Consider the following 72,089-nt stretch of genomic DNA (forward strand, 5'->3'; position numbering starts at 1 on the left):
AATAGCGCTGAAGGCAGAAACTGTTAATCCTGGAAAAGAAAAAATAATTAAGAAAAGTGCTTCAAAACTCCATCATCGAAAATACCAAAAACATTGAAGAGACAAAATACATATAATATTACGACATTTATTCGAACGTAAAATAATAAAAAAATCCAATGTGAATCTCCTTCTTACCCCGAGTTTTACTCAATTATAACTAAAGATAAATATGCACGTATAAAGAAAGATTAAAAAGATAAAAACACCAATAAAATGAAAAAAGTAATTTTGTTATATATTGCATTGCTCAAATCCACATCTCAAAACCTTCTGGTAGTTTTTTTTATCCCAAACCCGAATTAATTCGGTAATTTGTTGGAAAGTGAACAGCTAAAACTTACTGTTAGTTGTAACTGCTACTGTTACTGTAACTAAAATAATAAAATCGTTTTACTGTTATAAACAGGTCAATGACAACTTACGTTTAGTTTTCCTTAAATACCAGTGTATTTCCCAGAGAAGGTGATCAAGTTGTCTTTGGTGACTATCAGGAAATAGAATGGATGATTAGCCTTAAATGTTTTCATGCTCCCTGATAATGACAGCTTATTATCAACGAACACATCTGAAATTTATAAAAAAAACATGTTTCAAACTATAAGCCAAAACTAATTCCCGGTGCGTCGAGTCATGTGAGATATCAGGATACCTGCAATGCGCGTCACCAAAGCGGTGCCTAAGTTTTTCATTGGAAACGCGCAAATGGGTTTCACATCCACGTGCTTGAATTTTGACAACACAAATATGGAACTCATTACATCAAAATATTTACTCTCCGAGCTTTCAATATCAATCTCTCGTGTGTTACTTGTTGGTGTTTCTATAGGTCTGTAGAAACAATTGATGTATTATAATTATGTTGTAATTAGTCAATGATAGAAACCCACATTCGTTGGAAAATTAATAAATACACCTAATATCATATAAGGTTTAAAGATATAATATATTAAGTGTCAGGTATGAGCAAAGGTTCTAATGAAATGATTGGCAACTAATAAGTCGAGCTTATCTCGGCCAGAAAGCAAGATGGAGTATTTTGATTTCCTCAGGAAACATCATATTCCCGTTCACTTCGCTATCGAAAAGTGGAAATTACACTCATGGGACAATATAGAAAAGGTCAATCAAAAGGCCAATATCTAATTCGGATATGTGCTTTTTTTAAATTATTTTTTTCGTTAAATAAGATAAAGGGGCCATTAAAAATTAAAGGCAACTTTGGCATGTTTTTGTGAGATTAATTATTTAAAAAAAAATTATCTTGTTTTTTTCACACGGTCAAAATGCTCTTTGAATACTTTTTGTTTTAAATTTCATCATACTAATGCAGTAAATAAATCAATTATATTTTTAAATATTTTTTCTGTCCTTACAAATGGTTGATAAATTGAATTCTAATAGCCTACATTTTATAATTTAACACAGAAAAACTAAAACTTGATATTCGCTATACCTTAAAATATATATAATATTTTTCGATTCGTTTAATGTGATAAATAACGAACACATTAACGCATTACTCACATGAACATAAAAATTACACATTTTTTAAACTAAAATTCCGTCCATAAAATCATCTGAAATTCAATATAACGTGCAACAAATGATAGGGCCATGTTAGACTTACTAGTGCTACCGCCAGCAGCTGTTACTCCCTTCTCATTCACATTAATGTAGGCCTTGTGGGTGGCTTTGTTGACTTTTAGATTCTTATTTTCATCGAAGAAACCGTCGAGTTCCGCTTCGTTGGTGAACATGGTGCCCATGCCGAGCTGGTGGAAAAGAAAGGGTTTAGTTGAATTTAAACGCCAAACTACTACGGTTAAAGGGAATTAAAATAAACCAATAAACCAAAATCTAATTGAGCACGGAAGCATCGTAAGATTATGTGAATCCTGAAGATTTCAATGAGCTAAACAAGCAGAAAAAACGCCATATTTCAACAGTAAAACCATCGATGGATGAGTATCCCAGTGGAAGCGCTCAAAAAGGGGTCCGATGAAGAGGTGGGCTGACTGCCTGGAAGAGTATTTAAGATTGATGGGATGGCTGAAGACTGGAGTGAAATGCTTATAGACTGGAGCTGGTGGAAAACATTTGTGGAAGAGGTCAAATCCAACCCTGGGATGTACTGCTGTAGTGGTGAGTATTGTAGAAAGGATTTGTAAAAAAATGACTTACTTTGAACAGGATGGGCTCGAGGTCAATAGTGGTCCCGATGTCGAACTTGGGCAGAGACACGTCGACCATTTCCTTAGACATCATGTTATAAACATCAAAGTCGGAGTCCAAATGAGCAAATTTCTCTTCCAAGGTAGCGAGACCATCGTTCTTGTTGGGCAGAATAATTATCATGGACATCTCCTCACCGTCAAAAGGTATCTCTAAGACCTGAGGATTAATAAAATAATTATTACGATTAAATTAAACAGTAGATATTGAACAAGATGTATTCTTCTAAATACATTATAAGTTGAACAAATCAGGCAAACTCTCCGGTAACTCTATCGTCGGTTCAAAAATTTATCTGTAAGCTAATAGTAATAATAATAATTTATTTATTTTTTGTAGCGTCATTTTTATGAAAAATTGGCGCTAAATCTTAATTCTACATCGTTTATTAATAATTGAATAATATTTTATCACCTTAGAATCCAATTGTTTATTTTCTCCATAATTATATAAATTTATCTGGTGCATCGTGTTCACTTCTACTATCCCTTTGGGGGAATAGAACGACTCTTTCGTGGTGTAATTCGGGTTAAACTTATTTTCCCAATCGCCCTGCGACACAAAACAACAAAATCACTAAATAATAAACCATTAATTCATTAAAATTATTGAACCACTTCTGATATTTACAATCGAAACATTATTAGTTATAATGTACAAACTAAATATTTTAAGATTGACGCCTCTCGCGGAAAAACAATGCTGAAAGAATTTCAAAGAGAAAAAGATGTATTATTTAATAGAAAAATACCGTAGATTTGAAAAAAAGTTAAAACAGTTAAGAATTATTATTTTCAATGTTTCAATAGGATTATACATATAAAGTTACGACGGATCGTCATTTGAATGGAAACTTCTTTAATGCGTTAAACATTTCAGGAATTGTGTGCCTTTTTATTTATCTCGGGACATAATGTGCTATCACCAAGATGTTTCTCTATGACTAGTAGAGTAGCTGTTGTTCCCAGCTCTTTTTATACATTCAATAACGTCCAATAATTTTATTGTTTTATTCCTGAAAGTTGATCTAAGTTTGGTTCTTGTGGATTGGACTCCATTGGATATTGCTATTAGAAGACCCAACATAATATTTTGCTTTTAAAATCAGTAAGAGTAGGTGCCCCTGCTCTGTATCATGTTATCATGTGAGTTTACCAACCGTAAAGTAGACGGTATTGATGAGCACTAGATCGGTGTCGCTGCCCAAAGACTTGGCTGGGATGATGTCCTGGATTGTATTTTTGGTCTGTTCCTCAACCTAAACAATGAAACGGAAGACTTTACATGTGATAGACGCATGGGCATGGCAGGGAGACAGGAGTGGCAGCTTTCGGTTTAGGAAAATATTTTAAAATAGGAATATACATCTATTTTTGTCGATTTTTGATATACGAAAAATAAATACATAGAATTTTTTGGTTTTCCGATCGACATGGAAAATTTTTCACCTGGTGAACATTATATGATAATTCAAATTTCACTCCCTACACCCACACCACAAAGACATCTTTCCCAATTGGACATACTACACAAAATATATCGCCTGCGGTGCTTTTCCGTGTCTTTTTGATGGTTATTTTCCACTTCTTCGCTCCCGCCACTTACTTCTGTTGTGGATGAAAAAATTCCACGGTCTCCGAGATCATTGCAAAATTGGGACTGATGTGCGGCTTTTGTCATTTTTCTCTCTTTTATTCTTTTTTAAATATCTTTGTAGTTATTCTACACATTTAAAAAATTATTTAAATTTTATTTTTAAGACCATTAAGACCAAGAGAATATTTTCATGTATAGAAGATTGTCTAATGATGTTTTTTAACAATGCACGTTTTATCACAAATGTTAGAAAACACCTTTTACAATGACTTGAAAATTAATTTCATAAGACTCTATTTATAATAGTATAAATGCGGGTTTATTTATATACTGCCGTATCTACGAAATGTGGCTCTTTTTTACAGTCATTAACGATGACCCCATGTCTCATCAATACGATAAAAAAATGAAAAACCGTTTTAACTCCAATAACAATATAGTTCATAATTTTATCTGGTTTAATAATAAAATAGTGACTTTATTTTCGCCCACTGTGAATTTAATAATTTAAAATTAATTTTTAATAAATTTATTCATATATTTTTGATGGCCTCAGCACGGGTAAGCCACCCAGTGAGGCCAACATTACTGGATAACTCTGAAATGTAAAAAAATTGTACCAAAATAAAAAAAAATAAAAAAACTCACTTCAACTGCACCACATAGCTACCCCAATTGGGGTTTTACATTTAATTGTGTTATGGGTAAATTATTCCATGTAGGAAAAAAAATAATAAAACAGCCTCAGGCAAAATCTGTTTTTGTAATTTGTTCAGTTGTTTATCTTTGCGACTGCGGCATTGTTTTTTGTAAAATGTTAGGATGTTTATCTTACCCAAGAGTTAATCTTGTTGGCTGCGGCATTTTTATCGGAGAAATCGATCTTTTCGTACTCGCTCTTGAAGATGTCGAATAAAATCCATTTTTTGTCGCCATTTATAGCTGGCAAGTTCTGATTTGCGTAAACCTTATCCACCAAGTCGAAAGTGACTTTGTCCATGCTGTTCAACTTTTCGATGACCTCCTTGTAGTCTTGTAAATGTTCCTGGAGATAATAATCATTGAGATTACAGAAAGAACACAAACAAAATCTTTCTAAGTATATGCACGGAGAAAAATAACTAATATTGATTATTGCTAATTTATTGGAAATCTTTTCAACTTATTCGAAAACCAGTTAAAAACGGGATTGCAGGCCCTTGACGAATAGATTGATAGGTTTACTAATACACTTTCAATAAGATACGAACGTAGTATTATCACGAAGTCGGAACAATTTTTCATAATAATTCAAATATTTTCAAACGTTTCGATAAATTACGAGTTTACTAAAGAATTATCAGGAAATGGCCTGCGGATTATCTATAATTCTTAGTGATCTATGAAAGACGCTATCCGTATAAGTCTGTGCGCTTAGTTCTTATTAACTACGTTTCGGATTTTAAAAGAATTTTCACTATATTAAGAGAATTTCTCCTGGAAAGTTTATATAAATATAATTCTTGCACAATATATTTTTAGAAAGTAGAGATATATATTTTTAGTATATGGAAATAATAAAAAATCTTTCGCCCTTAAATGGCGTCACCACAGATCGATAATGCCTTCAGAGAGCGAAACAGCTATCACGCGTAGTAATAATTACACAGCAGAACTTGTTAACAAAATAAAAAAAAATTATAAATTGAATCATAATATTTTTGAATACATTTATTTTACATACAAGGGGTTTTTGTAAAAGCCGAAAGTAAGAGAACCATATAAAATTTTGCAATTTACAGAAAATTTGTACAAGTAAACATCTATTCCATCCACAAGTAATGCTTATGGTGGAAAGAATAATGTATGCTTTTACGATGTGGGTACGTAAAAGTTTCATTGAAAAATAAAAATTATATTTATTATAAAGGGCGAAGTTCTTGGATATATCTAGCAGAGATACTCACCACAGCGTTATTCAGCTCTGCGAGGGTTTTTCCGTTGGCGCCGACAGACACCATGGCCAGCAAAACATTTGTCGATAACGCGGACATGATGATGCTTTTGTCTTCATTTTCTTTTTCATGGTAGACCGTCTGCAATACAAACCAGCCAATAAATTATATACTTGCAGCAATACCTACACTTTACGACTCTTTGAACCATTTTAATGGCTCGTTCTTGACCAAATACACCATTATTTAGTAGGTAATAACGTCCACCCAGCACCAAAAATTATTTTTAATTTTTTTACTCGAAATAATGTCAGAAATCAATTGTTAAAGTAAATCAAGTACTTTCATTAACACCCTGTATATAGATTTAACCAGGGCGTTTCATAGAATATCACTTAAATTACTTCGCAAATTCAAGACCTAATAGTCACGAAATTTATGAAAAAAACGCGAAACTTCGTCTGCGGTTGATTCGTTCCTTTCCCATAATACGTGGCTCGGCTCGCAAACATTTTGTCGTGTTTATGCGTAGCATTAAGGATACAGGGAAAATAATTTTTTTGCTTCGCTAACTATCTGAGTGAAAGAAAACTAATTGTAAAAATGAAAACGACAAAATTTATAGAATACGCCTACGCCTCTAGCGGCATACCGCAAGGTAGCCATTTATGTCCTGTACCCTTTCTACACTTTATTTAACGACTAACATCCTGCTACAACAATGTTGACATAAAAAATCACAAAAAGTTTATTCATTTGATTGATTGCAAAGAGCTTCAATCAATATCAATGAAATCATTGATGAAGAAGATGATAATTAAAGTCTTAATTTTTCAAAACTTTTATTCCGTTCAACTACATTTAGGCAGTTTGCCAACAGCATGTACATTTTGAATACAAAATTTAAATATACACGATATAAATATAAATGAATAATCAGTTTTTATTGGCACAACTTTTCCTTAGCTTTTTTAAATGATATACTATCAATGTTATATATGATTTAAGAAGAAGAATATAATACTTACAACATAAAACAGACCAAGACACATAAAATAAAAAAATGAGGGTCGCAACATTATCTTCTGATTATTTCCAATGTTGCAAATAAATTTAATTATAAAATTTTTACTTCTGTTTTTCGGAAATAACAATGATAAATTATGAATTGAGTGTAAATACATATATTTTCTGTCAAACGCTATATTGAGGGGCATTATTTGAGTCATTAGTACACATTTTTAAACATTAAATTATACCATGTTTTTTCTAACCACTCTGCTACAGCATCAAAGACTGATTATTGTATTTTTATGCAGTATTGGTGACAGATTGTTTCCATATGAAATTTTATGTCATCCGCAAATATAAGATATCTGCCATATTTTTCAAAGGACTGCATTAATTTTTTTCTAACATGAACTCCACACGAGAGGCCCTGGGGAAAAAATTTCCTTCAGGCTGGTCATCTGGACCTGTGCAGTACGCTCAGCTTCTGAGAGGCTATCTTGACTTTGACTTCGTTGATCCTGAGCTGATCACTTATAGTTACCCTGATTTCCATGATGTCTATATGTATGAGAAACAACAGAGGCTCATGGCTTGACCCCTGGGGAATACGTGATAACGATGGGATTTACAAAACATCATTCTGTTACCTGCGTTATTTGATAACAAAAGGGAGAGGTCGCTATACAGTGTTATTAGGTGTGTTGATCTATGTTTTTGAGATGATTTATGTTTGTCTTTTTAGTTTTATCGATTGTTTTAACTAACATCGTAGTATCTCCTGACACTTTAGAAAGTTTTTTTAAATTCGAAGCGGTATAATTGAAGCTATCCCACAATATAATGCAACTACTAATACTAATTAAACTCTCTTGTAAAAATGAGTGAGCAGGAACTTATTTCAAAGTCACGTAAAAGTAATGACCATAATACCATGTTTTCACATCGCCAATCACAAATTCGAACGTTAGCAATTAATTTCAGTTTGAAATTTTGATACTAAGACAATATAAAAAAATACCTGTAATTTAGTTAGACAGTAAACAAAAATTAAAAATATATTATAAATCCTATATAAAAATAAAAAAAATCTCCATACAAAATGCACTAACCAGCGAGGATGAACGTTAAGCGTTAGAAATACCAGTATATAAGTTTGAATGAGAATGTTGCATGATTAGCATGTTTATACTATTTTAAAAAATTGTTTTATTATTTTTTTTAAATAAAAATAGATTATTCCGCATATTTAAAGGTAATAAAAAAATGACTATTAAAAATGCAATTCTTTAAATCCTTAAAAAATATTAAAAGTAGAGCCATTTTCGTGAAAGATTATCTCAAGGGCCCTTAAAAGCTTGTATTTTTGATTCCTCATTCTTTAAGTAGGTAATTCGTAGATGGCATTACAGAAAAGTTCACTGATAACAACCCTGAGATATTTTAGAGTTGGCATTCTACCAGAATAGTTCCTTACCAACAGATATTTCATAGATTGTGTTTCAGAATAATTATCTCAGTCTTATCTTATCTGAGGTGTTTCGTCTTAATATGACATTACCTTAAAGAAATCCTTGGAGAATTGGTTGATGCTTTTGGTCAGTTGATCTTCATATGCTAAAGGGTTTCCACTCGCAATGTTCACAAAAAATGCAAGGAAGAATACTGGAATAAAAACAAACATATTACTTACAATCAACCATATCGAGTACATTCTGTATTCATGTACCTGTGTTACATTCAGTCAACAGGTACTTGGATGAATCTGCTTGCCAACCGCCGAAAATACTTCTTTATAAAAGTGTTGAGAGGTATAAGTGGCTAGAAGTATTCATGAATACGTGGAAGGAGACAAAATAAGTGTCAGAAGTTTATGCGTTCCTGAGAGGAGGATATGACGAGGCCTGCAGTACCATTGATGGAGAAACCGTCTATTTTATACACTCCTAATAGAATGTTCCAATATACCACTATTTAAGAAAGAACTCGTCGCTGTCGTAAACTTCTGAAGGATGGGAAATGATAAAAAAGATTATTTTTTTTGTATTTCTTGGTGATGTATAGATTTTACATTAAAACGTAGCTTTTTTTAACGTAAAAAGTTAAATAGTTAAAGGGAAACTTGTTATAAAACAGTAGAAATTGGGAATGCGGGGCCTTAATAACAATGTATTGTAGAAATTGGGTATGCGGGCGCTTAATAGCAATGTATTCTAGAAATTGGGAATGCGGAGCCTTAAAAGCAATGTATTGTAGAAATTGGGAATGCTGGGCCTTAATAACAATATATTGTAGAAATTGGGTATGCGGGCGCTTAATAGCAATGTATTGTAGAAATTTGGTATGCGGGCGCTCAATAGCAATGTATTCTAGAAATTGGGAATACGGGGCCTTAATAGCAATGTATTGTAGAAATTGGGAATGCGGGGCCTTAATAACAATGTATTGTAGAAATTGGGTATGCGGGCGCTTAATAGCAATGTTTTGTAGACATTGGGTATGCGGGCGCTCAATAGCAATGTATTCTAGAAATTGGGAATGTGGGGCCTTAATAGCAATGTATTGTAGAAATTGGGAATGCGGGGCCTTAATAACAATGTATTGTAGAAATTGGGTATGCGGGCGCTTAATAGCAATGTTTTGTAGACATTGGGTATGCGGGCGCTCAATAGCAATGTATTCTAGAAATTGGGAATGTGGGGCCTTAATAGCAATGTATTGTAGAAATTGGGAATGCGGGGCCTTAATAACAATATATTGTAGAAATTGGGTATGCGGGCGCTTAATGGCAATGTTTTGTAGACATTGGGTATGCGGGCGCTCAATAGCAATGTATTCTAGAAATTGGGAATGTGGGGCCTTAATAGCAATGTATTGTAGAAATTGGGAATGCGGGGCCTTAATAACAATATATTGTAGAAATTGGGTATGCGGGCGCTCAATAGCAATGTATTCCAGAAATTGGGAATGCGGGGCCTTAATAATAAAATGTTGTAGAAATTGGGAATGCGGGGCCTTAATAACAATACATTGTAGAAATCAGGTATGCGGGCGCTTAATAGCAATGTATTGTAGAAATTGGGTATGCGGGCGCTTAATAGCAATGTATTGTAGAAATTGGGTATGCGGGCGCTCAATAGCAATGTATTCCGGAAATTGGGAATGCGGGGCCTTAATAACAATATATTGTAGAAATTGGGTATGCGGGCGCTCAATAGCAATATATTGTAGAAATTGGGTATGCGGGCGCTTAATAACAATGTATTGTAGAAATTGGGTATGCGGGCGCTCAATAGCAATGTATTCCAGAAATTGGGAATGCGGGGCCTTAATAACAATATATTGTAGAAATTGGGTATGCGGGCGCTTAATAGCAATGTATTGTAGAAATTGGGTATGCGGGCGCTCAATAGCAATGTATTCCAGAAATTGGGAATGCGGGGCCTTAATAACAATATATTGTAGAAATTGGGAATGCGGGGCCTTAATAACAATATATTGTAGAAATTGGGTATGCGGGCGCTTAAAATAGCAATGTATTGTAGAAATTGGGAATGCGGGGCCTTAATAACAATATATTGTAGAAATTGGGAATGCGGTGCCTTAATAGCAATGTATTCTAGAAATTGGGAATGCGGGGCCTTAATAGCAATGTATTGTAGAAATTGGGAATGCGGGGGCTTATAACAATGTTTTCTAGAAAATGGGAATGGGGCTAAACATAGTAATATGTAAAATAAATTGCACACAAAACTACAAGGAATCGAACTCCCTAAACGACAACAAGATATGTCACAACGATAGAATTCAATGTAAAAAAAATGTCTAAAACATCGTTTTTTAATTACATAAATGGATTCGAAAATTCTATACCTTCCAACATTCATAACTTTTTCAATCATTTTAATTCTCTAAGAAAAAACAAACAAGGCTTACCCACCTTAATGCATTTCAAAGAAAAGATTAGTTTTGATATGAATGTAAAAGTTAACTATTTTAGTGACTACTTAAATGTGTTTATGACGAAGATATTCCAGACAATTACATCCCACCTTCATCCGTTATCGAAAGCATTCATATCCCTCCCAATATACATATCAATATAAACTACGTTAAAACTTACATTAAATCCCTAAACAAAAATACGAAGGCCGGACCCGATAATGTGCATCCCAGGATGCTTATTAATTGTATTACTGCACTGGCTGAGCCGATTTGTTTATTATTTAATCAATCCCTTGACACAGGTTGCTTCCTTAACATTTGGAATGTTGTTATTTGACACTTTCGTTCAAAAAGGCGAATAACTAACTATATACCAATATGAAAGCTATCCGTAATACCGAAACATTTTGGAAAACTATTACTACATAAAATTTCCCCCTATATTAAACACTTCATTGATCAGAATCATAATGGATTTTTGTCAAGCAGATCAACTTTGAAAAATCTCTCATCATATAAAAACTATATTGTATAAACGATTTTGCTAATAACACAAGAATCGATATAATACAAAAAAAAATTCTACTGTTTTTCTTTTGCAAATCATATGTGAAGTTTATTTTCGTATGAATCCATCAAATTTCCCAAAAATGATATATTATAACCTACTGAGTTGTCCTAACAGCAACTTCAATGTGTTACAGTGATTTATTTTTGGGGTACTATGCCATTTTTCGATACCTCCTAGCAAACGTTTCGGACAGCTATAAACAGACATTTTTAAAGATTGTGGTGAAATGTGTATGTAGATGTGATGACGTGGTGCCAACTACGATCCCCTAATAGCAGGTATAACGGTATGACCTAACATGGTTTTCTCCGTTTAGTTTTGTTGTAACCGTCAATTATCGGATTCCGAACACTATTGATATAAACCCCGTCGTATTTAATAACTGATTTAAGTATATAATATTATGTAAAGTATGATTTTTAAATAATGTTAAAAGAATAGAAGTGATTGAAGTATAATTAGAGATAATATGGAGTTTTCTTACCAGAAATCATGTTGCTAAAGGTTGCCATTGTGGCTGGCTGCTGGAACACGACTGAGGAGATGTTGTTTCCAACCAAATATATATACCCACAGCGGGCATTAGGACTGTCAAAGTGTGGGCCGGAGCTTTTCAAACTATATGGAAATAATCCAATACTTGATCTATTGTTCAACTCGAGTCAGCTATTTTTATTATGTGAATGCTGAGCAAGCGTCGCAGCTGCTCCCAGCTGTCTGGAGATAGTGAGTCTATGTCATTCCCAATTGGGGAAAGTTTTGAGGTTGAATGTTGTGGGGAGGGGAATGAGACGGGGAAGAGGAAGAGAAAGGTGGGGAAGTTCCGGGACATTCAGATCTTTCACCAAATACGGCTAAAGCCATATAAATATAAACCATACCAAATACACATATAGTGTATTATGTTAATAATTTTATTGGGAACAACACAAATTATTTCAATAAAATAAAATACGGTTTGGTCAGAAACAATTTATTAATTACTATCTGATATGTACCAGGCGTTGCTGAGGGTTATCCTTAGGAGATAGGTATATACCGTTACTAGCTGATGTGTACCCGGCGTTACTGAGGGTTATCCTTAGGAGATAGGTATATACCGTTACTAGCTGATGTGTACCCGGCGTTACTGAGGGTTATGTCTCTCATAAGGTTAAGTTAGCATTTGCAATGTAAGTTGCCCGAAAATATTTTATACGACTTGTTTACAAAACATCTACTTTTCTCTACTTTCTATGAACATAATTTACATAAGAAATTCTCTAAATGAAAGTGAAAACCCTTTGAAAAAATATGTTTTGTAGTTTAGAAGAACTAAGAGAACAAGCAGACAAACGTGGATAGGGACGAACTTTTTTATAGTATTTACTTAATAATTAATAATTCAGTGTTAGTGAACATCAAAACAAATGTGATTTTCAAAACCACAAACGCTGAGCCTCTGCACAAATCTTCTGACCTCTCATGAATTATTCTACTCTGTTTTGGTAAAACCCTTGTCAGGAATTTTAAGGAATGTTAATTTTAGTGGTTTCATATAGAATAGTCTTCAAAATACAACATGGTATTTTTTGCTGATTAGGGCATTTTCAATTCTAAAAACTAAATTTATGTGTAAATTTTTTTTTTTTTTTTTGAGGTTATTTTCCGAAAACCGTAGATAAATTTGCTCAATACTCAAATCTCAAAAAAAAAACACCAAAAATTTTAATAACAAATAGTACATATAATTATCAAGATATTTGATTTTTAAGAATTTCTTTATCGTCTCCAGTAAAGTTTTTATTTTGTGGCTTGTAGGATTTGGTTTTTCATATTTTCTTCATAATTTAGTTAAAACGTATATATAAGATACTTCCTAGCATTCATTTCCTCATCTCCTTTCCCTACCCATTTATATTTAATTTGTTAGTTAGTTCATCTTCTGACCGCCTTCTCACATAAGTGTGTAGATCTGTATCCTCGCATTTAATGCAACGTTATCAAGTTTCTGATTGAAAAACAATAAACTGCCAGGTTATAATATCACGGAAATTAATATGACAATGTCTTTCGAGATAAACCAAAAATAACGATGTTTTAAAACTAACAAATTGATTCAATTTCGCGGCAATTATCAATGTAATTTTATGTTTGCGACATAATTTCATAATTTTTATTTTATTTTTTTTATTTTTTTATTTTCTTTTAGTAATTTGTACATTTAGGGTTTCAAATGACTAATTAATTGTTACATGCATGTATACTCTATTTTCTCCTACTTGATGTGGCTCCTATATAACATCTTGAACCTTCCAATTGGTGCAGACTTTAGGTTTTCCGGCAGCGCGTTAAAGTATTTCTTCCCTTTATATAGTATACAATTCTGAGTATTCGCGTTGTCCTTTTTTGGTAGCCTGATTTCATTGCACGTCCTTGTTTTATGTTTATGTATGTCCTTGTTGTATACAATTTTATTTGAAACATATTCGGGTAGCAGGTTATTTACTATTTTATGTACAAATATCATCGTTTTCAAGGTCAACATCTGTTTAACTGTTGGCCAATTTAATTCATTTAACATTTTATTTACCTTTGACTATCTATTTCGTCTAAGTATTGTTCTCACTGCCATTTTTTATTTAATTTTTATTTAATTTTGGAAAATTTGAAATTTATTTTGCTCTCGGTCGTTACACAGGAAAAGGATAGTTGAGCAGTAGTTAAAATGTGGAGCAACAATGGAGTTATAAATGGTGATTGCATTTTTTCCGGACAGATTTTGGCGAATTCTTCCAAAAAAAAGATATATTTTTCAAATGTTCTTTTGGGTATATTCAGCATGTTTGCTAAATTTGCGTTTGGAATCTATTTTCAATAATTTCACTTTTAATTTTGCTTTTTTTTATTTAATTAAAGTTTATTTATTTTTAGCCATCTTGATACATTATCATGTTCATTATTCAAAATATGTATTAGTTCTTCATAGTTATTCCCAATCATATATATTATTGTATCATCGGCAAATAATCATACTTTGCATTTTGAAAATATTTTTACCATGTCATTAATATAGAGTATGAACAATAGAGGTCCAAGGACTGATCCCTGTGGTACTTCTAATTTATTTTCCATTGGTTTTTTGAAAATTGATTATTAATTTTTTTTTACCTGTATTCGGTCTTTCAAATACACTTTTATTTATTTAGTGGCTACAGTTGAGAAACCAATTACTTTAAGCTTTCTTATCAATAATTCTCGATCTTTAGTTTCGAATGCCCTTTGAAAATCCAAGAATATTGCTAAGATAAATTTATTACTATTCATTCCTTCTTTCCATTCTTCAACGATTACATTTAACGCTGTTTCACAAGAATTATTAGTTCTGGATCCCGATTGCTCTCGACCGGTATAATAATAGATAGTTTCCATGACTGTGGAAATTTTCCCACTTCAATTATGATTTGTGTGAAGAAAAATATCAGATTATAAAGAATATTTTTAAATCTAAACAAGCGAAGGTACCTATGTAATTAAACGGTCTGTGGCTGGTTTGTTTTGTTTGTTTATCACCCAGTTAAAAGTTTAAAACAAAATTGATGCATTTAATGAATAGGTGGGATTTGATCGTTTGGGATGTCTTTTTCGTAAACAACTTTAAACAAATCGGCAAAGAAGTTAACATGTACTTAATGTTACAAGGTACTATTATATCCATCTAATATTTTACGTCAAATTTCTTAACATTCCTCTTCCCCATCTAGTCTCCAATCCCCATTTACAGGTCATTTCTTATTTTCGGGCCGCGTTATCAAGTTTCAAAATGATTTAAAAACAATTAATAACATACAAATTTCAAATTTCATTACATCTTGACTATAAATTCTACGTTCTGAAAAGAGAATAAAATAATTTCAATTTCGCGGCAATTTAAAAATATCACGGTTTGTAGATTAAACTCTGTAATATATAGTAGAGGTGTGTCCTGTGAGTACTTTCCGATATTGGGTACAGCGAGTACAGGTACAAAAAAATTCCTGGTAAAAATACCCGGTAACAAATACTTTCAAATATTTTATACCTACCATGAGTTTCTGGGGACTGGGGAAGGAGAGTAACGGGGACCTTAGGCGTGCTGGGCACTGAGAAGGGAAGTTGTATGGAGGGAGGGGAGGAATAAGAAGGAATAATATTACTTACAGGTGTTCAAAATAAATAATGTTTGCAAGCTTTTCATATGATTTTTATGTTTGTACTTTCGTAGCGTAATGTTGTAAGGCGTATCACACTGTCTAGAAATTATTTATTAAGCATGAAACATAAATAAATAAATTTAAAACGAGTTTTAGACGAGATGAATTAATTAGAAAAAAGAAATATAAAACAATATTCAATTTATTTGCTTAATCATGATTTGTTGAATAATCCAATAATAAAAACGTAACCTTCAGATATTTACTGCTTTATGTAATCTGGCTTTTATGAGTGGTGGGTTGAAAACACGTGCGATAATAATATTTTCACTTCTTCAATAGTTGGAAAAATACATTGTTAATTTTTTTTTAATTCACGACGTTAGTTTGATTATATTTTTGAAACATTATAAGTAAAAAAAAAAAAAAAACCTTTTATTTGGTAATATGAACCGCACTGGGTGCTTTTTTTAGGCCCCCATTTTACAATTTTGTAAATTATTACCGTAGATCAAAGTACCTAACTAATTAAAACTATTTAAACGTAAAACAAATAAAGAAACCCAGATTTAAAGCATTATTTTGAAATTATCCTTCATTTAATCCGTCGTAATGATACAATATTTCTTTTCTGGAGGGTTGAAAACAGCTGTTCTTCTAATATTGACTTGTATCTCTGACATACTCGCAAAATAAATCTTTCTCTATTATGTTAGGTTCTATTAACACATGTAAGAGATACGCACGATAGTTTGCAAAATACGATTTTAGCGGCTTGTCAACGAACCTTTCAGATACAATAGTGGTCGAACCAACGTGAATAAGGTTATTATTATATTTTTACTTACCGGTATAGTAAGTATGTACATAATTAATTAGTGGGATCTATTTACTAATAATTTCTCAAAATTTTCGTCTTCTTATAATTTTCTTATTTCTCCATCCTCTTCTTGCAACCCAAACTAGCTTTATAAATCATTTTTATACTATGTATAGATTCTATGTCTGCAAACCGTAAAATTCACCCGCCATAACAAAGGGTCATCCCTAGCATGGAGGGTGAAATATCACAAAAAACCACATGTACTCTCATCCAATAAAATGTATCAATAAAATATAATAAATATTTATTTGTATAAATTACATTAACTAATTTGAAATATGTCCAACATTGGCTTTAATAACTTCTTGAAATCATTTGGAAATGGAATCAACGAGTGTTTTCAATTGTTACCTTACAAATTGCCCGGACAATTTCAGGAATTTCAAGAAAAAGAATTTCAATCCACGCAGGTGATATTGCTATAATTGAAAAAATAAAGATCCATCTTTGATTTGAGGTAAGGTGCCTTACCTCGTTGGAAAACTGCTAACCTGCTACTTAAGACTACTTCGTAACCTACTACGACTACTTCGTAAGTTCAAAAGCTAATCTATCTTCCAAAAGATTTTTATGTCGTGAAACTTGTCACCACAATCTACATATCTGCCCTGATGATGAACACTACAATGCTGTACAAAACGTTGGCTAAAGAAATAGTAAGCGTAACACAGCATACTGCCCCAAAAAACTTTTGGACCCGAGAATCTAAAATTACATCAATTAATTTATATGACAATATTGGAGTTTTACCTACCATTAAAACACTTATTATATTGCCTTCCTTATCCAGAATATTTCTTGGTTAGATAGCATCTCTTTTTCTACCCGATTTCGGCTTTTCTTCTCCTATATCAGTGTTCAAATTTCGCGCCATTTGTCGCGCGATTCGCCTCTCCGTGAAATCAACTACTGCCGCCAACAGTTCGGCGTGTAAGAGAGAATGAAGGCAACATAATAAGAGTTTTAATGGTAGGTAAAACTCCAATATTATGTAGTGCCGTACCTTATCCAGAATATTCCTTGGTGAGAATTGTCTGTTATCGTCTGGTGGCAGTTTCGATGTCAATTGTGATCACCTTCATGTAGAAGCGTTGGCTGGAGATCTACCTACATACCGATCGCTTCTCCTTCTGATTAAAAAATGGAGAACCTTGGAGGTCTGCCCCCTCTGGCGAATGATTGGTCTAAACAGGTAGTCAAATATGACGTCCCCAGCTCCTAAATACAAACGTCGGCTGGAGATCTGCCCTCACCCCGAACGCTTCTCCTTCTGATTACAGAAATGGAATCCTTGCAATGCATCATCCCAGCGCCAATTTTACACACTTGCAGCTCCAGTTGAAGTATTTGCGGTAGGTGAGAGCTTGTGGTGGTATCTATAAGTATCTCCGGTTTATACTTGATCTGCTGAGGTACGTTGAAGGCTTTCTACTTTAGGTCTGGTAGCCAAATACTTTCGTCCATTTGGGAACTACTTGTAGGAAAATTCCCTTTTGAGTTGTTCAGATGAACCAGTACTCGGGGAATTAGATAAGGATGCGGAAACACTTACGCCAGAGGAAAGTGTCAAGGTCTGCTGAAAGCATTTTTAAATTATATATATATATTTTTAATATTTTGTCTTTTCTTCATTTCTCAAATAACCAAAAACTGGTCTGTTGTCTGATGCTTAAGCCCTGGGGAAGGCATGTCATTTGTATATATAATCATTAAAAAACGACGGTGAGTCTCTGTGACTGGTATGTGGAAATATGACTATTTTTATCATCCAGTAAAAATGTGATTGGAGAAATTCGGAAACTTTCTAAATAGATATTTTTAGAGAAATTTTCTTACAGATAAGTAGACTTTTCAGGTTGAGGATAGGTCTGTTGCCAGAACCTTTTTGACCAGGAAAACTTGGGAAAGAAAACCGGAGTTGTTGACTGCTGGATTCAATTTGAGGATTACTTTGTCATTGCTGGGGTAGTCTTTGTCACAAATCTTTTTACAAATGAGGGCAGTTGGGCGTAATAACAAAGGATTTGTAGAGAAGGGGATTCTGTATCCCTCATGAGGAATCTATCTAAAAATAGAACAAGTTAGAGGCATTTAGAGCAGCCCAATTGTTTTTGTAATTCAGTAGTTGTGAAAAATCGCAAAATGTACACAGTAAAAAAATAAATTCTTGTTTAATTGATGTACACAAGTACACATTCCCTAATTTGACTGAACAGGATATCACAAAAAAATAAATATGATATAAAAACAATATAGGTACATATAATATTAGAGGCGGCTCCAGGGGTCCACAAGTGGAAGGTCAATCGAAAAAAAAATGAATATGAAATGTTAGTACATATTGCTAATGCGTAATGAATATTATAAAACGTATGTAATTAATTAGCCGTGACCCACCTATTCTGAAGCCGGTAGTAAAATATTGTTTAATTTAAGATTATTTATTTTACACATTTAACTAATTAAGGTTTATTTTCTTTTATTTATTTATTTTGTTTATTGCAGAAACAAACAGTACATAATTACATAGAGGACAATAGTTACAAAGTTATAAAAGTTAGTACAATAATTGGTACCAATGACATGTCGCTGACATATATACATATTTATTTATTTATTCATTTATTAATCTTAAGTTAGCTCACATCTTCGTGTGTGCTAATAGTTTTATAAACATATAAACATGTACATTGTTTGGCAAACAAAATCTTTCTTTAAATATTTCAATAAAGTCACAAAAAAGAAACATTAATAATTGAGATAGACATATTTTCTTAATTCATTTTTGAACTTATTAATAAATATGAGGTATATTATACATTTTACGGTTAAGTTACATTTTTAAGTTAAGTTAATTAGTGTGCTGGGGAAGGAGAGAGGTGTGTGTGAGTGTTTGTGTGTGTGTACGTGTGCATGTATGTCTGTGTGTGGTTGTATGTGTTATGTGGGCGAATTCAATGTGCTTAAAAAAGTTTTTCTTAAATAGAGGGAGAGAATCAAAAAATATATCGGTATTTGTGCTTGTTTGAATTGAGTTGAATGTTTGAAGGATGCAAGAAATAGGAGAATTGGCTGCAGCGTTTGTATTATTACTAGTTGTGTAAAAAAGGTTGGTGTCTCGAGTTCTTTTAGATGGGGTGTTAAAATTTATTTGGGATAGAAGTTCTGAGCAGTCTATTTCGTTGTGTATTATTTTATGGAGAAATGTCATGTCAGCTACCGTTCGCCTGGATTTCAGGGATTGGAGGGTGCAGATATTATTATTGTTGTATTTATAACCTAGGTACTTAATAAATTTATTTTGTATGCGCTCTGTATTATTGACATAGTAAGTGTATTTGGGATTCCAGACAGGTGATGCATATTCCAGTGTACTTCTGACTAGTGAGGAATAAAGCATTACTAGCGTACGTGGATTTTTATATAATTTACACAGACGCAGTATGAAACCTAACATTTTGAAGATCTAGCATTGATTGAAGAAATGTGCGTATTAAATATAAGTTTAAAGATCTAAAGATCTTTTCCTATTAAAACTTTTAATTTTAATTTGTATTAAGTCCAAACTCAGTCAATTGTTTATCAGTAGACTTAAAAACAATGAAAGCAAAAGTACCTATACGTTCATTTTATTGCACCCGTAAATTCACTGATAAAAATTATTATTTTTGTTTTCAAACCTCTTTGTTTTTCTCTTTTGTAACATACATTTACTGTCACTTTCTTAATTTAATACGTTTATCAATGAATTTTGTCCGATTTATTTCGATACGATTTTTACAGAATTTGACATTTTAAATGATTCCATTCAACTTACGTGTAATCACAATAATGGATAAACAATTTCGCGCACTAATATTCAAGTTCAAGATGGCTATCATTTATAACACTCACCGCGGTCATGTCCGAAAATCCCTTGAAAATAAAGTGTTTACCTGCTTTGTCTGAATGGCAAAGAGAAAGAAAGGCCACGCTAGGTACCTACCTACAGCATCTTCTCATTTGGACGCTACATTTTTTATTTTTTTTAATTTTTTTATATATAAAGTGGGTACAGGATATAATATGAGTGCATAAAAAATATATTTACATTACAAATTATATTTATGTTTGCAATCTCACCAATGAAGAAACTGGTTCTTGTGCTTGGTGAGAGAGTTACACTAATTATAAGAAAAGTAGAATCATTATGCTATAAGTAAGTATATATATGATAGGAACAACATATAAAGAGACAAAATCTAAATACAGTGGTGATGATTATAGACTGATAATAAATATCAATGAAGGGAAAAACAGGCTAAGATTTAGTTAATTATTTCTGAAAGAGTAACTTCAGTTTTAGTTTAAGTATGTTAATATCCTTTAATTTCTTTATTTCAATCGGAAGATTGTTGAAATACTTTAGTCCTAAATATAGTTATTTTGCATTTGTTTGGTATTACATTTTGGAATTTTGATATTGTATTAATATCTTTTAGATAAGTGGGTTTCAAATTTTTTGATTATATTATCTTTATAAATTTGGATATGTTTTTTTGAATATATCTTCTACTCGGGGCACCCCGAAATCTATAAATAGCGTTTCTGTTGATACGTGGAGGGTTTCTTGAGGATTACTTTGAGGATTAGCTTCTGGACCACTTTGATCGGGGTTAGTATCTTATTGTATGACCCCCCCATCCAATAATTCCGTATTGAATTAACGACTGGATTAGTGCGTAGTATACTCTTTTTAGGTTATTTATTTTTAAAATATTTCTTAATCTTATGAATATGTATACACACTTTCTGATACGCTTAACCAATTCACAGATATGTCTTTTCCACTTCATATGTTGTTCTATTATCACTCCGAGATATTTAATTTCTGATACTGAGTTCAATATTGAACAGCCTTGGATACATATGTTTTTATTACATTTGTTATTGTGAATAATTATTTTAGTGTTAGGGACAAAATCCCAATCGCCCTGCGACACAAAACAACAAAATCAGTCATTAATAAACCATTAATTCATTGAAAGTACTATTGTGTACAAACTAAATACATGAAGATTGTCGCCTCTCGCAGAAAAAAATGCTGAAAGAATTTCAAAGAGGAAAAGATGTATTATTTAATAGAAAAATACTGTAGATTTGAAAAACAGTTAAGAATTATTATTTTCAATGTTTGAATAGGATTATGCACATAAAGTTACGACGGATCATCATTTGAATGGACTCTTCTTTAATGCGTTAAAAATTTCAGGAATTGTGTTTCTCTTAATTTATCTCGGGACATAATGTGCTATCACTAAGATGTTTTTCTATGACTAGTAGAGTAGCTGTTGTTCCCAGCTTTTTTTATACATTCTGTGTTCCCTAAGATTCATAGGGAGCAGATTATTTAATTTTGTATCTAGTACTCGTATGTCCAAGTTTATGTCACAGTGCACTTTGCGTTCATCACAACGTCACGATGCTTAACTCGTTTTTTTTATAATTACGTTCAATAATTGTTTTATTCCTGAAAGTTGATCTGAATTTGGTCCTTGTGGATTGGACTCCATTGGATATTGCTATTAGAAGACCCAACATAATATTTTGCTTTTAAAAACAGTAAGAGTAGGTAGTACCACTGCTCTGTATCATGTTATCATGTGTGTTTACCAACCGTAAAGTAGACGGTATTGACGAGCACTAGATCGGTGTCGCTGCCCAAAGACTTGGCTGGGATGATGTCCTGGATTGTATCTTTGGTCTGTTCCTCAACCTAAACAATGAAACAGAAGACTTTACATGTAAGTAATAAACGCATGGGCGTCGGCAGGGAGACAGAAGTGGCAGCTTTTGGTTTGGGAAAATTTAAAATAGGATTTTCGTCTAAATATTGATATACGAAAAATAAATGCATAGAATTTATTGGTTTTCCGATCGACAGTGAAAATTTTTCACCTGCTGAACTTTACATAATAATTCACATATCACTCCCTACACCCACACCACAAAGACAACTTTCCCAATTGGAGATACTACACAAAATATATCGCCTGCGGTGCTTTTCCGTGACTTTTTATGGTTATTTTCCACTTCTTCGCTCTCGCCACTTACTTATGTTGTTGATTAAAGAATTCCACGATCTCCGAGATCATTGCAAAATTGAGACTGATGTGCGGCATTTGTCATTTTACCATGTCTTTTTTTTTAATATCTTTGTAGATAATCTACACATTTAAAAAAATATACGCATTTAATTTTTTAAGACCATAAAGACCAAGAGAATATTTTCATGTATAGATTGTCTAATGATGTTTGTTTACAATAAACGTTTTATCACATATGTTAGAAAACACCTTTTAAAATGAATTTTTATTTTATTTTATTTATTTATAATGTATTACAAAAAACATGGTAAGTAACACATTATTCCCAATGAGTTGAGATAAAACTCATTACGGGAAGTACAGACACATAAAATACATTTTACAAGGATATTACACTTTTAAAAAAATACAACATATTGAAAAGGAAAAGAAAAATAAATAAAAAAGGAAAAATACATTGCTAAGAATAGAGATTTTAGAAATACTGAGAGACATCTATACACATGAAACATAGTAAACCAAACATATGAAAGCGAGCGAAAATTCACTGGTTTAAAAACATTTTCAGGAAATAATCTTTAAGCGTTTTAACTAATATTTTTTTGTTAGTTACTGATTGCTTTATTTCATTAGGTAATGCATTGTATTGTCTATATGCAATATATTGTAATGAGTTACTACCAAATTTTGTTGTGTGGGTAGACGATGCTAGGTGTATTAGATTTTGGGACCGTGTTTTGTGCTGGTGTATGTCTGAATTAAATGCTGGTTTGATGTTAGTGTGTGAGGATCTATGTATGATTTGTAATATTGTACAAGTGATATTGTATTTAGGTAGAACCGTAAAAGGAAGTATGTTTGTCTTTAAATATATATCTTTGATATGTGTATCCCACGGTAGACGGTAGATATTCCTTATTGCTCGATTTTGAATCACTTGTATTTCTGATATTTGTTTTTTAGTAATAGTGCCCCAGATACTAACTAAATAACTCAGATGGGAGTGAATCATCGCATAGTATGTGGCCCGTAGTAGAGATGTAGAGAGAAAACCTTGGAGTCGGTACAGTACGCCGGTTATTGGGGATATTTTAGATTTCACATGCTCAACATGGGAATTCCACGAAAGTTTAGAGTCTATTAATAGCCCTAAATATTTCGTGACTTCTATATTTTGGAGCTTCTTAGTTCCAAGTGTGATATTCATGGGCACATAATCCTTATTACCGAAAGTTAGGTAGTGCGTTTTTTTAATATTGAGGCTCAATTTATTAATACGCAGCCAATTAGCTAGAATTGAGACATCTACATTCATTTGAGACTCCAGGTCACTCAGGCTTGTACTGTGATAATAGATTACAGTGTCATCCGCATAAAGTTGGAGGTTTCCAGAGATACCACATTTAGTTATGTCATTGACATATAGCAAGAAAAGCAGAGACCCAAGAATTGATCCCTGTGGCACTCCACATGTGATTTTACCTAAGCCACTCGAGACACCTTTGACTTCAACAAGACAAAATCTATCATCTAAGTAGCTTCTTAGGAGATTTAGGGGCTTCCCAACAATTCCCAAATATTCCAATTTCTTTAAGAGTATTTCATGATCGACCGTATCAAAGGCTTTTTTGAGATCTATAAATATGGCTGCCACATATTCACCCTGGTCTATATACTGTTGAAGGTTGGAGATAAAATCAAAGGCGGCACATTGAGTACTAGAATTTTTCCGAAAGCCATATTGTTGTGGTGTAAGGATATTATTCGCAGATATGTATTTTAGGAGTCTATCTTTGATTATGGTCTCAAATACTTTTGAAAAAACCGATAGAAGTGATATAGGACGGTAGTTAGATATACATGTTTTACAGTCTCCTTTGTGTATAGGTATTATCTTCGCTAACTTTAATTCATTTGGAAACTTTCCCGAGGACAGTGACCAATTAAAAAGTTCTGTAAGGTGACCCGCTAATTCTTCTTTACAAGTCTTAAGAACTGATGGTGTTACTCCATCGAGTCCCGGTGCTGCTTTCAGCTTAGTTTTAAAGATGATCCTCAGTACCTCATCTTTGTTTGTCCTAGCCATGTACAAGGATTGGCAAGCCTTCGGTTCCACAAATACGGTATTACAGTCATCCGGGAATGACGGAATGGTAGCTGCTAGCTTTTTTCCTATTGAGAGAAAAAACTCATTAAATGCGGATGCTATTTGGCTCGGATCCTTAATTACGCAGTCATTTACCACGAGGGATTCTATTTCGTTAGTTGGTTTATGTGTTCGGTTTGATAGAATAGAGTTTATGATTTTCCAGGTTTTAGTGGGGTTATTTTGGTTTTGTTGAAAGCTGTTCGCATAATATTTGTGTTTTAGATTTCGCCTATAATTAGTAATGGTATTTCTCAATCTCTTTTTAAGTGTTACAAGAGTAAGATTACCAGGGTCTTGTTTCCACTGCTTGTGAATCTGGTTTAGTTCTTTGATTAATGTATTTAATTTGGAATCAAACCACGGAGTATTCAGTTGTACCCGACTTCTTAATCCTGTTTTTGGTGTAGTTGTACCTGATTCTATTGCCTTTTTAATGTGATAATTGAAACTTTTAAAAGGGTCTTCTGAGTTGCTTAAGTTGATCGTGAAATTGTTATCAAGAAGATAGGATTTTACTGACATACTGTTGATGATAGGTCTCGTAATCCGGGATTTGGTTCTATTATTAAAACATTTTTTTAAGTTGTTCTTATAATCAACAATAAGTATATTATGGTCACTAAGTGGATCATCAATATTCGATATAGTAGTCTGAATGTTTTGCCTATTTGATAAGATGTGATCTATTAAGGTGCAGCTTGTATCAGTGAGTCTCGTGGGAAATGTTTTTTTATGTATTGAAAAATTGTAAGATTGTAAGATGTTGCAAAAATTTAATGAAGAGTGTGTGGATATGGATATGTCAATGTTAAAGTCTCCGATTATTAATGTATCTGGTCTACTTTCGTTCAGTATTTTTTCTAGATGTATTAGAAAATCCTGCATATTTGTGTTGGGTTTTCGATAGATAGCATAGATGTTAACTGGTTTCCTATCACTGCTACTAAGCGTTATACCTAAAAAGGAATTTTCATTTGAGAAATTTTCAATAATTGCACACTTCATAGTATCAATCACATATATTGCTACGCCGCCTCCTCCTTCGTTGGGGCGAGAAGCAAAAACACTTTTGTAACCATTCAGGGAGTAAAACTTTTCCTCTCCAATCTTAAGCCACGTTTCCGTAATGACGAGCACGTGTACAATGTACCGCGAACTTCTTACTTTTTCTTCGATCTCATCAAACTTATTACGGATGCTTCTCGCGTTCATATACATTATTCGTAGACAGTTCGTCACGGGATTATAATTCTCGATGGTGAGGCACTTATGCTCATGTATGTTACACTCCATAATCTATAGTTGCAAGGTCGTTCTTGAGTGCAGCGATGTAGGCCGGGCAGTTGTCCCTATCTCCAGTTGAGTGATCAGCAGGCTTACCAAATCTGGTGCATGTCGCGCAAACTGGTTTGATGGTGGAATTTGGGCAGGACTCACCAGTATGATTCTGTTGAGCACAATTTCCACATGTGGGTTTGGTATCTCTGCAATAATTGTATGAGTGACCAATCATGTGGCATTTGGTGCAGACAGTAAGGCCAATAAAATCTCGGACGCGGCAAATAGTCCAGCTTATAAATACTTTATAAATACGAAATTTACGTACGGTAGCGGGTACTGCGTAGATACGGTGACAAGCGTTACCTGTGCGAGCACCAGCCAGGTGACTTAGTTTACAGCCTGCAATAGTTTCTTCAATGTCTTCAACGTTGGGAATACCAGTGAGAGCCATCCTTAAAAAATCTTCGTCGGTCAGGTCCCGGGGAACATTAAAGAATATCAGTCTCGGTAGACGCTTTGACGGTAGTCGGGCCTTCAGTTTGCTCGAGTTGTCGAAGCAAGGTGCATTTAATAGCTTTTGTTGTTCGCCCGTGGTTGCCGTATTAATCAAGATACCTTTATTTCTTATTTTTTTTATTCCCGTGACCCGAACGCCTAGTTCAGATGGCCGAATTGTATCTTCAATCATTTTTTTCGTACCGTCACTGTCCTTTGTGGCGTCCGCATCCGTTGGAAAGATGCAAACGGCAGGTCTTGGTGGTCTGACGCGATGTCCTTGTTGAGTGATTGGTGGGGGTTGGTGAGCATCATATGGCTGTTTTCGGGCGATGTCAGCAAAAGAGAGGGTAGCCTCCGTTGCCACTGCCACTCTCCGCATTACAGGCCCGAGATCAGACTCTAATTGTATGATTTTTTGCTCAAGGTGCCTTTTTTCCCTCTTCTCGTGGCGTATTTTTATTTCTGCCATTCTAAGTTGTGCTGTAACTGTAGCTAAATCCGCACGCATCGTCTCGCGCTCCAACAACAGCTGAGATACGGATCTGAAAACTTCCGATACGTTTCTAGCGATCCTCAGCTGCTGGTCTTTTGAGACCTTAGATTGCTTCTCTGCTAACACAAGTTGAAGAGCTGTCAAATGTGCTTGGGTTTCATTGAGCACATCTACTCCTGAAGCGCAAGGATATTCCGCTTCGGTGACGTCCGAGCCTTTGGATGACGTAACCGAGCTGTTTTCATCCGCATCCTCAATCGTGACGCACTTTCCTCCTATATCCTCTGGACTAGGAGACATCATGGTGCTTATGTGTCGTTTTTTAGGACGATTCATTATTAAACACTACTTTATAAGGACACATAAAAAAAAACAATGTTTGAAACAAAGTATTAGTTCTGTTCAGCTTTGCGCCTGAAAATTCGTAGGTGGGCAATCGGTCTAGCTCTATGTAAATCAAAACAAAAGTCGCCGTATCGAGTTTTTATATCACGATTTTTTTTTATATTTGCACTAATTGAGCACAAATAACTTTAAACAGTTTATCACTATGAATGTATCTACGAAATCCACTATCGGTTTTACCGAGAAGTTTCTGTTTTATTCACGAAATTATCGGATATGTTTTTTTGTAGGTTTTGGATAATTTTATTTAAAAGAAAAAATACACAAATGTATACTAAAAAGTATTTTGCGAGATGAGAGTAATCTCTTTCGACGCACAAGTGTCACTTTAAAAGGATTTAATACAGAGAATTTATATAGTTTCGATTGTAAACAAGAGGTATCACAAATTCACAACACAAACGCAACCAATAGGAGCCCTGAAAGGTGAGCTCATAATTAAAGCGGCCAATCCGCGCACTTTATCCGTTGTACACAACACTTTGGTTTGGGATGCAGTGAATTTTATAGTTTATATTATTAAAAAAACAATGGTAAAATGTTAAAAAGTCACTGGAGAACACTACCACGTGTTAAACTTTCGTTGTTTTTAACGACGATTACGTTTTTTCTTCCGTCGGATTTATTATAAAGTTGTTTACTATTATTAACGATAGCGTGACAGAGCACGACGCTTCGTAGGTACTTCGTAGATTTTTTTTTAATGATTAATTCAATAAGACTCTATATATAATAGTATAAATGCGGGCTTATTTATAGACTTCCGGATCCACGAAATATGGCGCTTTGTACAGTAATTAACAATGACCCCATGTCTCATCAATAACTATAAAAAAATGAAAAACCGTTATTACTGCACTAACAATATAGTTCATTATATTATACCCCTTTTTAGAAAAAAATAATGAATTTTTTTTCGCCCACTGCGCTTTTTCCATGTCTTTGTGAATTTATTCATTTTAAATAAATTATTAATAAAGTTATTCATATATTTTTGAAGGCCTCAGAACGGGTAAGCCACCCAGTGAAGCCAACATTACTGGATAACTCTGAAATGTAAAAAATATTAAACAAATATAAAAACTCACTTCACCTGCACTACAAAGCTACCCCAATAAGGAAGTTGAGTGAAAAATATTTTGACATGTAGATCAAAAAATATGTTCATGTAGATCAAAAAATATCGATTTTAAATATATAAATATATTTCTATATTATTATTCTTAGAATTAGTTAAACGTTCTTGAAAAAGCATTCAATAGCAATAGACTGTATACGCTCTAGGATTGGTCGAAAGAATTCTGACGTCACATGTGTCGTGACTTGTACGTACAACGGATCACCTATGGTGCATCTCTTTCTATTACATGAGAGATGGTCGGTTTAGATGAGAGAGGTGTATAGGCCAAACGTTTATTTGGGTTTGTCAAATATATGTACGTATTTGTTGTTATTATTATATGAAATGGATTTCTAAAAATACATATTCGTATAGTGCTTTATAAGACGGAAAATACCGTACCGGGCGGGAAAAGCAAATATTCTAACTTAAAATATTAATTTAACTATGAAATCTTGATCAATTTTCTTTTTTTTAATAACATCAATTCTAATAGACGGTTAACATTGGTAAAAAAATTAATGGAATTCCTTGTTGAAGAATTAAAAAATTTTCCATACAAAATGCTTAAGCGACGTGGTTTTCACAGTACGAATGATGTCACACCCACACCCCGTCTCTTACCGCTCGTATTCCGCTCGTTTTGGCGGGCTTAGTAAAATTTAAACTTTGAGAATTAATTTAATTATGAAAACAAACTTTAAAAAAAAAATTACCAGTATTTAAGTTTGTATGCGAACATTGATAAAAAAAAATAAAAAAATGGACTCAACTTCCTTATTGGGTGCACATTGTGATGAAAGGCTTTAAATCACAGTGAAAAAAAACAGATAAACCATAGCTGCAAAAAAATATGCAAATTATTTATGAAAACGGACATGCTAACGACATCTGGCGGAGAAAGAATTGATCCAGCTTGCTTGCAGTAGACACCTGTAATAGTTGAAATTAAATCAAGGTTCCGGGACGAAAGCAGAGAGGTCGTAAAATCGTCTAGGACGACTGGTACTTCCCCTTTCCTAGGCCTAAAAATAAACATTGAATTTTGTCAACCAATTAGATCTGAACAAAGAGCTATAAAATTTTGAGTAACCAATCAGTGAGCGGAGGGGAGTGTGTCTACGACAGAAAAAGGAATAAACTTTGGATCGGGCAATGAAATAGATAATTAATGGCTTCTTCTTTCCCACAGAAATTAGAGGTGAACGCACTTTAGGGTCAACATCGACTTTCAAGGTGACAAACTCCTGGGAATGTTTACAATAACTGAGACATTTATGGGGTATCGAACCATAGAAAATCGAGTGCTTTGAAGATTTTACAAATTGAAAAACACACGCACGAAAATGCAATGGAAAATTTATAAACGTGATAGTATAAAAAAGGACGGGAAAAGCGAAGGAAAGTTACTGGCAGAATTTTCAACTGTAGTACAATTATTTATGATAGAAGTAGGGTGTCGAGTTCGAAAAAATCGTACTAAAGAGAGGAGTGAGTGTTGGAAACAATGGAAATTAATTGTTATCAATTTAAGATGAAACGGACATATTGGTAAATCAATCTTGAATGAAAATCTCGCAAAAAAAATAGACATTTTAGAAAAGTGCGGCGACCGAATGGAAGGATAATACAGAGATTTTAGCTGCTACGAAGGTCCTAGGGACGTGAAAATCGAGTATCAGAAGAAGACAGTAAAACTAAACATATAGCGATAGATTAGATTCAGGAAAAGTAGACATTTTACATGATTATTAGGTTAGATATATATTAGAGTTACCCAATATTACGGAGGGATCGAAACAAGATAAAAGGTTGGCGGTCTCATGTATATTTTGGAATATAAACAATCGAAATCCGAACATGATTTTTATTTACGTTAAGGTAATAAACGATTGGAGAGACGATTAACTTTAACGTGGACCTTATGGAATATTTAGATTAGGCAAAAGAGATTAAAATTAATAGGTTTGAAATTAAACTAAATTTACGAGTCTAGTACCAAAATTTTAAACGTAAACAGATGTCAATGCATATGTTTTATGTGAAATCTTGTAAGTGAGGGATGGAGAATGGGCGGAGATTGGATCAGGCAATAAAAATGACAGATATCCCAGAGTCTAATTAGGTATATCTCCCATAGAAGTGTGGAAAATTATATTAATTAATAATAGATGAAGTATGAAATTTTCCTGGAGACCACACACATCGGGAAAAGTGGAAAAAAGATAAAAGGAAGGGTAAAGAACGGAGATAAAGAATAATCCAAGTGGAGAAAAGTGATACAATTCAAATTTATCCGTGAAATAAATAAATACGACTTGGAAAATAATTAGTTATAGAGTTATGAGAAATAACAAGAAGAAAAAAAGAAGAAATTGTGCAAGAAAACGTCGCGGATAAAAGAAAATCCAAAAAGATAAGGAAAAATTCAAATCTGCGGCATTAAGAGAGAAAGTACGGGTGGAAATGGAAAAGCTCATATAAGTAACAATAAAATTAAGTAGAATTTAAACAAATCGAAATTCAAAAATGCGTAGTAAAGATTTCGACATGGATTTAAACAATTTTCGCACGAGATGCATAAAATTGAGATCTGTATATATGTTATTGAGGACGGACCTATCGCGAATTGAGAAAAAAAAGGAACGCAAAATCATGAGATTTTAACTACATTTTTGTATGAACAGAGGACAAAGGGAGCTTGGGCGATTAACACAGACTTACCCGATTCGGACCCTATCGATTTAGATTTGTGAGATGGAAACTGACCACCGCCTTGAGCCGGAAAGCAGAACATCTTATGGAAGCACAATCGATATTGATGGGAGGGATGTTCGGATTTGCGAGTTGGTAAAAGATAGAATTGATTACCAAAGGAAATTCAGATACGTCTTTTGGAATCTGAGAAGGGTATAAAGTGACGGTACACACCAGTTTTGGGACAGTCGCGCCGAGGATTCGAAAAGTTGTTACGTGGCAGTACTACGTCTTTGGTAGGATTAACAGTGAAAAATCTTTAAGTGTTAAATTTTAAATAAGCCCCTGGACTTAGGAAAATTTTGTGAAAAGTACAAGTGCTAGAGTCAGTGAAATTTAATAAATCAGTTTAATTTGGTTAAACAGTGAAAATAAATATAATTTAAACTCAGTGCTTAAAAGTGTTAAGTGAAGTGCAGAAAGTGATTACGGAATTAAGAATTTAATTAAAATTTAAAAATAATTATTTCAGTCAAAGTGAAAACATTCAAATTAAATTTAAGAGTTTGTTATCGTTAAATTAAAGTGGATGTGTTCGTGAATTGATATTTAAAAATAGATTATAATTTTGTTTAAAATTATTAATAGTAAATACTTCATCTTAGGTTAAAAGAAACACAAAAACAAAAAAAAAGGATTCGATAATAATAAACGTTTAAACCTTTGTTCTAAAATTAACAGTTCGGAAAAGAAATTAATTTATTAAGAATCGAGATAATTAAAAGTCTGCGCAATTCGGAAAAAATTTTCTTATAAAAATATATAAAAAAAAATTTAGAATCAAAAAATTTGATCAATTAAAATCCATCGTGCGTATAGCGACAGTGTTAAAAGTGTTAGTCATTTTAACCGGAATTCTAAACATCAATTTACCATTTCGAAAAAAGTATTTTAACAGCTATCATTCAAAAGCCTAAACTAGAAAAGTGTTATTAAATCAACGGGATTTCTGAATTAGGATTTCGTTCGGAAGGAAAATTAAATATCAGCTAATTTATACGATTCAAGCGAGAATAAAATATTAAATAGGAATAAATAGTCGAAAAGATTTATTTTGAAATTAGTTGAAAAATACAATTAATTAGGAAGGATTTCATCATCAAGGTTGTTGCGTACACCCAACCGGAAATACCTTGATTGGGGTGAGTTTTCCTTTTATAAATAATTTTCAGGTCCCAGGAGACACAGAAGGGCTGTGAAGTGGAAGTATATCAATTGAATATTAAATTAAAACAACAAAACAAAGAATTACACACTAAAATATGTATATTGAGTATTTGTGTATATATATATAAATATAAAATAAAATATTGTATATAAAGAATATATATATGAGTAATGTAATTATATATATGTATTTTATTTATTAATCGAAGCATCGAAATGGTAGCGATTTTTAATACCTACCCGAGGACATATCTATATTATTGAAAAAGAAAATATGTATTTATTAATATTCCAGACTATGTAGAATCATATATTTTATATTTATTTATTAATATATGTACTCTTTTTTTAACATATTTTGACAATCGAGATATGTGTACTTATATATTTATATTTTTTCTTCATTTAACCTAGTAAATTTACTAAATTCGGAAAATGAAAAATAGTTTAACTTCAATAAAGGAATTAAAAATATTTAAATTAACTACGCACATTAAACGGTAACAAAACGAAATCACAAAGAGAGCGCGAGATATTTTTTTAAAATAAACAATCTCACATCTGGGTTAGTGGGTCAGATGAGATGTTTACATTGTACAATTTGTTGATAAAACAAAGGATCACTGGAGAATTGGGTCAACCGCATAGTTTGGAAACGACCTTGGCCATAATTAGTTAGTCACAAAGGATTTTATTAATTACCCGAAACAGCTGGAAGATGCGTGCTCTCAAATACCTATCAATCACAAACGACAATTGAAAAATCACGGGTTAGCCAGATTTATATCGAAATATTACATAAAACATTTAAATATCATTGATTAGATAGTCGCATAGATTTTTATTAATTACCCGAAACAGCTGGAAGATGCGTGCTCTCAAATACCTATCATTCACAATCGACAATTGAAAAATCACGGGTTAGTAGGATTATATCGAATAATTATACGAAACATTTGAATATTATTGATTGGGTGCTCATACAGAACCCCATCAGTTGCCTGAGACATTTGAGAGTCGAGAACTCTCTAATGTGGCAACCAAATACTTGAAACAATTGGAAAATCACGGGATAGGATGAACAAAAATTAATGTTGAACCCTGGAGGAAAAATTTAAAACAAATACAGTTCATCAAACAGGAGGCAGTGGTCGCTCCTACAACAAGACCATTAACCAAATCAAATAGAGATGGCGATTCTCTTAAATAAAAACGTCAAAACCAAACAAAAAGCCTGGAGTTCGATAGCTCTCCAAAACAAACTATCAAATAATATCTTATTCTACTAGTATTTATTAGTATAACCTTATTCTTACGTATATATTCGGTTACCAAGCTAAGAATTGTGCAGAATTCTTCGTGCGAGATCCGAGCTTGGAATGCGAGGTAGATAGCCTCGTATTGCGAGTTATAAACCTTTCCCAAACTGTATGTATACATATATTTATTCGTATGTACTGTTTACTGGAGAATGCGGACCTGCATACAGCTTGCATTTAGGTCGGTAGACCACTCTCGCATTCTCTTTTAAACGTGGAATGAGGATTCACGACCCGTAAGTCCACACCAACCGTGAGTATATGATTGTATATAGGACGAAACCGGTTCGCCCTAAGTAAAATTGTAGTCCAAGGAAGAGTCGGAATTTGGGGGTATCGGGACTCGAGGGGAAACTTGAAGGCAGTACATGATGACGTGGAAGGCTTTTTGGGACGCGATAACTTAGGTATCAATCAAAGAGCCGTGTCAAAGGATTGTGCAAATTTCTTGTTGACTCACGATCATCTCGTTTACTTGCAGGAGGATTTGGAGCCAAATTATGCCAGCAAATGGGCTATTCCGAGTTCGTCAAATATGCAATTAACTAATTACATTAACCTACTAAATCAATCCTTACATGTACCTTATAGCAGCAGAATCAAAAAGGAGTGGCGCCAAACAGACCCAAGAGTTTACCAAAATCAAATTTACTAACGATTAACCATTTGAGTTATATTTAATTACTTGTCCAAATAAACATGTATAATATCTTTTATCAGCGTTTAACTACGACTTTGTTAGGGTGCAGGGAATCAGAATAATTACAATAGGAAAGTAAGCTCATCCAGAGAATTCATTTAAGTCTAGGTTTGCAATGGAAAGACCAATTAAATTGTGAAACTCAACACCTCGATCAGAACCAAGGGGGTTACCACAAAAATGAAGGTAATTAAAATCCTATATCATAAATCAAAAAAATTACACAACGTTTGATGGAATTTAATTACAATATAAATACGGAAATATTTGCGTTCAAGTTCGTAAATAACGTATTAATTAGTTGAGTACATATGTCTATGAAGATATATAGTACAAGAGAGCTTTAAGTAGCTTTCTGTAGATATCAAAGAAAAGGGTCCAATTTTCATGGAGGCTTATGTGTTGTAGGGGAGGAATTTTCCATCCCTGCGAACACATATGCAAAGCCTTAGAGAAAAAAATTAAATATCGGTCATAGCCAAGAGAAAAGAAAATTTTATATTGTTTTAAACAAATAAAAATAAAAGAAAATGGTGAAAAGGCGAAAATATTACAACTGCATAGCCGTGTCCAGGAGGTTCAGGTTTTATAAGTCTTTGAGAGAAAAAAAAAACAAAGTTATTGGTCAACCTATTGAAAAAACGGAGAAAATAATAATAATAAATAGGACGAAATTAATTAAAGAATTAGAAAAAAAAAATTTCATCAGAAAAGTGCGACATTACATAAATATACAGTGAAACTTAAAAATAATAATAGATTAACGTAAACAAACAATAATCCAAAAAGAAAGTGTTAACGAATAAATCTTATAATACAAAAAGTGTCCTTATAAATAAAAATGTGTTAATTCAAATGACCGTGAACTTTAGAGTCAATAAAAATACCTTTCATACGATAATGTAAACAATATGAAAGAAGTAGGTTAATGATGTCATTCACTCGAGAGGAATGCGTTCCGTAAACAAAAACATTGTTTATGTTTTGGGTTCATCGAACAAATCGGAATGTTGATATAAAGCAAGTTTAATAAACAGACAAACCCGAAAAACATCGAACTTATTGGGACAACAAAGAACATCTAAAAATTGATAAGATAAACATCGAGATTTTAAAAGTCGGAAACATCGTTGAATAATACGTATCACTCCGAGGAACAAAAAATTAAATAACAAACGTCGAGATTAAATAAACAATGACACAAAACGAGATAGCTGGAACAAATATAACATAAACATTGCATTCGGATATCGTGGAGTATTGACGTAAACAATTATTGTTTATCTTAAATCCGAAAATACAGACCAGCGGCGGGCCGTGGTACTCAACAAATTATTCACAAAGTCAGGAAAAGAATTGTTATTTCATCGTTAAACATATAGCGACAGATTTATTAGAAGAATAGAAAGGTTTAGACAAATTAAATTGATTTAATGTTTTGCAATATCCAATGTACCTTACTAGATTTCATTGGTTTTGCAAAAATAATAATTACGAAAAATATAAAATTGATTAATATCAATTGATTAACAAAAAAAAAAATATTTTTTTTGATTAACATTAATATCATTATAAAACAAAAGAAAAACAATTATTTTGAGATGTTGGGGTGTAATCTATTATGATCATGTTGTAACATAATAAATAGCGGAAATATTACACCCATATCATGTGATAGATAGATCTATAATAACAATAATATCAAAATAGAAAAGTGTAATTGTATTACATCATAGTTACTCATTAGGACCACGTGTTAGATTCAAATGGTCGCGCTACGTGCCGCCAATGTAGATACTTGTTGTCAGGATCACAAATCTCGATAATCGACAGAGACATTAATGAGGGTGAAACATTTGATGTTTTGTTTTGTGAGGTAAGATTAATCTTACATAATATAATTTACCATATAAACGGGTAAGTTGAAATAACGTAAGATTTACTCATGATAATTTTTTTTTGACATTCGGATCAGGTTGTTGACTATTAAGACATATTTTAAGACACAGAGAACCCAGTCAATGGATTCGATAAAGAATTCAAGTATAAGCCAAACAAATAAACGTTGTTTTGAAAAGACAAAGTGTTAGTTGAGAATTCGAGTTTCAATTTCAAAGAAAAAAAAAAACAATTCAGAGTTGGCTCGAGATTTTTAATGTCGTTGACGAATGTTTATGATGGGATATATATATATGTGTATATATATACCTATTGAAAAGAAATTCATGTTAGGCATTGAAAAAAAAAAATCATAATAGAATTTGCAAATTTTGCAAATTGAATATAGATTTGAACTCAACAATAAATAAATATGGCAGAGAAAAGAAAACTCGATGACGCGACGGTAAGCACCGAAACAGTTCCTTTAGGTGATGAACTGAGAGAAATATTCAAACGATCGCGAAAAAGTTCGTTACAAGTTGAAAATCTTAAGGCACCTGAAAATATGAGGCAGTCAGAGGGGGAGGCTAGAACATATTGTGTCATATCATGTCGAAGTCAAAGATATACGAGAGCGTGACGTGGAAATCATAAATGAACTTGAAAATTTACAGGGACAATCAGGTGATGAAATACAAAAAAAAATCTAGAAAACAAAAAAAAATAGAAAAACGAGAAGAGAAATATTGTTACCAGAGAACGGTAAAATAGAGTAGTGATATTAAAAATAAAATAGATCAATAAATAAAATATAAATAAAAGTGAAAAAGTGCTCGCATGCAACAGACTGCGTAACGTAAACAAACGAAAGCAATTAAACACGATTCATTATGACGGGACAGTGAACCCACAAAATAGGACTCATATTGTTTATAAAACTAACCCTCGCGCCTTTGAGAATATAAACAAAGTAAGAAATTTACGACTTGGATTCAACGCGAAGGAATTTTAAACGTAAACCAACTTGGTCCTTCATGAACGAACGGGTGACACATTAAGATAAACAAAACGAAAAAGGATAAGATAAAAGTGATATCCAGATGAAACGAAGGATAACGTAAATAATCCTTATAGATAAGGATAAACATTGGATAAAGATAAAAGATAAATTATGATTTATCTAACGGGATAAAAGTGTTAGGATTTGCGGACATTTATTATGAAATACAAACATCGGAGCTTAAGTCAAGTATAGATCAAACAAATAAGCGTTGTTTTGAAACAACAAAAGTGTTAGTTGTGATTTCAACTTTCAATTTCAAAGAAAAATTACAATTCAGACGGCACCGAGATAAGCCACTTGACAGTGAATGAAAATAAATAAAATGGTCTAGACAAGTAATAAACGGAAGCGCGTAGAATTGGAATTTGCAGCAACTGATAACACGGAGCAGGGGTACTCAACAGTTTGGAATTGGAAAAAAAAAAAAAAAAAAAATTTCATTAAAGAAAAAAAAAGATTGAAGAATAAAACGTCAAGAAACGCTTGTTGTGAAAAGGGAGGTCTTAGTCCAACCAGGTTGAGGACCACCTAAACACGCGAGTCGAGGGGCGTGTTTTTCCCAGAAAAAAAAGAGATTAATTTTGAGTTTATCAGAATTAGAGAAAATTCCATAAAATAAAATCTACGCGAAAAGAAAATAGAAAATACAATGTGATTCAAAGTCAAGGTTGTTAACAATCCAAACAGAATGAGGGGGAGAGAAAGGGAATAACAGGATGGAAAGAGAGATAGGGAATAGCAGAATGAGGGGGGGGGGAGAAAGGAAATAACAGAATGGAGAGAGAGATAGGGAATAACAGAATGAGGGGGGGAAGAAAGGAAATAACAGAATGGAAAGAGAGATAGGGAATAGCAGAATGAGGGGGGGGGAGAAAGGAAATAACAGAATGGAGAGAGAGATAGGGAATGATAGAGTGAGGTAGAGAAAGGAAATAACAGGAAGTGATGTAGGAAAAGGAATAACAGAACGAGGGGGGAGAATAGTTAGACTATATTTTGAACACAATTTCGATGTCTAAAGTAGTATACAACGTTAGCCACAGCAAATTGAGTTCAGAGGGGGGAACTGTGATGAAAGGCTTTAAATCACAGTGAAAAAAAACAGATAAACCATAGCTGCAAAAAAATATGCAAATTATTTATGAAAACGGACATGCTAACGACATCTGGCGGAGAAAGAATTGATCCAGCTTGCTTGCAGTAGACACCTGTAATAGTTGAAATTAAATCAAGGTTCCGGGACGAAAGCAGAGAGGTCGTAAAATCGTCTAGGACGACTGGTACTTCCCCTTTCCTAGGCCTAAAAATAAACATTGAATTTTGTCAACCAATTAGATCTGAACAAAGAGCTATAAAATTTTGAGTAACCAATCAGTGAGCGGAGGGGAGTGTGTCTACGACAGACAAAGGAATAAACTTTGGATCGGGCAATGAAATAGATAATTAATGGCTTCTTCTTTCCCACAGAAATTAGAGGTGAACGCACTTTAGGGTCAACATCGACTTTCAAGGTGACAAACTCCTGGGAATGTTTACAATAACTGAGACATTTATGGGGTATCGAACCATAGAAAATCGAGTGCTTTGAAGATTTTACAAATTGAAAAACACACGCACGAAAATGCAATGGAAAATTTATAAACGTGATAGTATAAAAAAGGACGGGAAAAGCGAAGGAAAGTTACTGGCAGAATTTTCAACTGTAGTACAATTATTTATGATAGAAGTAGGGTGTCGAGTTCGAAAAAATCGTACTAAAGAGAGGAGTGAGTGTTGGAAACAATGGAAATTAATTGTTATCAATTTAAGATGAAACGGACATATTGGTAAATCAATCTTGAATGAAAATCTCGCAAAAAAAATAGACATTTTAGAAAAGTGCGGCGACCGAATGGAAGGATAATACAGAGATTTTAGCTGCTACGAAGGTCCTAGGGACGTGAAAATCGAGTATCAGAAGAAGACAGTAAAACTAAACATATAGCGATAGATTAGATTCAGGAAAAGTAGACATTTTACATGATTATTAGGTTAGATATATATTAGAGTTACCCAATATTACGGAGGGATCGAAACAAGATAAAAGGTTGGCGGTCTCATGTATATTTTGGAATATAAACAATCGAAATCCGAACATGATTTTTATTTACGTTAAGGTAATAAACGATTGGAGAGACGATTAACTTTAACGTGGACCTTATGGAATATTTAGATTAGGCAAAAGAGATTAAAATTAATAGGTTTGAAATTAAACTAAATTTACGAGTCTAGTACCAAAATTTTAAACGTAAACAGATGTCAATGCATATGTTTTATGTGAAATCTTGTAAGTGAGGGATGGAGAATGGGCGGAGATTGGATCAGGCAATAAAAATGACAGATATCCCAGAGTCTAATTAGGTATATCTCCCATAGAAGTGTGGAAAATTATATTAATTAATAATAGATGAAGTATGAAATTTTCCTGGAGACCACACACATCGGGAAAAGTGGAAAAAAGATAAAAGGAAGGGTAAAGAACGGAGATAAAGAATAATCCAAGTGGAGAAAAGTGATACAATTCAAATTTATCCGTGAAATAAATAAATACGACTTGGAAAATAATTAGTTATAGAGTTATGAGAAATAACAAGAAGAAAAAAAGAAGAAATTGTGCAAGAAAACGTCGCGGATAAAAGAAAATCCAAAAAGATAAGGAAAAATTCAAATCTGCGGCATTAAGAGAGAAAGTACGGGTGGAAATGGAAAAGCTCATATAAGTAACAATAAAATTAAGTAGAATTTAAACAAATCGAAATTCAAAAATGCGTAGTAAAGATTTCGACATGGATTTAAACAATTTTCGCACGAGATGCATAAAATTGAGATCTGTATATATGTTATTGAGGACGGACCTATCGCGAATTGAGAAAAAAAAGGAACGCAAAATCATGAGATTTTAACTACATTTTTGTATGAACAGAGGACAAAGGGAGCTTGGGCGATTAACACAGACTTACCCGATTCGGACCCTATCGATTTAGATTTGTGAGATGGAAACTGACCACCGCCTTGAGCCGGAAAGCAGAACATCTTATGGAAGCACAATCGATATTGATGGGAGGGATGTTCGGATTTGCGAGTTGGTAAAAGATAGAATTGATTACCAAAGGAAATTCAGATACGTCTTTTGGAATCTGAGAAGGGTATAAAGTGACGGTACACACCAGTTTTGGGACAGTCGCGCCGAGGATTCGAAAAGTTGTTACGTGGCAGTACTACGTCTTTGGTAGGATTAACAGTGAAAAATCTTTAAGTGTTAAATTTTAAATAAGCCCCTGGACTTAGGAAAATTTTGTGAAAAGTACAAGTGCTAGAGTCAGTGAAATTTAATAAATCAGTTTAATTTGGTTAAACAGTGAAAATAAATATAATTTAAACTCAGTGCTTAAAAGTGTTAAGTGAAGTGCAGAAAGTGATTACGGAATTAAGAATTTAATTAAAATTTAAAAATAATTATTTCAGTCAAAGTGAAAACATTCAAATTAAATTTAAGAGTTTGTTATCGTTAAATTAAAGTGGATGTGTTCGTGAATTGATATTTAAAAATAGATTATAATTTTGTTTAAAATTATTAATAGTAAATACTTCATCTTAGGTTAAAAGAAACACAAAAACAAAAAAAAAGGATTCGATAATAATAAACGTTTAAACCTTTGTTCTAAAATTAACAGTTCGGAAAAGAAATTAATTTATTAAGAATCGAGATAATTAAAAGTCTGCGCAATTCGGAAAAAATTTTCTTATAAAAATATATAAAAAAAAATTTAGAATCAAAAAATTTGATCAATTAAAATCCATCGTGCGTATAGCGACAGTGTTAAAAGTGTTAGTCATTTTAACCGGAATTCTAAACATCAATTTACCATTTCGAAAAAAGTATTTTAACAGCTATCATTCAAAAGCCTAAACTAGAAAAGTGTTATTAAATCAACGGGATTTCTGAATTAGGATTTCGTTCGGAAGGAAAATTAAATATCAGCTAATTTATACGATTCAAGCGAGAATAAAATATTAAATAGGAATAAATAGTCGAAAAGATTTATTTTGAAATTAGTTGAAAAATACAATTAATTAGGAAGGATTTCATCATCAAGGTTGTTGCGTACACCCAACCGGAAATACCTTGATTGGGGTGAGTTTTCCTTTTATAAATAATTTTCAGGTCCCAGGAGACACAGAAGGGCTGTGAAGTGGAAGTATATCAATTGAATATTAAATTAAAACAACAAAACAAAGAATTACACACTAAAATATGTATATTGAGTATTTGTGTATATATATATAAATATAAAATAAAATATTGTATATAAAGAATATATATATGAGTAATGTAATTATATATATGTATTTTATTTATTAATCGAAGCATCGAAATGGTAGCGATTTTTAATACCTACCCGAGGACATATCTATATTATTGAAAAAGAAAATATGTATTTATTAATATTCCAGACTATGTAGAATCATATATTTTATATTTATTTATTAATATATGTACTCTTTTTTTAACATATTTTGACAATCGAGATATGTGTACTTATATATTTATATTTTTTCTTCATTTAACCTAGTAAATTTACTAAATTCGGAAAATGAAAAATAGTTTAACTTCAATAAAGGAATTAAAAATATTTAAATTAACTACGCACATTAAACGGTAACAAAACGAAATCACAAAGAGAGCGCGAGATATTTTTTTAAAATAAACAATCTCACATCTGGGTTAGTGGGTCAGATGAGATGTTTAAATTGTACAATTGGTTGATAAAACAAAGGATCACTGGAGAATTGGGTCAACCGCATAGTTTGGAAACGACCTTGGCCATAATTAGTTAGTCACAAAGGATTTTATTAATTACCCGAAACAGCTGGAAGATGCGTGCTCTCAAATACCTATCAATCACAAACGACAATTGAAAAATCACGGGTTAGCCAGATTTATATCGAAATATTACATAAAACATTTAAATATCATTGATTAGATAGTCGCATAGATTTTTATTAATTACCCGAAACAGCTGGAAGATGCGTGCTCTCAAATACCTATCATTCACAATCGACAATTGAAAAATCACGGGTTAGTAGGATTATATCGAATAATTATAAGAAACATTTGAATATTATTGATTGGGTGCTCATACAGAACCCCATCAGTTGCCTGAGACATTTGAGAGTCGAGTACTCTCTAATGTGGCAACCAAATACTTGAAACAATTGGAAAATCACGGGATAGGATGAACAAAAATTAATGTTGAACCCTGGAGGAAAAATTTAAAACAAATACAGTTCATCAAACAGGAGGCAGTGGTCGCTCCTACAACAAGACCATTAACCAAATCAAATAGAGATGGCGATTCTCTTAAATAAAAACGTCAAAACCAAACAAAAAGCCTGGAGTTCGATAGCTCTCCAAAACAAACTATCAAATAATATCTTATTCTACTAGTATTTATTAGTATAACCTTATTCTTACGTATATATTCGGTTACCAAGCTAAGAATTGTGCAGAATTCTTCGTGCGAGATCCGAACTTGGAATGCGAGGTAGATAGCCTCGTATTGCGAGTTATAAACCTTTCCCAAACTGTATGTATACATATATTTATTCGTATGTACTGTTTACTGGAGAATGCGGACCTGCATACAGCTTGCATTTAGGTCGGTAGACCACTCTCGCATTCTCTTTTAAACGTGGAATGAGGATTCACGACCCGTAAGTCCACACCAACCGTGAGTATATGATTGTATATAGGACGAAACCGGTTCGCCCTAAGTAAAATTGTAGTCCAAGGAGGAGTCGGAATTTGGGGGTATCGGGACTCGAGGGGAAACTTGAAGGCAGTACATGATGACGTGGAAGGCTTTTTGGGACGCGATAACTTAGGTATCAATCAAAGAGCCGTGTCAAAGGATTGTGCAAATTTCTTGTTGACTCACGATCATCTCGTTTACTTGCAGGAGGATTTGGAGCCAAATTATGCCAGCAAATGGGCTATTCCGAGTTCGTCAAATATGCAATTAACTAATTACATTAACCTACTAAATCAATCCTTACATGTACCTTATAGCAGCAGAATCAAAAAGGAGTGGCGCCAAACAGACCCAAGAGTTTACCAAAATCAAATTTACTAACGATTAACCATTTGAGTTATATTTAATTACTTGTCCAAATAAACATGTATAATATCTTTTATCAGCGTTTAACTACGACTTTGTTAGGGTGCAGGGAATCAGAATAATTACAATAGGAAAGTTAGCTCATCCAGAGAATTCATTTAAGTCTAGGTTTGCAATGGAAAGACCAATTAAATTGTGAAACTCAACACCTCGATCAGAACCAAGGGGGTTACCACAAAAATGAAGGTAATTAAAATCCTATATCATAAATCAAAAAAATTACACAACGTTTGATGGAATTTAATTACAATATAAATACGGAAATATTTGCGTTCAAGTTCGTAAATAACGTATTAATTAGTTGAGTACATATGTCTATGAAGATATATAGTACAAGAGAGCTTTAAGTAGCTTTCTGTAGATATCAAAGAAAAGGGTCCAATTTTCATGGAGGCTTACGTGTTGTAGGGGAGGAATTTTCCATCCCTGCGAACACATATGCAAAGCCTTAGAGAAAAAAATTAAATATCGGTCATAGCCAAGAGAAAAGAAAATTTTATATTGTTTTAAACAAATAAAAATAAAAGAAAATGGTGAAAAGGCGAAAATATTACAACATTTACATTTAATTGTGTTATGGGTAAGTTATTCCATGAAAAAAATTAAATAAAAAAGCCTCAAGACAAAATCTGTTTTTGTTATATGTTCAGTTGTTTATCTTGGCGACTGCGGCATAGTTTTTTGTAAAATGTTAGGATGTTTATCTTACCCATGAGTTAATCTTCTTGGCTGCGGCATTTTTATTTGAGAAATCGATCTTTTCGAACTCGCTCTTGAAGATGTCGAATAAAATCAATTTTGCGGTGCCATTTAGAGCTGGCAAGTTGTGATTTGCGTAAACCTTATCCACCACGTCGAAAGTGACTTTGTCCTTGCTTTTTAACTTTTCGATGACCTTCTTGTAGTCTTGTAAATGTTTCTGGAGATAATAATCATTTGGTTGAGATTACACAAAGAACACAAACAAAATCATTCTAAGTATATGCATGGAGAAAAATAACAAATATTTATTATTGCTTATTTATTGAGAATCTTTTCAAACTATTCAAAAACCAGTTAAAAACGGGATTGCAGGCCCAATGACGAATAGATTTATAGGTTTACTAATACACTTTCAATAAAATTCGAACGTATTTTCACGAAGTGCGAACAATTTTTTATAATAATTCAAATATTTTCAAACGTTTCGATAAATTACGAATTTACTAAAGAATTATCAGGAAATGGCCTGCGGATTATCTTTAATTCTAAGTGATCGATGAAAGACACTATCCTTGTCTGTCTGTGCTCTTAGTTTTTATAAACTACGTATCGGATTTTGATAGGATTTTCACTATATTAAGAGAATTTCTCCTGGAAAGTTTATATGAATATAATTCATTCACAATATATTTATAGAAAGTAGAGAAAAGCGGAGCGAGGCCTGGTACAAGTCAACTGGTTTTTAATAATTTAGCAAATACTCATTTGGCTCAGTGTTACATATTTTCCTATCATTTATTTAGAAATCAATAACGGCATAGGTAATAACAATGATATCTATATGTTTTCATTATCAGTACCTATATGGAAATAATACAAATCTTTCGCCTCTAAATGGCGTCACTACAGATTGATAACGCCTTCAGAGGGCGAAACAGCTATCACGCGTAATAATAATTACACAGCAGAACTTGTTTATAAATAAAATGTTTTTTTTACCAATTTAATAATAATATTTTTATTTCTCATATAAAGGGTTTTTGTAAAAGCCGAAAGTAAGAATCATATAAAATTTTGCAATGTACAGTACATTTGTACACGTAAACATCTCTTCCATCCACAAGTAATGCTTATGATGTAAGAGTATTGTATACTTTTAAGATTTAAAATAACTTAGTAAAAACTTCATTTGTGGCTACGGAAAAGTTTCATTGAAAAATAAAAATTAAAATAATATTTATTATAAAGGGCGAAGTTCTTGGATATATCTAGCAGAGATACTCACCACAGCGTTATTCAGTTCTGCGAGGGTTGTTCCTTTGGCGCCGACAGACACCATGGCCAGCAGAACATCTGTCGATAACGCGGACGTGACGATGCTTTTGTGTTCATTTTCTTTTTCATGGTAGACCGCCTGCAATACAAACCAGCCAATAAATATACGTACAGCAATACCTACACTTTTCGACTCTTTAAAATTATACAATTTAATAGATACATTAATTGCTTTTATTTTACGTATCCGGTATGCATCCAATCACGTAAACCAAAACTATTTTAATCGCTCGTTTATGACCAAAACACCCTTATATAATAAGAAATATTATATAAGGGTGTTTTATATTTTTAAATAACTGTTTTTAATTGTTGAAAATTTTTGCAAAAAACGTCCACCGAGAACCAAAAATTCGTATTAAATTTTTTACCCGAAATAATGTCAGAAATCAATTGTAAATCAAGTACTTCCCTTTAAACCCTGTAAACAAATTTAACCAGGGCATGTGATAAAATATTACTTAAATTACTTCTTCGCAAATTCAAGACCTAATGCTACGTATGGTCACGAAATTTCCGAAAAAAACTTAATCAACCCATAATGCGTAGCTTGGCTCGTCAACATTTTGTCTTGTTTATGCGTAGCATTAAGGATACAGGGCAAATTGTTTTTTTGATCAAATTGATTTGCCTCGCTTAGGTACTATCTGAGTGAAAGAAAACTAATTGTAAAAATTAAAACGACCAAATCTATAGAATTCTACGCCTCTAGCGGCATACCGCAAGGTAGCCATTTAGGTCCTGTACCCTTTCTACACTTTATTTAACTACGTCGACATAAAAAGTACAAAAAGTTTACTCATTTGATTGATTGCAAAGAGTTTCAATCAATTTCAATGAAATCATTGATGAAGAAGATGATACTAATAAATCTAAACAAAACATGAAATAGTACATAACACAGAAAATAAAAAGATAACGTCAAAACTGGGAGCCGAACCCAGGATCTGCGTCTTACTAGGACAACGTCTTTAGCCACTCGACCTTTAAGACCTAATTATAGGTATACATACTGACTTTTCTGTAAGTCTTAATTTTTCCAAACTTTTATCCCGTTCAACTACATTTTGGCAGTTTGTATTTACATTTTGAATTACAATATGAATATAATAATAATAATATAATTACAAAATTTAAATATACATGATATAAATATAAATGAATATCAGTAAATCAGTTTTTACTGGCACAACTTTTCCTTAGCTTTTTTAAATGTTATACCATCAATTTTATATATGATTGAAGAAAAATAATATAATACTTACAACATGAAACAGATCAAGACACATAAAATAAAAAGATAACGGTCGCAACATTATCTTCTGATTATTTTCAAAATTTAATTATAAACTTTTTTCTTTTGTTTCTCGGCAATAACAAGGAGAAATTATGAATTGAGTGTAAATACATATATTTACTGACAAATGCTATATAGAGGGACATTAAATGAGTCATTAGTACACATTTTTATACATTAAATTCTACCTTGTTTTTTCTAACCACTCTGCTACAGCATAAAAGACTGATTATTGTATTTCTATGCAGTATTGGTGGCAGATTGTTTCCACAAGAAATTTGATGTCATCCTCAAATATAAGACATCTGCCATATTTTACAAAGGACTGCATTAGTTTTTAACTCCACACAAGAGGCCCTGGGGAAAATATTTTTCCTAGGGCTGGTCATCTGGACCTGTGCAGTGCGCTCAGCTTGACTTATCTATCTTGACTTTGGCTTCGTTGGAGCCCCGTTCCTGAGCTGATCACTTAGAGTTACCCTGTTTTCCATATCGTCTATAAGTATGAGGAACAACAGAGGCCCGTTGATTGACCCCTGGGGAATACCTGAAAATGATGGGATTTAAAAAACATCATTCTGTTGCCTGCGTAATTTGATAATAAGAGGGAGAGGTCGCTATACAGTTTTGAATCGTGTAGTTGGGTGTGTTGATCTAAGATTTTGAGATGATTATATTTGTCTTTTTAGTTTTATCGATTGTTTTAACTAACCTCGTAGTATCTCTTGACATTTTAGAAAGTTTTGTTAAATTCAAAGCGGTATAATTGAAGCTATCCCACAATATAATGCAACTAGCCCAACCGCGACTTAAATCACCTATATAATAATTAAACGTACTTGTAAAAATGATTAAGCAGGAACTCATTTCAAATTCACGTAAAAGTAATGACAATAACCCCGTAAGTACATCGATGATTCTGTGTATACTTCAGTGTACATTAATTCGAATTTAGTTAGACAGTAAACATTGATAAAAAATATATTAGAAATCCTAAATAAAAATATAAATAAATCTCCATACAAAATGCACTAACCAGCGAGAATGGACGTTAGGCGCACGGAAAAAATACGAGTACCTATATAAGTTTGAATGAGGATGTTGATAAAAGAAATTTTTTTTAATTGACTCTTATTCCCGTTTTTATTTAATTTAAAACATATAAGCATGTTTAAACTTTTTTTAATAATTGTTTTTTTTTTTTTTTTTTAATTCATTATTCCGCATATTTAAAGTTACTAGCTGATGTGTACCCGGCGTTTGCTGGGGTTATCCTTAGGAGATAGGTATATACCGTTACTAGCTGATGTGTACCCGGCGTTGCTGAGGGTTATCCTTAGGAGATAGGTATATACCGTTACTAGCTGATGTGTACCCGGCGTTGCTGAGGGTTATCTTTAGGAGATAGGTATATACCGTTACTAGCTGATGTGTACCCGGCGTTGCTGAGGGTTATCCTTAGGAGATAGGTATATACCGTTACTAGCTGATGTGTACCCGGCGTTGCTGAGGGTTATCCTTAGGAGATAGGTATATACCGTTACTAGCTGATGTGTACCTGGCGTTACTGGGGGTTATCCTTAGGAGATAGGTATATACCGTTACTAGCTTATGTGTACCTGGCGTTACTGGGGGTTATCCTTAGGAGATAGGTATATACCGTTACTAGCTTATGTGTACCTGGCGTTACTGGGGGTTATCCTTAGGAGATAGGTATATACCGTTACTAGCTGATGTGTACCCGGCGTTACTGAGGGTTATCCTTAGGAGATAGGTATATACCAGAGGTCGGCAAACTTATTTGCCAAAGAGCCAAATATGTACATTACAACGATTTAAAAAAAAAATAAGAGACAATTATAAAAGCATTATAATAATCAGTTAAGTATTTTAATATTAAGTATTAGACTATTACGTAATTATGATGTATTACCTATTCCTTGTAGTTTATGATTAAGTTTATTTAGATGAGACGTAACGTCTAACATGAAATAAAAGTTTTGAATCCACTTATAATCTGTTAGTTCTGGATAGTTAACACCCTTCTCAAGGATAAATGCTTTGATTTCTGGAAACAGCAATTCGAAACGCTTTAAAACGTTCCCTCTTGATAACCAACGTACCTTGTTATGAATCAGAAGATCACCGTACTCACTCTCCATTTCAACTAAAAATTCTTTGAATCGGCTATGATTAAGAGCTTTAGCTAAAATGGAGTTAGCAATCGTAATCACCAATTCCATTACTTTACAAATTTCTTTTGGAAATGTCTGCGCACAAAGCGCTTCTTGATGAATGATGCAATGGTAAGCAAGTATCTCGTGATTATTTTTTTCTTTCAAAAGAGCAACAAACCCCTTTCTGTGGCCGGTTGTACTTTTGGCCCCGTCTGTTGAAATTGACACAATTTTTTCGAGAGAAATTTGATGTTTATCCATACATCCAATTACAGCGTTTGTGATATCCTCTCTACGCGTCTGACCTTTGAGTGGCAATAATCCTAAAAGTTCTTCTTTAGGACCTGTATGAGAAATAAATCTTACAAAAAGCGAAACTTGCGCTGTATCATTTATGTCACAAGACTCGTCAACTACTATTGATAAAGCCTAAACCAATTTTAGATCTTCGATTTGCTGGATGGTTATATTCGAAGACATTGGAAGTGTTCTATCTTTCATTGTTTTGGCAGACAACGGTAACTCTTTAATTTTTTTTTTAAATTTCTGCCTTGTTCTTAAAATCCCGAAATAGTTCTTCGGATGCCTTTACAAAACAACTTTTAATGTATTCGCCGTCTGTGTACGGTTTCCCTCTCTTAGCAATCTCTCGACTAACAACAAAACTTGCCATATTAACATTACTGAAAGATTGCATCCAGTTGTTGAATACAGAAGTTAATGTCTCTTGAGTCTTCTGGAGTTCCTCAACTGCTTTCTTCCTTGCATTACCGACAGGATAACTTGCTAAATGAAGTGTGTTTATTTTTAAATGTCTCTCCAAATTTCACTTCTTGTTATGCGCCAATTTTTCCTTACAAATAAGACATGTCGGAAGGCCATCTAAGTTTTGAATAAACGCAAAATTCTCGGTCCACTCAACTCTAAATTCACGGTTTTCATCTTCCGTTTTTCTTTGCTTCTTTTTGGTAGCCATGTGAAATAGGGGACCTATAAAAAAATCCCAGAAATTTTTTTTTCCGTCACCAATACTAAATAACTATCATATTATTTTTTTCTGACACCAACACTAAATAAATAACATTATAATATAAATGATTATCATATATCAAATAAATATTAAATTTATGATGTAAATACCTGTAGATTGTGCAGCTGGGTGGAAAAAAAACCCTTGTAACACGTGCGCGACAAACGCGACTGGCGAGGTGACTGCTATCCAACGCCAACCAGACTTATTGAAATGCGAGAAGAGTCTTCCTCGCACCGCGCACCTTACAGTCGTCACCCGCCGATACCATCGGCGCGTCTTGCGCGCCTTTCCGTGAACATTTGCGCGGGAGCCGCACTTAAGAGGCTAAAGAGCCACATGCGGCTCCGGAGCCGCATTTCGCCGACCTCTGGTATATACCGTTACTAGCTGATGTGTACCTGGCGTTACTGGAGGTTATCCTTAGGAGATAGGTATATACCGTTACTAGCTGATGTGTACCTGGCGTTGCTGGGGGTTATCCTTAGGAGATAGGTATATACCGTTACTAGCTGATGTGTACCTGGCGTTACTGGAGGTTATCCTTAGGAGATAGGTATATACCGTTACTAGCTGATGTGTACCTGGCGTTGCTGGGGGTTATCCTTAGGAGATAGGTATATACCGTTACTAGCTGATGTGTACCTGGCGTTACTGAGGGTTATCCTTAGGAGATAGGTAGGTATATACCGTTACTAGCTGATGTGTACCTGGCGTTGCTGGGGGTTATCCTTAGGAGATAGGTATATACCGTTACTAGCTGATGTGTACCTGGCGTTGCTGGGGGTTATCCTTAGGAGATAGGTATATACCGTTACTAGCTGATGTGTACCTGGCGTTGCTGGGGGTTATCCTTAGGAGATAGGTATATACCGTTACTAGCTGATGTGTACCTGGCGTTGCTGGGGGTTATCCTTAGGAGATAGGTATATACCGTTACTAGCTGATGTGTACCCGGCGTTGCTGGGGGTTATCCTTAGGAGATAGGTAGGTATATACCGTTACTAGCTGATGTGTACCTGGCGTTGCTGGGGGTTATCCTTAGGAGATAGGTATATACCGTTACTAGCTGATGTGTACCTGGCGTTGCTGGGGGTTATCCTTAGGAGATAGGTATATACCGTTACTAGCTGATGTGTACCTGGCGTTGCTGGGGGTTATCCTTAGGAGATAGGTATATACCGTTACTAGCTGATGTGTACCTGGCGTTGCTGGGGGTTATCCTTAGGAGATAGGTATATACCGTTACTAGCTGATGTGTACCCGGCGTTGCTGGGGGTTATCCTTAGGAGATAGGTAGGTATATACCGTTACTAGCTGATGTGTACCTGGCGTTGCTGGGGGTTATCCTTAGGAGATAGGTATATACCGTTACTAGCTGATGTGTACCTGGCGTTGCTGGGGGTTATCCTTAGGAGATAGGTATATACCGTTACTAGCTGATGTGTACCTGGCGTTGCTGGGGGTTATCCTTAGGAGATAGGTATATACCGTTACTAGCTGATGTGTACCTGGCGTTGCTGGGGGTTATCCTTAGGAGATAGGTATATACCGTTACAAGCTGATGTGTACCCGGCGTTACTGAGGGTTATCCTTAGGAGATAGGTATATACCGTTACTAGCTGATGTGTACCCGGCGTTGCTGGGGGTTATCCTTAGGAGATAGGTATATACCGTTTGTTATTTATTTATTTCATTTATTTATTTCATTTTATTAACGCCTAGAAGGCTTTTACATATACATGTTATGGGTTTTGTTGTTCAGTAGCATTATAAAATATTTTAATTACATAGCATAATAAATTGAGTATGAACTTACATAACAATGTGTAGGGTTATTGTTATGGTGTTATTATTTTATAAACATAAGCAAGCAACGTTTATTGTACAAAGTACGTCGGTTGAATATTTTACAGAACATTGGTTAAACTAATACATAAACTTGAGAAAAATATAACAGATATAGGTAGGTAGTTAAGTAGATACAATTCAAGTATATAGTTACGGTGTTATTGGAATTTGGACAATGAGTTCGATAAGTTTATATAAATATAGTGTAGTTACAAGAGTACAATAATGTAAGTAGGTAATACACACAAGACAAGTAAGTTTGTTATTATTATTATAAAGATAAACACTACAGTTTGTTGTAAACCATCTTTGTAATCATCAATCTTTATTTTGCCCGATTGGGAATTTTACAAAACAAAGCTTAGTTAATGAAACAATAAAATATGCGTTTGAAAAAAAATTATGAATCTGTTACAAACATTCTAGTATACTGTATTTTAGTTTGTATACTGATTGGTGATGATAAACATCAATTGAGCTATACTTATTACCGAGTATGTGAAGTCTTTGAATAGGTGAGTTTTGAAAATAATTGTTAGCAGATATGGGAACATTATATAGAGCGGTCTGTCGAGTGTCGCGCGTAGGTACACGGAGCGATATAAGACTCGTCAAATCAATGGCGTCCAGTCTGCCATTCGAAATTTTGAAAAGAGATACTAAGTCGCACACTGTGCGTCTCAATGATAAATCGGTTAAATTTAGTAAGTTCATGAGGAAAGTGTAATTAAGATATTCGTTTGGAATTCCTAATTTATAATTAATAAATCGCAGAAATTTATGTTGCACTCTTTCAATTTTTAATTGGTGAATCTTATAAAATGGAGACCAGATTGTTGAGTTATACTCTAGATTACTTCTAACTAAACCAGTGAATAGCAGTTTGAAGGAATTTATTAATTTAAAATCTTTCGCTGTCCTTAATATAAAACCCAAACATTTCATGGCCTTGTTGGTTATTTCGTTTATATGAGGAACAAATGTTAGTTGCCTGTCAAAAATAATACCAAGATCCTTAATATTCTCAACTCTTTTTAGGAAAATGTTGTTGATGCTATATTGATGCGTAATGGGATTTTTGATTCGGGCAAAAGTTATCGTTTGACATTTATCAATATTGAGAAATAGTTCATTGTGGGTGCACCACTCTTGTAGCCTCACAAGATTAAATTGTAGTACGTAACAGTCATGAATATTTGTAATGGTTTTATAAATTTTGAGATCATCTGCAAATAAGAGAATCATGACTCCATCAAAAACCGTAGTTATATCATTGATAAACAATAAAAATAGTACTGGTCCTAAATGAGACCCCTGTGGGACGCCGGTAAAGACTTCGAACTGGTGTGAATAGTGTGAGTTGAGTTTAACACATATTTTTCTTTTATGCAGATAACTCTCAAACCATCTCAAAATATTCCCTGTTATTCCAAGGGCACTAAGTTTATGTATGAAAATTTTATGTGAGACTTTGTCGAATGCCTTACTAAAGTCAGTATACACTACGTCTGTTTGAAGACGCTTTTGCATTGTATTAAATAGGTATTCCTGATAGATCATCAAGTTTGTAAAAGTAGATCTTTTTGCCATGAAACCATGTTGACGATGTGAAATAACTTTGTTAATCTCAGGCGAGAGTTTAGAAAGCAGAGCAGATTCAAATAGTTTAGGGATTGACGATTGGATACATATAGGTCTATAGTTAGAGATATCTGATCTATTTCCTTTCTTAAAGATTGGAAATAGAAAACTGGTTTTCCATTTTTGTGGAAAGGTGCCAATTTTTAGAGACAAGTTAAAAAGTTTAGTTAGAGGTAATGTTAAAACTGATAAGCACTTTGATAAGAAAATTGGAGGAATGTTATCGGGACCAGCCGATTTATTAATATCAAGGGATTTTAATTTAGTTCTAATATCGCTTTCTTTGAATATACATTGACTAAAATCGATCTTGTTGTCATTGTTAGCTGTAGTTGTATCGAATAATGGAGAGTTGTTTGCAGTATCATAGACTTTGCTGAAAAATTCAGCAAACAGATTGACGACTTCTTGGGGGGTATCGGCCATTTTATTATCTAAATACATGTTTGACGGAATACTAGAGTCATTATTATTGAGCATGTTCGCAAATTTATAAATGTTCTGAGGATTAGCTGCTGCCAATTCTTCGCAGTTTTCGATACACCTTTTGTAACATAACTTGGACATATTTTTAACTGTTAAAGCTATATAAAGTATTATATGTGAGTTATAAGTCAGTTATAAGTCAGTCCCTGGCATGTTGGTGCCAGTGTTATATAACCCTTAAGGTTATATAATGTAATCGTGTTATACAAATAACACCCGCCAGGCTAGACGGCCAGCAGAGCTTGAATCTCTAACCTTACAGGGATGGGTATTAGACAATCTCCAATGAAATAGGTTGTTGTGATAGGGCATGTTAATTATTACATATAACGGATGATCAGACAGTTCTACATTAGATACATAGCTGTTTAAGGCCTAAATGTTACTAGGGCAAACTACGGAATCTATAGGCTCTGATTGACATGAGTACATTAGAAGCTCACGTGTAAATTACGGCGGACGCCATAGGCGAGAGGCCTAGGTGGATGCGGCAAACGATGGGCGGGAGATTATAGCTCACCGCGCGGCGGTAGGCGGTGGCCGACAGCGTTGGCGGGCCGTGGGAGGTATCTGGCAACGGCAAAGACGATGGAAATGGGGCTGATGCACTGATTGGATTGCCAAGGGGCTCCTCACGATCAGGCTGAGCTGGACGGACGCTCAGGACTTAGGCAGGGGTCTACGAGTTCACTGTCTTAGCCTGGCGTGGACGGTAGGTGTGGCTGCCGGCATCAGACAGTGGTAAGAGGCTGGCGGCGAGGGCGGAGACGGCGTGGATGAGGCTGATGCACTGGTCGGATTGCCAAGGGGTTCTTCGCGACCAGGCTTTGGTGAGCAGAGGCGGCACGGGCAGTAGTCAGCATCAGGCCGGGACGATGGAGATATGACCCAGTTGTATAATGTAATGGCGCTGTGGTGCTTGGTGATGGCCTGGAGTATGGAACAGCGTGAGCGGCTGTGCTGGGCGGGAAAAACAGTTCGCCGCCTCAGTCTGATGAGGACGATGGAGATATGACCCAGCTATATAATGTAATGGCGCTGTGGTGCTTAGTGATGGCCTGGAGTATGGAACTTGGACATGGAAATACGGCACATTTATAAAACATAATGAGGCCGGTACTTGGTTGCGTACGCAAATTGGCGGTAACCGCGAACTCGGAACTATTCCATAGTGTTGATCTCTACGGGCTCGGCGGTAAACTGGCGCGTCCTGAGTCGGCCAGCAAGCTCCCTCCCGCTCTTTGCTACTTCAGGCGCGTCGTGGAAGGGATATCCTATATGGGCATGTTTCTTCTATCGGCCATCTGATTGGTCCTAGGTACTTGTAAGCCCGCGCTGTTCGTGCCAGGCAGCGATGTCGCGAACTCACGCGTATGTATTGGTGTGTTGACATGCTATTAGTACGTGGTTCGGTTTCCGGCCACGTGCAGATATATTCAACAACTGCGCAGTAAGCTTGTTACTATGAGCAAACATAACACCTTACTAGCTGATGTGTACCCGGCGTTGCTGGGGGTTATGTGTCTCATAAAATAGCATTTGCAAGTTGCCCGAAAATATTTTTTACGACCTGATTACAAAACATCGACTTTTCTCTACTTTCTATGAATATAATTTACATGAGAAATTCTCTAAATGAAAGTGAAAACTCTTTGAAAAAATATGTTTTGTAGTTTAGAAGAACTAAGCGCACAAGCAGACAAACGTGGATAGTGACTTTTTTATAGTATTTACTTCATGATTAATAATAAAGATTTTATTAATCTTTATTATTTTATTAATACTTATTGTATTAGTGAACATGAAAACAAATCTGATTTTCAAAACCACAAACGCTGAGCCTTCACACAAATCTTCAGACCTGTCATGAATTATTCGACTCTGTTTTGGTAAAACCCTTCAAGCCAGGAATTTTTAGGAATGTTACTTTTCAGTGGTTTCATATAGAATAGTCTTCAAAGTACAACGTGGTAATTTTTTGCTGATTAAGGCATTTTCAATACTAAAAACTAAATTTATGCGGAAATTTTGTTAAGTTATATTCAGAAAACCGTAGATAAATTTGCTCAACCCTCAAATCTCTTACGAAAATACACCAAAAGTTTTAATAACAAATAGTTCGTATAAATATCAAGATTTTTGATTTTTACGAATTTCTTTATCGTCTCCATTAAAATTTTTATTTTGTGGCTTGTAGTATTTGGTTTTTCATATTGTCTTCATCAGCTAAAACGTATATATGAGATATAGTATCCTAGCATTCCATTTCCTCATCTCCTTTCCCTCCCCATTTATATTTAATTTGTTAGTTAGTTCATCTTCTGGCCGCCTTCCCACATAAGTGTGTAGATCTGTACCCTCGGATTTAATGCAACGTTATCAAGTTTCTGATTGAAAAACAATTAACTGCCAGGTTATAATTTAACGGAAATTAATATGACTTAAGTCTTTCGAGATAAAGCAATAATAACGATGTTTTAAAACTAATGAATTGGTTCAATTTCGCGGCAATTATCAATATAATTTCATGTGTGTGATATTTTCATAATTATTCATTATTTTTTATTTATTTATTTTATTTTAGTAATTTGTACATTTAAGGTTTTGAATGACTAATTAATTATTACATGCATATATACTATATTTTCTCCTGCTTAATGTGGCTCCTATATAACATCTTGAACCTTCCAATTGGTGCAGACTTTAGGTTTTCCGGCAGCGCGTTATAGTATTACATCCCTTTATATATAGATATATCTATATAATCTTTTTTTTTAGTTTAAGTATATTTATTAAATAATTAATCAATTTACAGAGTATAATCAATAATGTTAACAAAGATAATTCATACAATTAGTACAATTAGTCTTCACTGCTTTTGATTTTTTAATGTTCCTATTCTATAGAAGCTGGCGCTTGTGTCTAGAAGAGTGGTGAGTATCAAGATGAAGAATATTAAGTGTTTGTAATTATGAATATTAAAGTTTATAATTTATTTTAAAGATAGTTTCATCATTTTGGTAGTTTTACATAAAACTCCTCTTTAATTGCTTTTAGTAGGTGTTTATCGTTTTCTATTGTTTTAATATTTTCGGGTAGGCTGTTGAAGTATTTTTTCCCTAGATATATGTAATGATCTTGAGCAAAAGTGGTGTTACATTTTTGTGCTGGAAATATATTTTATTAACGAGTACGACTTTTAGTTAAAAAGCTGTGATTTTGTTTTTCTTTTATTATTTGAGTTATTATGTTTTTTAGGACAAGATCATTAAATTTTAATACTTTAAATTCTTCAAAAATTAGTTTTGCTGGATAATCTCTTGGTTTTTTCAATATTATTTTTATAATTAGACGTTGTACAATTTTAACAGGGAGTTTGATTTTTTTTATATGCAGTCCTCAGCTTATTACAGCGTATTGGAGATTTGAGTGTACCAAAGCGTTGTAGACTGATGTTAGAATTTCCAATGAGAGAAAACTTCGAATTTTCAGAAATATTTAAATTAATTTTCTTATTTTGTTGACGGTTTTGGTTAATTTGATCTTTCCAGTTTAGGTTTTTGTCTATTATTATTCCTAAGTATTAAGAAGAGATAGAAAGTTTATTTCAAACCAGTATTTAAGAGTGTTTATGTCTTCTGTTGCTTTTAGTTTTATTAATTCCCATGTATCGTCACTTTCAATAATGACTGTATAGTCATCATAAGAGGTTATATTACCATGAAGTGTTTGAGAAAATATCCCGTTTACATATAAGATGAATAATATTGGACCCAGTACCGTCCCTTATAGTATACTATTTATATATAGGATACTATTTATATATAGTATACTATTCTCCTTGTCCTTTTTTGGTAACCTGATTTCATTGCACGTTCTTGTTTTATGTTTGTGTATGTCCTTGTTGTATACAATTTTATTTGAAAAATATTTGGGTAGCAGGTTGTCTACTATTTTATGTACAAACATCATCGTGTTCAAGGTCAACATCTGTTTTACTGTTGGCCAATTTAGTTCATTTAACATTTTATTTGCTTTTGAATATCTTTTTCGTCTAAGTATTGTTCTCATTGCCCTAATTTGGAGAATTTGAAATTTATTTTGTTCTCGGTCGTTACACAGGAAAAGGATAATAATAATAATAATATAATAATAATAATAATGATTTATTGTCTTCTTTTCTTATTAACACATAGATATAATGATATCCTCACTGGGATCTCCCGTGCTGAGGATGTCATTTACATATTATAATTTAATTATAAGAAATTAATATTACAACAAAGTATAATGTAGTATATATATTTTTTTTAAGTAATTTTAAAATAAGTAAGGTACTGTTTTTTGGTATAGTTCAGTTGATTCTGTTTTAGTCTGTGTTTGATTTCAGTAAATTTTCTATTTCAGATCTTCCTATGTTAAGTATCCAGCTTTTTATTTCAGATTTAAATGTTAAAGTGTTGAGGTTTTTGAGTGTGAGTGGTATTTTGTTGTAGAGTTTAATACTGTGATATAAGAAGCTTTTTTGCCCAAAAGTTGTATTTGTAATTATTTGTTGGATAAGTTTTTGATTATGAGATCTAGTGTTTCTATTGTACGTGTTTGTTGTTATTTCTTGTGTTTTGTGTTTATGAATGTAAATGAGTATAGTTTTAGAATATAGTTGTTTAAGTGACATGATGTTAAGATTGGTGAAGATTTCGTTAGTGCTAGTTCTTACAGGAACTTTCAGTATAATTTTCATTATGGCTTTTTGAGATTTGATAAGTGGATTTAGTATGTTTTTATTTGCACTGCCCCATCCGATAATACCGTATTCTAACAGTGATTGGCAGAGAGCCATGTAGATTTTGATTAAGTCTTTTTTAATGAGCACATTCCTGATAGTTTTGAAAAAATAACTAAGTTTTTTAATTTTATTATCTAAATAGCTAATGTGATTGGTCCATTTTAAATTCCCATCTATTTTTAGACCTAGATACGTTATATGGTCAACATTTTCTAATGAGGGACAATTACAATGCTCATTTAAGTGATGCGGGCTATGAATTTTCAAGTTATGGTTTTCTTCAGAGTTTTTTGTATTTTTTATTTTGAAAGTGATGAATTTGGTTTTATTAGCATTTAGTGTAAGTGAATAGTAGTCTAGCCATTTTTTAATCCTGTTTAGTGTGTCTTCTGCTTTCTTAAATGTTTCTGTCCAATTATTCCCATTTATAAGGAGAACAGTATCATCCGCAAAACTTATGATTTCTCCGTCACATTCTATGTGGCATAGATCATTAATGTATATTAGGAACAGAATCGGACCCAGAATACTTCCTTGAGGCACCCCGCATTTGACATCAATACACTCACTGGTTATGTTGTTAAGTTTCACAGTTTGCTTTCTATTTCCCATGTAGCTTTTAAAGAATATCAGTTCATTATCAGTGATCCCTATGTTAACTAGTTTTTCAAAAAGATGTTGGTGATTTATTGTGTCGAAGGCTTTAGAAAGGTCGAGAAATACTCCAATGCATTTTTTATGTGAATCTAGAGAATTTTTAATATATTCAATTACTAAAGCTATGGCGTTGGATGTTCCTAGATTTTTTCTGAAACCAAATTGTTTTGGTGATAATAGTTTATTTGATTCTAGGTAATCGATGAGTTGAGTTTTAACTGTTATTTCTAAGATTTTAGATAATGTGTTCAGGATTGTGATTGGTCTGTAGTTATTGATATCTGTACGATTTCCTGATTTAAAGATTGGTGTAATAGTCCCTATTTTGAGTTGTGATGGAAATCTGCTTTCCGTAATAGATTTGTTTATTAGAAAGAGTATCGGTTCGGTAATTTCATCTTGTATAAATTTTAATGTTTTCATTGTGATTTCATCACTACCAGATGAAGATGTTGGTTTGAATTTAGAAAATATTAGTATTAGTTCTTGTTTAGTGATTTGTTTTAGAGCAAATTTAAACCTTTGTGGATTTGGGTGTTTGTTTATTTTTGGGTTATAGTGTTGGGGTTTGGTTATTTTATTCGCTAAGTTCGAGCCTATGTTTGCAAAAAAGTTGTTTGTGTAGTTAATTAGTTGATGTACGTTTTTGTTGAGCGAGAGTGTGCCGTTCTCTGTGTTGATTTCTTCCAATGGGTTTGCTTTGTTTTGATTTGTGTAGGTGATTTCTTTAATTATTTGCCAGAGAAGTTTTGGATTATTATTGGATTGATGAATTTTAGATCTGTAGTAATTTTGTTTGGCCGATTTAGTAAGATTGGAGCAGATGTTTCTATAATTTTTGTAAAATAGTTTTAAGGAAAGGTCGTATGGATAGTTTTTTACTTGCTGATGGAGCTTGTCTCTTTTTCTTATACATTTTAGTAGGCCAGGTGTGATCCATGCTTTTTTGATAATTTTATTGTGTGAATATGTGTAAGTTTTTATTGAGGTGTGGTTATGTATTTTTAATTGCAATAGTTTAATAAATAATTTCCAAGCATCTTCAAGGTCTTCAGCTTTATATATTAATTCCCAGGTTTCAGTTTTTAGTGAATTTTTTAGTTCGTTGTAGTCTATAACATGTCTATTCCCCGTTAAATTTTGAGTCGATGGTCGATTTTCCTTTGCATGGATGTTAAAAATTAAAGTGTAGTGATCAGTGATAGTGGATTGATGTATGATTGTGGAATATTTTTTATTTGTTTTTGTCATTATGTGGTCAATGCAGGTTTGCGAGGGGATTGATTTATTAATTTTGTGATCCACTCTTGTTGGTTCCCTTACAGCGGCAGTCATCCCGTGGGAGAGGAGTAGTAATTGGTATTTCTGTGTTTGTGGATGTTGCCTTCCGGTATCCAATATGTTAATGTTGATGTCCCCTATGATGAACAAGTTCCTGATGTTTCGTTCTTGAAGTAGAATGGAGTCTAGTGAGCAGTAGTTAAGAGGATAGTTGAGCAGTAGTTAAGGCGTCATAACCAGCGGACGAGAATTCAAATTTCGTTAAAAGACGGTCTCGCGATCGGACGTTTTTTTAGAACGAGACAGAAATACCGAATTCATTCCACTGCGACCGAACGCCTGCGCGGCTGACGAAAACTACAGCATGGTTCCGATGAAATAACAATTATTGTTGATTTCTCGGTTGTAGCTTTCCTCCTAATAAGTAGTTACATACATATCTGTAAATTATACGTCTCAGTGCGTAAACATAAATAAATACAAATGCAGTGCGTTGACATGGTAAATATAAAAATATTTCAAATATTTGTTTAATTTGATTTTTTTAAATTTATTTTACATAGGTTTTCCAAAAGTGAGTAAAAATCTTTTGTTTTACATATTTATTCGTTTGTCCGAAAGGTATTACCGGTAAGTTTTATTTATAATACTTATCTTTAAAGTATTACTTGATTTGATACGTATGTTTTTGAAAAGAGGGTTTATTCCTTACAACTGAAGTAGTATATTATATTAAAACTAGGTTTTATTAACTATTTTCTACTGTACCTACCTACATATGTAGTTATACGATTGCATAATATTGTATCGCTTTCATGGCGGAGCGACCTGACTCGTCTAATTTTCGAAATGTTATTAAATTCACGAGGTAAATTTCGATTGAAAAATCATAGGTTAGTATGTCAAAAATAACCTCGTTTTTTTCCTAAAACAAGAAGTTCAATTCACAATATGACATTATGAAACTGAATAAAGTAGCAAAAAAAATATTAAATATGTTGAATTATACCAATATAATAGTGAATTGGACAATAAAATAGAAATTATGAAAAATAAAATGATTTGAATCGCATATCATTTGGTTCGTGGCAATTTTTGACCACCAATCACAAACAGTTTCACGTACTTTGGCATAAGTTTTAACATTTATACATGAAACATCGATGACACATAAACTCCTGATAGTCCATAGTTGATTCTTTTCCCTGGAAATTAAACAACACAAAATTATCGCCAAATGTTATAAAAAATATGTGCTTATTCTGACTGATTCTTTCGAACGACCCTGTAGCATATAAGTAAGTACAATGTACACGGATAATTAAATATCACTAAACTTTGTTTTTTTTGAAAATATATCTCCCACGTACGTTTTTGATGTCGTAATTTATGTTTTCTAATAAAACTTTTGTTCCAAGGGTATTTTCCTCCCCGTTTTTAAGCGAGGAATTTATATAAAATGTTATTAACTAGACCGGCGTGGAATACACGTCCGCTTGCCGCCCGGTCGCGGCGGATAATGACAATGTTTTGTCTTGTGCCGAGTTAATAAAAATGCACAAACGCGAATCGAAATTAATTACTACTATACACTTTAAGAATATATTTTTTGGTCATAAATTATTTCTAATGTTTCAATAATGTCTTGGTAAATTATTTTTGTAAAAAAATCTGAACTATAACAATTTGTAAGACCATAAATAAATAGTCAAATTGAGGGATTTTCGTGACAAAACGCGTGTTCGGATTTCTTTATTAGTAATTTTATTTGAAATAAAAACAAAATTCTTATACTTACATATAATAGATAATTTATTGATTGTTCATACTGTATTATTATATGATTTGAAATATTTGTTGTATAATACAAATTCACCTTTGAAAATGCAACAAATCTGCGCAACGTCCAACGGTAACACTTTATTATGATATGGAAATAATATCATTTTTCAAAATTTAACATTTTACTTTACTAGATAAAATAACGATCTTTCAAAATCAATTTGTGTTTTCTTCTAGAAAAGTGTCCATACGTCTAAAAGTGGCCTCAAAAATGCCAAATTTCAGGTCAAGTCTACCTATTTTGCCTTAAAGTGTAGAGCAATAATGGAGTTATAAATGGTGATTGCAGTTTTTCCGCAAATATTTTACCAAAAAATATCTTTTTTCCAAAATTTTTTTGGGTATATTCAGCATATTTGTTAAAGTTGAGTTTGGAATCTATTATAACTCATAAATATTTTATATCGGTAACATTTTCAGTAATTCACACCATCAATTTTAATTTTTCTTTCACTGGATGTCTTCTTATATCCAATTATTATACATTTTGTTTTTTTTTTGTATTTAATTTTAGCTTATTAATTTTAGCCATCTTGATACATTATCTAGTTCATTATTTAAAATATGTATTAGTTCTTCATAGTTATCTCCAATTATATATATCAGTGTATCATAGGCAAATAGTCGTACTTTGCATTTTGAAAATATTTTCACCATGTCATTTATATAGAGTTTGAACAATAGAGGTCCAAGAACTGATCCCTCTGGTACTCCTAATATATTTTCCATTGGTTTTAAAAATTGATTATTAATTTTTGTTACCTATATTCGTTCTTTCAAGTACTCTTTTATTAATTTTGTGGCTACAGTTGAGAAACCAATTTCTTTAAGCATTCTTATCAATATTTCTCGATCTATAGTTTCGAATGCCCTTTTAAAATCCAAGAATATTGCTTAAATAAATTTATTACTATTCTTCCCTTCTTTCTATTCTTCAAAAATTACATTTGACGCTGTTTCATAAGAATTATTAGATCTGAATCCCGATTGCTCTTGGTATAAAATATTATGTTCATCTAATTATCGTAAAATTTGATCTTTTATTATGATTTAGAGCAGAGATTCCCAAACTTTTTTGTGTCGTAGACCCTTTGCCATGTTTTTCTGTTTTTGGTAGACCACCTACTTACCTGATATTGATTTTTTGTAAATTTCTAACTGTTGTCAAGTTTAGTGTTAAAAACTTAAAGTAAAAACACATGTTCAGTTCAATACATTTATTAATGGAATTTAAATTAAAACTACTCAAAATAAAATTTTGTATCTGTTATATAAAATAAACGTAACATAAAATAAACTAAGCAATAAGTAAATTTTTTTAGTGGGAAGGATGAACCTGATGCTTTAATAATAAATTATCAACATTTGGCGTCAATTGTGTAAGGTTTAATCTTAAGTCTCCTCGCCTAATGATGTACAGTCTGTTTCTTTTTTTCGTTAGGAGATTGGTAACAGCGCTGAACCCTTTTTTCACTAGGTATGACGATGGAAAGGAAATTCAAAATTTTCTCGCTATATTCCATAATACGGGATAAGTAACGGGTATGTTTTTTTGCAGCCATTAGTGCTGATATGATGTTTGTACTTATTTCAGTCAGTTCCTCTTGTTTTATGACATTCGTTTCTTCTATGTCACCATATGGGTTAATTATCCACGGTGGTATTACCAAAGTCAAAACATCCTCAAACCTTGTTTCAAAATCTGAATAGAGGGCATTTAAATGTTGAACGTAGGTTGAAACGTCGTCTTCCTGGCAGTTTGTCTGTGACAAATTGGAGAACTGGGAAAAGGTTAATTATACACACGTTATAGTCGACACAGGGAGGTAGAAATTAGGTTAGTGGACAGTAATTAATTCGTAGGGAGGAATCAAAAGGAAGGGTATGAGCTATAGCAATGCTAGGTACCAAAATTTCCGTCAACCAAAATTAAACGAATTAGGAAAGAAACAACAAGAAGAAAAAAAATTATAGATAAGTTGTATCTGTAATTCACAGAAACTTAAACAATATATAAATATATGTGTGTGTAACGCATACTTTGAGCTACATTATATACACTTTTTATTGCAACATTTTGTTAAAACAACCTTTAAAAACTACCCCTTCACAGTACGTGTATAATGTGCCGTTTTACATACATATATATATACCGCGGGGACATTTGGCTATTCGATATACATGATAGATTGAGGACTGTCCTCAAAATATGCGTTATGTATAAAATGTCTAAGGTCCCAAATAATGCGTTACACGGAGAGGTGTTTCGTATACCTAATGTATACTTTCAAACTTAAGTTAAGTAGGAAACTTCCATTGGAATAATTTATACTTAGGTAATAGTATTTTTGTCGTCAGATGACTATTAATATTAAGTACCTAGATATTTATTTACGCGCCGTGAATTCGATAAGGCATTATGGTAACCCAGAGGTCGGCAAAGTGCGGCTCCGGAGTCGCATGCGGCTCTTTAGCCTCTTAAGTGCGGCTCCCGCGCAAAAGTTCACGGAAAGGCGCGCAAGACGCGCCGATGGTATCAGCGGGTGACGCCTGTGGGGTGCGCGGTGCGAGGGAGACTCTTCTCGCGATTCAATAAGTCTGGTTTTCGTTGGATAGCAGTCACCTCGCCAGTCACGTTTGTCGCGCACGTGTTACAAGGGTTTTTTTCCATCCAGCTGCACATTCTACAGGTATTTACATCATTAATTTAATATTTATTTGATATTTTTATATGATAATCATTTATATTATAATGCTATTTATTTAGTGTTGGTGTCGGAAAAAAATTATATTATAATATGGTAGTTATTTAGTATTGGTGACGGAAAAAATTTTTTTGGGATTTTTTTATAGGTCCCCTATTTCACATGGCTTGTTGAGTTGAGTGGACCGAGACTTTCGCGTTTATTCAAAACTTAGATGGCCTTCCGACATGTCTTATTTGTAAGGAAAAATTGGCGCATAACAAGAAGTGAAATTTGGAGAGACATTTAAAAATAAACACACTTCATTTAGCAATAAATATCCTGTCGGTAATGCAAGGAAGAAAGCAGTTGAGGAACCGTACACAGACGGCGAATACATTAAAAGTTTTTTTTGTTGTTTGTTTTTGGGGTGTTATGCCGTGTTGCGCTAACTCCTTCTTTAGCCGACGTTTCGGACAGCGTTGCAGTGTCCATCATCAGGGCAGATCTGGTAGATCCGAAGATGTGAGAGTTAGCGCAACACGGCATAACACCCCAAAAACAAACAACAAAAATGCTTTTGGCCGTGAGAATCTAAAAACTTACATTAAAAGTTGTTTTGTAAAGACATCCGAAGAACTATTTCGGGATTTTAAGAACAAGGCAGAAATTTAAAAAAAAATTAAAGAGTTCCGTTGTCTGCCAAAACAGTGAAAGATAGAACACTTAAAATGTCTTCGAATATAACCATCCAGCAAATCGAAGATCTAAAATTGGTTTAGGCTTTATCAATAGTAGTTGACGAGTCTTGTGACATAAATGATACAGCGCAAGTTTCGATTTTTGTAAGATTTATTTCTCATTCAGGTCCTAAAGAAGAACTTTTAGGATTATTGCCACTCAAAGGTCAGACGAGTGGAGAGGATATCGCAAACGCTGTAATTGGATGCATGGATAAACATCAAATTTCTCTCGAAAAAATTGTGTCGATTTCAACAGACGGGGCCAAAAGTACGACCGGCCACAGAAAGGGGTTTGTTGCTCTTTTGAAAGAAAAAAATAATCACGAGATACTTGCTTACCATTGCATCATTCATCAAGAAGCGCTTTGTGTGCAGACATTTCCAAATGAAATTTGTAAGGTTATGGAATTGGTGATTACGATTGTTAACTCCATTTTAGCTAAAGCTTTTAATCATAGCCAATTCAAAGAATTTTTAGTTGAAATTGAGAGTGAGTACGGTGATCTTCTGATTCATAACAAGGTACGTTGGTTATCAAGAGGGAACGTTTTAAAGCGTTTCAAATTGCTGTTTACAGAAATCAAAGCATTTCTCCTTGAGAAGGGTGTTAACTATCCAGAACTAACAGACGATGGACGAAGTGGATTCAAAACTTTTATTTCATGGTAGACGTTACGTCTCATCTAAATAAAATCATTTTTTTCGATGTTAGAAGAAGTCGTTTTATTTGAAAACAAATTATCCCTCTTTGCTGAAGATTTTGCAAGGGAAACATTGTTTCACTTTCCGAGTCTGCTGAAGCATCGCCAAGAAAATAATTCTTTCATTGACAAGCACTACTAAATATGGAGCTCTAAATTTGAACGTTTTTGTGTTGATTTATAAATACTGGAGAAGAAAAAATGTGAGCTTAGTACACAACACAAGTGGTCTTCCTTGAAAGACCTAGAGAAGGAAGACATGATCATATTCAACGCTTGGAATAGTATTCCCAACTCTTATGACCAGCTGAAAAAACTCGCTTTTTCTGTACTATCCCTTTTCGGTTCTACATATTCATGCGAACAATCTTTTCAAGCATGAACTTTATCAAGAGTAAACTGAGAAGTCGTCTTATTGATGACAACCTGGAATCGTGCCTAAAATTAGAACAACAACATACAAACCTGACTTACTCAAACTTTCGAAGGAGATGCAAGGGCATGGTTCGCATTAAGTACTTATTATGATTGTCATTGTCATGGTTTAATATATATTATTTTTAATATGTTTTTTTAAATTTTCTTTGTACAATATTTTACGTTACTTAAATCTTACAAAACTGATCAATCATTTTGATTGTAAGAAATTTCTCATTTTGCCTGTTTATTCGTTTGAAATAAAATATTTATATCTCAACTTAATATTTGAATAGGTAATACATCATAATTACGTAATAGTGTGATACTTTATATTAAAATACTTAACTGATTATTATAATGCTTTTATAATTGGCTCTTATTTTTTTTTTAAATCGTTGTATTGTACATATTTGGCTCTTTGGCAAATAAGTTTGCCGACCTCTGTGGTAACCAAAGTCATGTTTCGTCCACAAGTTAAATCTAATACATCATATATTGACATTGCATGAAATGAAAAAAAAATTAAAAATACGTCTTTTATAAAGAAACGGAAATCTTTCCATTCACTTTTTATTTATTCACTACATTTGAAATGTTTTTTTTATTTTTTTTTTTATTTGCGTTGTAGTTTTAAAATTAACCACTAAAATAACGACATGAAAGTATTGGCCAGTAATTTTCGAAATAAAATCACTGTGCGGTTCTTTTGTAGCAAAAAATAATCATGACAAGAGTGAAAAGTTTCACGTGATATTTTCCATAGATGAACATGGGGCATCTTTAACGTTCTCATATTTCTGTTGGCTATATTAGAAAGTATCTAAACATTCGCGTTTTCCGACAAACACCGACTTTCTTTTTCTTTTTCCACTCTCCATTTCTTGTGAACAGTATTTTAAAACTGACCATTTTTATAGTGCCGATTTTGCGAAAACTACATTAAGGATGCTTTATACCTGACTTACACAAATTTAACATAAACATAATATTTTTTATAAATATATACCTACATTTACGTTTTGGCGACACTACACACAAATTTAAAAAATAAAAAGGTTTGTGGCCTATCTTCCTTGTTTCCGTTCATGTATATTTTAGCTTCATTATGGGGTTATTACCTACATGTTTTTACCCATATATATTAGAAACAATGGAGATATGTCATGGAAGCGTTCCGAATGTCATCACAATATGTAGGGGCCTAGATGCGATTGGTATGGTGAACCACGTTGGCGACCTTACACACGACCTAAAAACGGTTTATGGCCTATCTTCCTTGTTCCCATTCATGTATATATATTTTTTTTTTAAGTATCAACATATTTTTGCCCGTATATAATAGAAACAATGGAGATATGGTATGTTGTCAAGCTTAGGCCATACTGTGCGGGTTATGTGTATGTTTGGTGTGTAATATTAATAATAACATTTGGATAATTTGTATGGCGCCGGTTTTGTGAAATATCACCTTTTTGTGCGCGGATGATACTAACAATATTTTTTGGCCTATCTCCTTGTTTCATACGTTATAACGTCTTATAACCTTGTTATAACGTCAGTATTGACAACGTTGGCATAATACTAAAATGTGTTGTAGTGTTTGCAAGGTTGCGGATGCATATGTTCTAAAATGCCCACAAGTTCGAATTCCCCGCAAGTTCTCTTACCTCCAAAATGAAACAAAATTCTATTGAAATTAGCATAAGCATTCAAGAAAGACAAGGGTCCTGGGTTCGTGTCCCAGATGTGACCGTTTCCTTTTCTGATTTTTCTGTTTCAGAATTTCGTTTAGAAATCACTAATATTGTCTTCAATATTTAAATATTACAATTTGAGGTTTTACTCAATAAAGTTATTCCGAAAAATAAAAGAGATTCAATTTCGCGGCAATTTACAATGTAATTTCACTGTGTGACATTTTCAAAATTGGAATTTACGTGTGTTAAGAAAATAATCAGATAATTAAAAGAATCTTTTCAAATCTCAACAAGCGATATTGAACATAGGTATAGGTGCCCAGTACCTACCCGGTAGTACATTTATCGAGACAATATTATTATTCTATTTTGAAGTCTTTTTACAAGCCCAGATCTAGTAGGGTCTGTACAAACTGTTTTAAAATTCAAAATCTCGCACTTACAAACTCTTTTTTTCGGTTATGACTTAATTTTCCAATGTGGCAAATTAAGTTCTTTAGAAAAAGGTTGTAAAACATTTAAAATATTTCTGCCTGAACTTCGCAAAAGAAAATAAAACCCACTTTTGGCGATGTTTTTTTCTTGCTTGTATCAAAACAGGAAGCTTGTGCATAAGGAGTGTTATGATTAGCGGTCGGATTCAAAATGTTACACAATGTTTAGCATGTCTTTAAATTAATTATTTTACTTCTCTTGGGACTGGAATCTTTCCTATAATTATGTTTTTTTCTTGCTTGTATCAAAACAACAAAGTAATCTGAAAGTATGTTGCCTGTTGTATGCTGATGATGCGGTGCTGATTGCTAATAGTATGGTGATCTGGCAGTTTCTCGTGTCTAGGATGAACGAAGTATGCATGAAGAATGAGTTAATGATGAATGTAAGTAAGTCTAAAGTAATGGTGTTTGAAAGAGAGAGTACGAAAACAATGTGCAATATAGTTGTGAATGAGGAATACTTGGAGCAGGTGGATGAGTTTGTGTATTTAGGAAGTATGTTTACGAGAGATGGGAAGGCTGACAGAGATATTGAAAGAAGGGTAAATGCAGGTAATTTCGTTAATGGAGGACTGAAAGCAGTTAACAAAAAATTGTCCAAAGAAGCGAAGTTAGCAGTCCACAACGGAGTGCTGGTACCTACCTTGATAAATGGAAGTGAGGCATGGAACTGGCAAAGAAAGGATGAAAGGAGATCGAATGCTGTTGAAATGAGATCCCTGAGGAGTATGTGTAGTAAAACCATGTTTGATCGTGTGAGGAATGTGGAGATCTGCAAAGAGTGCAAGGCTGATGTAAGCGTAATGAGTAAGATTAAGAAAGGGACGCTTAGATGGTTTGCGAGTGTAAGGAGGATATATGATGCAAATGCGAATGGTAGCAGAAGTCGGGGACGCCCGAGGAAGACATGGCACGATCAAGTGAATCAGATACTCGAGTCGGCCATGTAAAGAGTCAGAATAATAGAAGAGTATGTATGAGACGATGTATGAATGTGAATGAGGCAAGAAGTGTGTGCCAAAACCGAGTTATTTGGCGGTCCGACCTCTCTGCCTACCCCTGCGGAGAAACGGCGTGATGGTTAGTTAGTTAGTTGTATCAAAACAGGCAGCTGGTGCTACGCGAGAATTTAAACCTTATAGCTTTCTACATAAGGAGTTTTATGATTAGCGGCCGGATTCAAAATGTTACCCAACTATTTTACTTTTCTCGGGACTGGAATCCTTCCTATAATTATTAAACTGATACGAAATGTTTTTAATATATTTTTTTTTGTTAAGGATGTTCAACATTTTGACGAATAAATGTTCAGGTGCGTGAGTTATGACATTGCATCAAACATTATTTGGGGAACAAACATACTTTTATGTTTTGAAAAATAATTTTCTCGATACTGGAAATGTTTGACTATCCAGTGATTTGAAATCTCAGTTTTCATATTAGTAAATTGTGATGTATGGTAAAAAGTTGGGTATTCAAGCGATAGATGGCACTAGTCAGAAAGCTTACTCCAGAGTCCGACAGATGTCGCTAGAGTGTAGCAATTGCCTGTGGTATATCCTTGTCAGACTTCAAGGTAATGAACAGTGTAGCTAAATTCAGACTTATTAATTGTAACGTAAATACACGCAATTATTGTACAGAACCTTTTACTTTATCAAGAGTTCCCAACACACTAAATCTGCAAGTAAATGCAGAGATATAACATAAATCAAGTTAATTAATTTATAATTTTAAAAAACACTGAGTTAAAACTGGCAGTGGTGGAACATATTTGATGCTTGATAACATTTGGTAGAGATATTTGAAAAAAAAATCTCAACGCTTTAAAAGTTATTGCGGAATTCATTTGAAAGAACTATTATCTATGGAATGAATATTGGGTCTTAGAGGGCGTGATTCACAATAAATGACAAATCGTACACCGTTTACAAAAAATATAAAATTTTATTCAATTTAAAAAAATACAAAAAATTTCACATCTTCAAAACTTAAGAATGAACACAGAAATAACATTTCAAAGTGTAAAAATAGCTACTATGTGTTTTTAAATATACGAGTACACACGGTCCTAAAAAGTTAAGTACATCTCATGATTATTCAAGGGCAACAACTCCTTCAAATAATAAGATTAAAGGAATTGATAACCACGTGAATCAACAATAATCTAGTGAATCAGATACTTGAGTCGGACCATGTCAAGAGTCAGAATAATAGAAGAGTATGTATGAGACGATGTGTTAATGTGAATGAGGCAAGGAGTGTGTGCCAAGACCGAGTTGTTTGACGCTCCGTCCTCTCTGCCTACCCCTGCGGGGAAACGGCGTGATGGTTAGTTAGTTTGTTGAAGAATATTATGGTGACCGGATAAATCATCACAATGATAGTTAATCGCATCTTTAAAAAGTTATATAACCACTCGAACGATCGCGCGTCAAAAAACTTTTTTCTCCGATTGCTCGCGGTTTTTTGGCGACGAATTTGAATATTTTCCGCCAACATTAAAAAAATCAAACCTCCGAATTTTAATACGGAGACATAAAACTGATTGTAGTGCTATACAGCCAATGAATTCACCTATATTTTAATAATTATTCTATATTTTTAGAATTGATAGATAAATTATTAAAAAATCTTAAACTTTATAAATGCGCGAAATTAGCGTTTTTGTGATTTGAAATTGCCGCCAGTGGCAGTTTTAAATATCTTTATAGAATATTTTCTACGTTTTTATGTTCT

The 72,089-nt window shown here is 33.4% G+C and overlaps 2 protein-coding genes across 2 annotated transcripts in view; both read right to left on the reverse strand.

Moving 5' to 3' along the window:
* LOC149411041 (antichymotrypsin-2-like) overlaps positions 1-7,368 on the reverse strand; it is a 7,445-nt gene extending 77 nt beyond the window's left edge. The window contains exons 1-9 of the mRNA XM_089647630.1: positions 7,291-7,368; positions 5,817-5,945; positions 4,706-4,915; positions 3,434-3,532; positions 2,689-2,826; positions 2,224-2,433; positions 1,670-1,814; positions 465-607; positions 1-29 (exon numbers count right to left, since the gene is read on the reverse strand). The exon at positions 1-29 is cut by the window's left edge and continues 77 nt beyond it. Of these exons, the coding sequence (XP_089503756.1) occupies positions 477-607; positions 1,670-1,814; positions 2,224-2,433; positions 2,689-2,826; positions 3,434-3,532; positions 4,706-4,915; positions 5,817-5,945; positions 7,291-7,368 (1,140 nt within the window). The 3' untranslated portion in view covers positions 1-29; positions 465-476. The remainder of the gene's footprint in view (positions 30-464; positions 608-1,669; positions 1,815-2,223; positions 2,434-2,688; positions 2,827-3,433; positions 3,533-4,705; positions 4,916-5,816; positions 5,946-7,290) is intronic.
* A 14,653-nt stretch (positions 7,369-22,021) lies between these two features.
* Positions 22,022-49,016, reverse strand: LOC149411042 (serine protease inhibitor 3/4-like). The gene is made up of 5 exons (XM_089647631.1): positions 49,010-49,016; positions 47,334-47,401; positions 45,508-45,636; positions 44,230-44,439; positions 22,022-22,138 (listed from the first exon to the last, which is right to left on the reverse strand). Exons 1-5 carry the CDS (start codon positions 49,014-49,016, stop codon positions 22,022-22,024), a joined length of 531 nt encoding a protein of 176 aa, XP_089503757.1.
* Positions 49,017-72,089: the final 23,073 nt, after the last annotated feature.

This window comes from Hesperophylax consimilis, chromosome 26 (assembly GCF_061612785.1).
Source record: "Hesperophylax consimilis isolate HC1 chromosome 26, BYU_Hcon_1.0, whole genome shotgun sequence".
Classification (NCBI taxonomy): Eukaryota; Metazoa; Arthropoda; class Insecta; order Trichoptera; family Limnephilidae; genus Hesperophylax; species Hesperophylax consimilis.

Bases quoted from the DNA above. Each gene is read 5' to 3' on its own strand.
- LOC149411042 (XM_089647631.1), bottom strand. The intron at 44,440-45,507 runs GTGAGTATCTCT...TATTATCTCCAG, and splicing joins CAGAACTGAATAACGCTGTG to AAACATTTACAAGACTACAA. The intron at 22,139-44,229 runs GTAAGATAAACA...TTCATTGTTTAG, and splicing joins CCAAGAAGATTAACTCATGG to GTTGAGGAACAGACCAAAGA.